Below are 58,657 nucleotides of genomic sequence, written 5' to 3' on the forward strand. Positions count from 1 at the left end.
TAAAAACAGCTTTTTTAAATGTGAAGTGTCTGTATAATATGTGGTTTTCAAATATTTTACAGTATATTAATTTGCAGGGCTCGTTTTATTTGTTTTATGGAGAGCTTGTAAATAGAGACCAGTAAGACACCATTAACTACTACTCATCCTTTTAATTACACAAATGTCTCGTAAAAAGTCTACAAACTGATGAAACTGATCCGAGATCAGGTAAAAACCATAGATGCTGGTTTAACAGTTGGTCACTGGAGGGTGATTTCAATTAACTTAAATGCACGGTTTTACAGAGATCGCCCCCTAATGGTAAACCATTGAAATTTGGAAACGTTTCGAAACAGTCATGACGTAATGAAGCCTCGTTTACTGAATACTGTGACATCCATCACTAGAGGGAAGAATGTGAAAGTAACAACAGCAATGCACCTAAATTAGAAATCAGTGTACCACCTGAATGACTTTTTCACATACCAAGTGCCATAAAAGTCACCAAGTTTTGTACCTTTCTGGTGAAGCTACGATTTTAAAAAAAGTAAAAAGTTAAAATCTCCACTCAGAAGTGACCAAAGTCTACAGAAAGGTTAAATGTTTAGATGTCATATTAGAGTCAGCTTCATGTTTTTACTAACAAAATTAAAAATTCCCCTTTTGCCTTTCATTCACATGTTTTTTCAAACAGGCAACAGACGGTGCTGGTATTTCACAACAGTGTTGCCCAATCCCAATGCACATCCATCAGTTTAATTGAATCTTCATTCTGACAGCACAAATCCCTAAGATAGCACTCATTAATACTTCCCCACAGAAAACACAGGGTCAAAACATCAGTTGGAGACCCTTATCTGCATTCATTTCAGTACACTCTAAACACATAATGCACTTACATTTGAGATCCAAAGAAAAGGCAAATGGTGAAACGAGTGGGCTTATAATACACACTTATTAAATAAATGTTCAAAAAGAGTGTTTTCACAGTGTTGCCATAGAAGAACCATCTTGGTTCCCCAAGGAACCTTTCAATGAACAGTTTTTTTTTAATCTTTTTCAACTATAAAGAACATTTTGTGCAATGGACGTTTCCATGGATTTTAAAGGTTCTTCATGGAACCTTCAATGCCAATAAAGAATCTTTATTTTTAAGAGTGTAACTTAAAACTTTAATAAAATAAACATTCGAGTGAAATTAAGTGTTTTAATAAAGTAAGTTCTCTGAGGAACAACATTTACACAGCTAACTAGACTACAAACAAACACCCACACACTCGTATTCATGCACACACGTCCAGGCATTAGTCAGAGGAGGGCTGAAAGTGCTGTTCAAGTAAAAGATGAGTAAGGTAAAGAAGAAGTGACTTTTTTCACAACCCCGAGCTCTGACTCCTCCTCTGGAGATGGTGGGGTGGTTTTTGTGGGTTGCACACTCAGACAAATGTACAAGAGTGAAGTTACTCCTGCTCAAACTCTCCCATGCGTTTCTCCAAACATACTTTCCATCTCAGAAGCAGAGAAACACGCATTCTTCTGGACTGCTAGGACCTCTTCAAGCTCTTTTCTTTGAGATTTAGATTCTTAAAATCCTCCTAAATGCTGACAGAGCCGTGTGGTCTGATGGGATCGGACATCAGAGACCTGAGCACCCTGCTTCCTGCGGTCCCGAACGCAAACTGTTCCCTGCCCGTCGGCGGAGCTCCGCAGTGGGGACCGATGCTGGACTTTCACCCTGCCTCCCCGTATGGATCTCTTCCCTCCCACTCCTTTATCAAACAGGAGCCGGGCTGGGGGCCCGCAGACCCTCACGAGGATCCGCACTGCGGTTTGGGGGCCTTCACCGTGCACTTCTCAGGGCAGCTCACGGGGATGCAAGGGGCGTTTGCTGATTCTCCATCCAGCCAGAGCAGGATGTTCTCCAGCGGGCCTTATCTGCCAGGCTGCATGGACAGCCCTCCTGCCCCGCGCACCCAGGGTGAGACAGCCGTCCCGCTCGTGGCTCTCGGTCTCTCTGTCATGAGCCACAAAATCTTTTTCTCACTTTGCCTCTGCTGTCATACAGAACACCAAACTTCAGAGTTGACATGAGATGTTTGAGGTTTTGCATTAAGCTGGTGTTTACGTAGCTATTAGTGCCAAATTACTTCTAGAGGATCTCTTGTCATTCTCAAATTATTACTTATGAAAACTGCATTAATTATGCATGTGAATTAAATATTCATGTTATTATTATAATTAAAAAAAATATATATTTTATTATACAAATATTAATAATACATTTAATCATACATTAAAGAAAATTATACAAATTATTATTATTTTTAATTCTTAAGTTATTTTAACCATATGTGACCCTGGAGCACAAAACCAGTCTTAAATCATTGTGGTATATTTGTAGCAATAGCCAAAAATACATTGTATGGGTCAGAATTATTGATTTTTCTTTTATGCCAAAAATCATTACGATATTAACTAAAGATCATATTCCATGAAGATATTTTGTAAATTTCCTTTTGTAAATATATTAAAACTTAATTTTTGATTAGTAATATGTATTACTAAGATCTTCATTTGGATGACTTTAAAGGCGATTTTCTCAATATTTAGATTTTTTTGCAACCTCAGATTCCAGATTTTCAAATAGCTGTATCTAGGCCAAATATTGTCCTATCAAACCATACATCAATGGAAAGCTTATTTATTCAGCTTTCATGTGACTTATAGGCTAAACTTCAATTTCGAAAATTTGACCCTTATGTCCAGGTTCACATATGTTATATATAAAATAGGCATCATATTCACAGTTAAACATGGATTTATTATTAAATGACTTGCAGAGAACATCAGTAGTTTACTTTATTAAATAATCTGAAATCGACTAAAAGATTCACATAGACATATAGAAGTTCACACAGTATCTGATAACCAAGGAAAGTCAAATACACTTTTTGATTTGAACGTAAAAAAAAGCCGACTTTTCAGCCGACTTTTATATTTTCCATTGTGCTCAGTTTTAGATGATTTAATAAAATTGAATTCTGCATAAAGATTTTGATATCTGCTGCGTCAGCTTTGACAACACTTAAAGGATTAAAGTAGTATTTTACATTAAACCAACCAAATAAATATGACAAACTTTTTGGATAAGTCTAACACAGTGTCTCTCTCTGCAATCTTGTATTTACTTTTTCTGTGTTGATGACTTACAGCACTGTGAACATCCTGAAGAACTTCTCTCCTTTAAATCTAAGAGCTCACAACACAAATGTCTGATGTTAGTGTGCTTCAATGCACAGTACAGTACAAAGATTTCCATATCTACTTCTGCAGTTTATTATTAGATTAACTTTAGGAAAAGTCACAGCGACAAACTGATTCATTGCATAAGCTGGTCTCACGCGGGTTTACGACCAGATGAATTATAAGTCTGTTGGAAAGGGATGTATATTTAATGCATTTTTTCAGGAGTATTAGTGGAACATTTTCTATGTTTATATTACATCATTTCCAATGATTACTTGCATTAGAATTTATTTAGCACTTGTAAACAAAGAACAATACACAATTCTTCAAAAGGAGAAATAGAGTCAGCTGACATGCATTCAGTGAGAAAAGGTGGATTTCACTGAGAACAAAAAACGCTAATGTGTTCTCTGTTTTTCTTTGTCTCTTTCTCTCAGGTTATGGTACAGTAGAATTAGACGGAGCTCCCAGTTATGGACACACACCTGCTCACCACACTTCACCGTTCCCCAACAATACCTTCAAACACGAGGACCCCATGTCCCCCCAAAGCACCATGGGTAAAGAAAATATATTCTCAGTGTGGCATATAAAGCAGTAAATGCTTTTGAATAAAGGATGAGGCAAAAGTAAAGCCTTTGCAGGTTGATTTCCATGTACAGTGTAAATACAGTTTGTTTGAGCATCCTGACCAGTCTGACACAGCACAATATCACGCACTTCACCTATAAATGCTTTGCACTCCCTTGTGAAAAATAAGTGTGCTGAATTGTATTGAATGTAGTGTACTTCTAGTGTACTTCAAATCTTAATCTTTTTTTAAAGTATATTAAAAACACTGTACTTGCCGATAATATATTATTAATTAAATAAAAAGTGCTTTAAGAGTACACTTTCATGAACATGTTTCTCGATGTACACTTTTAAAAATCATGCAATTGTCCAAAAAGTGTCCGTATATTGATTTGAAGTGTATTATTACAAAAATCTCTTTTAAAAGTTATGCTAAAATGTACTTGTTTTTCACTAAGGCTATGTAGAATAGAGTGAATTTGTGAGTGTGCATTTAAGTATAGTATGACAAATAAGAGGTATAGCTATCTGGAGACCACTGTATCCGCACGGATCATCTCGAGGTTAAGTGTCAGATGGAGTTTTAATGTCAAGGCATATTTTTCCCCCCTTGCTCTCATTTTTACCTCTCTGTCTCTGTCCTCGAACACTCATAACACTGTATGCAACCGTTTCTAAGTTCATTAAGCATAAATTATGCTGGCATAAATTACCGCCACTCATTTTTTCGGGCAGCTGAGAGGAGGAAGCAGAATTGTGGATGTGCAGAAGAATGTTTAGTGCTGCCAAGGGACTGATTCCCTGCCTATTGCCCTAAGAAATGAACAGAGTGCTCTCAGAAACTCTGCTGACTGCTTTATGGTCTCAGGGAGCCCTGCGCTGTTTGGATAACCGCAGTAAAGATGAGGCCACACTCTCTGTTAGCTCTGCTGTAAAACGCTTTGTTTCACTTGTAAACAGGAAAACTGAAGTATGAGGTCTTTGAAGAGGACTTTCTTTCAGATATTGCTTATATATATGCTTTTTGAGTGTTGTAATTTGCGCTTTGATTTTGTGAATATGCAGGTGAGCAGCAGTACTCCGTCCCACCGCCTGTCTACGGGTGCCACAGTCCTCCTGACAGTCAGACCATGCTTTTGAGAAATAGCTTCAACAGGTACCTTCTTTACCGTTGATTATTAGTGTAATAAGAGATGTAATTAAGCATTACATGATTTCCTAATTATGAGTTTTGAAACTTTACTTGAGTAAATATCGAGTTAATTGTTGAGTTGAATCCCAAGGTGTGATTCATCGTGCATGAAATAATAACAATAAAAGTGCAATAAATTGCATCATAGAGGAAGCAGCCACGAATTACAAAAAGTTACAAAAATACGCCAAATTGTTTATGCAACTGTTGAAAGAAAGCGATATTCCTAGATGTTATCTAACAACAGCATCTGAGGCGGGTCACAGAAAATTTCTGCTTGTCCCTCAGTCTGCAAAAACACGCAGAAATCTCAAAGGTATTCTGGAGGGTTCGAAAGCGGAGATATTAGGCTGTATATTGTCTAAATCTGTGATTCTCAAAAAACTTCCAAGGAGTTGCTCAAGATGACTTTAAATGGGTCATGGAATGCACATTCAGATCTATTATGTTTCTAGAGGTTTCATTTTCACTCTCTGCCATGAACACACATTTCAAGGGGTGTTGCATCTTTCAGAGAGGCAAGTGAACTTGCAATATGTTTTTATTGTAGAGTAACCTCTAAATATTATATCTCCTTTAATATAGTCTTTTATGTTTTAAATATTAGAGATGCATGGCCATGTTATATAAACATGTTATACATTTTTGTAGTTATGCCAAGCTCTAAAATATTTTATAGAGTATAATTAGTGGGTAAAAAAATGGAAAGGTTATGAGCCTTCGAATATTGTTGTGGACAATGACGGTAAAAAATGAAGAGCAATGATGTAAATTATTATTTTAGTGTTGGCGCTACTGATCTAGGAGGATATACTTCTGGTTTCTCATTTCATATAAAACTTAAAGGGTTAGTTCAACCAAAAATGAAAATTATGTCATTAATGACTCACCCTCATGTCGTTCCAAACCCGTAAGACCTCCGTTCATCTTCAGAACACAGTTTAAGATATTTTAGATTTAGTCCGAGAGCTTGCTGACCCTACAATGAAAATGTATGTACGGTATACTGTCCACGTCCAGAAAGGTAATAAAAACATCTTCAAAGTAGTCCATGTGACATCACAGGGGCCGTTAGAATTTGTTGAAGCATCGACTATACATTTAACTCCAAAAATAACCAAAATTATGACTTTATTCAGCATTTTCTTCTCTTCCGGATCTGTTGTGAGCGCGTTCACAACACTGCTGAAGTGTTATCTTTTCAGTATGAACAGACCTGAGATGAGCAAGACTTTAGACACTTTAGAATACTGTTTCTTGTTTTGTGAACGCACTCACAACAGACCCGGAAGAGAACAAAATGCTGAATAAAGTCATAATTTTGTTATTTTTTGGAGCAAAATGTATATTCGATGCTTCAACAAATTCTAACGGAATTTTCATTTTGGGGTGAACTAACGCTTTAAATGTTGTACTGTGTTTGCATATATATTACTGGATATATATTACCAATACACAATGTTCACATCTTCATGCCTTAAGCCCTATACATTTGATCTACTATCGGTAACATCATTTGCTATCATTTACATCACTTACTTTTCACGCTCTGAAACCCTTCACCTCCCCCAGCTCCACCTTTCTAGATCTGCTATGCTCTTTATGAGTGCCAATTCATGAAGCAAGCATTTACATATTTACTTTTCATGCTCTAAACCCTCCACGTCCCACAGCTCCACCTGTCTAGATCTGCTATGGAGTGTTTATTCCTGCAGCAGCAGCAGCAGCAGCATATCTTACATTCTCACAGTCGGTCTAATTATTGGCAGTAAAAAGTCCATATTGGCTCATCAGCAGCATGGCAGATCTAGTCTCCCAAAGCCAATGCCATTAACATGCTAAAACTATACAGATAGTTGTTGATATTTGGTTGAAATAATTGTAAAATTGTTACACAGCGTGTATTTTGTAATGCTTATTCCAATGCAATGCTTTGGCCCATAGATCTCTAAATACTGTTATTACCGTTTCTTTTCTGTGTAATTAACAACACGTCATATATGCTGCTGATAGAGATGAACTTGAATTGAACTTGGGACGTTTTTTTAAAAAGGCGCATTAATTAATGTAAGAAGTAAAATATGTATATTGCTGATTTGTGATTTGGCCGTGGCACAGCCCCCTCTGGTTTCTGAGTGACTGAACTGAACGTCAGTGAGGCCCAGTCTGGATGGCTCAGATAAATCCTGAGTAAGTCTGCAGTGAGTCTTGCTGCCTGCACAAAGGTTAAGAACTGCACAGCAGCTCTCAGCAGGCCAAAATACACTCACAGTGATCTACTGCCCTTTTCCTCCAAATTCCTCTTCCCATCTCTGCCTGGCCCTCCCCAGAGACACGAGAGGACAGAGAGAAAGAGTTATGTATTCAAAAGATGAACTTTATTGTGAGAAGAGGAAAGCAGAATATCATTATATAACATTTTACACTACCATTCAAAACTGCCGTTTTCAAAAGTTTTTGAAATAGTATTATCATTTAAAATAAATATTTTAATTGGAATATATTTTCAAATGTAATTTATTCCTGTGATGCAAAGCTGAATTTTCAGCATCATTACTTCAGTCTTCAGTGTCACATGATCCTTCACAAATCATTCTGATTAGTATCAGTGTTGAAAACAGTTGTAATGCTTAATATTTTTGTGAAAATGATTATATATATTTTGTGGAAACAATGATATATAAGGTAAGAAGAACAGCATTTTTTGAAAAAAAATTTTGTTACACTGAATAATTTTACTGTCACTTTAGATCAATTTAATTCATCTTTGCTTAATGAAAGTATCAATTAATAGGATAAAAGATTCCTTAAAAGAAAGGTGAAGAAGAAGAAGCAGCAGTTAAAGAGAACTGTAGCTTTTCATCAGTCCCAAAGGAATTAGTGTGCATTCTTCAAATACTTCTCTCATGTTGTTTAGAGAAAAGCAGATCACAGAACCCGAAATAAGGCATCCAGTTTTGATAAGACGTGATTGCAACATCCCCACTATTGCCCTTGCTGTCTGGAGTACAGCAGTGCTTTTGGAAACTCGCTTGCATCAGCCTGGTCCTGTTGCAGTGTGTTCCGGTGACCTCACAGACCTCCTTTTCTTGCCAATAAAGTTAGATTAGAGGGGAGCGAAAAGGGAAATTCCACCTTATTTTTACCAGTGTTTGGCATAGAAACGGTCTCTTGCATTTTGAAACACTTTATTTATTGGAAAGCAATGTGGCAACACCACCACCAACTACTTTATTTTCTGATAATTATATTATATTACATTATATTATTATTCAACTATAAATAATTAACTAAATGGTTGCAACCACAACAACTATTATTAAATCATCATTATTATCGTTAATAATAAATAATAGTGTATTTTGATACATTTTGTACCTCTAAGAATCTGGCTGACCTTCAAAATCTGCTACTTCAGCCCACAGAAAAGGGACAGACAGCGTATGAGTCAAGATCATTTCCCCAAATCCTCCCCACAATACCCAGAAATCTCTGTGACATCACACTATTACATGACTGTGCCAGGCACTCATCTCGCCAGCCAGGACCACGTGAGAGCTAGCTGAGACGCAACACTTCACAACATGTGGTGAAACGCAGCAATGTGTGTTTCCACTGTGCCAAACAAGCCTCCAGTTTTGCTGCTTCCTTAGAAAACAGTTATGAATCAGCGGTGATGATTAGAAAGAGACACCAGCACAACACATTGCTGACAAATCTGCACTTCTAATCAGCATAGGAACCAGAAAAATAACATGGAATGAAAAAAAACATTGATTTACAAATCAAAATTCCTATTTTTGGTGTGCCTCCTTCCTTTTAAAAGTGTTGTGTTTCTTGAGAAGCTGAGCCATGAAAGTGACGTCACATGACTGTGATTGATCTCTTCTGTCCTGGCAGTGATAATCTCTACCAAATGACGTCTCAGTTGGAACGTGTTACCTGGAATCCCGTCAGCTCGCTGACACCCAGCATAAAGAGGTACAGACGTTCTCATATCAGCACCTGTGCTTAAAAAATAACCTCAAATTATTTGAATTCCTTTCCTTTCCTTTCCTTTCCTTTCCTTTCCTTTCCTTTCCTTTCCTTTCCTTTCCTTTCCTTTCCTTTCCTTTCCTTTCCTTTCCTTTCCTTTCCTTTCCATCCCCTCCTTTACAAAACTTTCCTTTCTTTAAGAAGGACAGAAAGACCCCCCTTATTATTTTTACACCCCCCCTCACCTCTCTTCCCATTTTCTTCTTGTCTTCTCAGCCGTCGTCTGCCCTATTTTAATTAGTGTCTGTTTTGAAGGAAGGCCTCACTGTCCTCTGATGTGACAGCACTTTGAAACAAAAGTACAGACTGAAGTAGGAGCATGAATCATGCTGCGCTGACAGCAGAGGAGATAGGAATGGATCCTGCTCAGTCAACCAGTCCAACCCAGATAGAGTGTCTGACCTTGGATGTGTTGAAGGGGCAGTTCAGGGCAGCATGTTTTTGTGTGTGAGAGAGAGACAGAGAGATGTTGAAATAAAGAGATGTAGAGTAGCTGAAGGGCAGAGGGGAAGTCCCAAAGCATTTTGGGAATTTAGTGATTGAGTGAATATGTGCTTGTCTATAGACAGATGAGTAGGTGACTGGGACACTGGACAGAATATTTATGCCGGCTGTCCAGATAAAAGATTTGGTATCCCCCTTCCTCACCCCAATGACATGACAACAGGGTGTTTATCTGCTGAAGGGATGAATGGTTGGGCTGTGGGAGGACTGGACCAGCAATGGCTGAAAATTGTGTAGTTTGAGGTGTGAAGTGAGTCAGAAAAGAAAAAGCTTTATAGGTCTTCAGCTCTTCATCCGTTACTGCCCACACTACAAATCCCCCTCCAGACTCATCTTTTACTTTACTATCATTAATGACAGTTGAGGCTGTTTTACACAGTTATTTTTAGATATAACAACATCCTTTTGTTAATAAGGAGGAAAAGCTGATTCATATATAGCAGAGCTATTAAGACATGTTCAAATCTGCCTTTTCTGAGAATCTTTTATAGGTTATAGAGTCATATTTACATCGCACTAGATAATATGTCAGCTCTGTTTGAGAAGTCTCTCTGTTCTCTGTGAGCGGTTTTGTTTTATGAATAACTGCAGTTATGTGTAACTACTCTCTGTCTTTGTGTCCAGTCACAGCGGTGGTTATGAGGCCGAAGCGTCTGCAGGAGCTCCGCTGTTGTACAACTGCAGCACTCAGTATCACATACACACACATGGTGTGTTCAGAGGAGTACAGGTGGGTGATTGCAAAAACACACACTCAAACACAGAGACAAACTCATATCCATTTTACTTGTGCACACATTAAGTGCGTTGTAATTAAAGGGATAGCTCACCCAAAAATGAAAAATCTGTCATTAATAACTCATCCTCATGTCCATAAGACCTTCGTTCATCTTCAGAACACAAATGAAGATATTTTTGATGAAATCTGAGAGCTTTCTGACCAATGAATATAATAATTTCCATATATAATAAATTAAAAGTGCCTCAGACGAAACACAAAAAAGCGGTCATTGCTTTCAGAGGTGGATGCTGCCTAAGACAATTATACAGAAATACTTTGATGACAGACTTTGCTCAGGTTATTAAGAATAACCATAACAACATTTCAAGTCACTTGACTTTTTTGATGGACATGGAGGAACTTTTTTGCAAGATCCATTTCCATCTCCCTTTATTCGCATGAACCCTTTTCACACTTAAAAACCACCTCGAGTGAGCATAAAAACTTTTTTTGTGAATTAAAAGGATTTTTTTTCATCACTGTTTTCTTATGTGATATTTCAAAATGTGCATAAAAATACGGTGATGAAAACATGGCTACTGCTTCAGTCTGTAGTGTTTGTATGGCCTGAATCAAGATCCATCAGAGCTTGAGAAAACTGATACTGTCCAGAGAATAGTGTGCATGTATGCATGTTTATAACTTTAGTTTAAAGCTTTCCTCTAAAGGCTTTTAAAAGCTAAATTGATATTTAACAGGCCACAAGATAAGAGGCTTTGTTCAGATGCAGAACTCATCCAGGGTTTGGTAATGCAGCAGTTAAAGCAAACAAAGGCTCAGAAGTGCAGAAGAATTGGCAAACAGAGTTTGTTGATTGCCAATTATTCTGTTTTTATTTTTTTCTCCAGGATGTGCGGAGAGTACCAGGCATCGCTCCCTCCACTAAATCATCAGAGAGCAGTGAGAAACGGCCTTTCATGTGTTCTTACCCCGGCTGTAGTAAGAGATACTTCAAACTGTCCCACCTGCAGATGCACGGCAGGAAACACACAGGTGAGACAGACGCCACCATATGTGGACGATACAAAAAAAAAAAAAAAGTTTTGATTACAATTACAGTAAAACAATAATGGATCAATAAGGGATCTGTGTAAGAGGCTGTTGGAATCTTCCAGTCTTTTTAAATTTCTTTTGAAAACACTTGTGTTTAATACCAGTTTACCTCTGGAGTATATCTATATTTTGGAAATAATGTTACCATAGCAAATTCTTTGTAAGGGCATCCTCTCAGTTGCTCAAGAATCACCAGAATTACTAAGAAACATCTGGAGTGAGTAATTTGTGACCTCATGGCATGTACAGTTTTACAGATAAATCGATGATTTATGACACTCAGAGCATAACAACAAAATAACTGCTCAATTCAAACGGCGCCCCCTTGTGGAAGCTTCATGTTAATGGCAGAGACTACAGTCATGTTCACACATCCGTCCTCTAACATATATAGTGATTGATTTTCTGTCACACACAGGTGAGAAGCCCTACCAATGTGACTACACAGGCTGCGGCCGCAGGTTTTCCAGATCTGACCAACTCAAGAGACACCAGCGCAGACACACAGGTTAGACATATCTCTACTCTTCAAAACACTCCAGGACAGAAATATAGCAGTTATGTGGCTCTGAGGTCATTCATATACACTCATAACAGTAAAGGTTCTTTATTGGCATCGATGGTTCCATAAAGAACCTTTAAAATCCCTGGAACCTTTTGGCTTTCTCTTCTGGAAAAACAAACCAATTGTCCAATCAAATACTATTGAATGAGATTTCCCCATCCACCAATTCCAGCTGTCGTGAATCCATCTCTTGTATAAAGTATGCTGTCTCCTGCTTTGCTCCTATAGGCGTCAAACCCTTTCAGTGTGAGACATGTCAAAGAAAGTTTTCACGCTCAGACCATCTTAAGACCCACACTCGGACTCATACAGGTAAAACAAGTGCGTAAGCCTTTTTTTCCCAGATTTCTCAAAAACCATTTATTGCATATGCATTGATTTGATTCCAGAGCACCAGTAAAATGTGTTTGTGTGTTTCCTCTCTGGTGGTTCTCAGGTGAGAAGCCGTTCACGTGCCGCTGGCCCAGCTGTCAGAAGAAGTTCTCCCGCTCAGATGAGCTGGTCAGACATCACAGTATGCACCAGAGAAACGTGAGCAAACTCCAGCCGGCTGTTTGAGACATTATACATACACTGTATATATAAACACACACACTGAAACACACTCAACAGTTAAGACCTGTCAGTCAGTGAACGGCACTGCTGATCTGATAACATGAATCACACCATCCATATAAGAGAGAAAACGGTGCGAATGCATATAAATATGGAGTTTTATTGAAGTTTGCCTCATTGTATTTGACATGGAACACTGGCATTTGCTGAAGAATGTGTCTGCATCATTTTGGGTCATGTTGTAAATAAGTGAACCTTTTTCCATTTGTGATAGTGATTTTTTTTTTTTTACATATATGGACAGTTGATTGCACTGGGTATACTTTTTTTTTTGTAATTGACAAGATGTGCTGGGTCACTTTCATTTCTTAATTTGGAAAATAAATTGTGGATGAGTGAGAAACGGCTAGTGTAAAAATCATATGCACTGTAATGCCTTTGTATATATTTGTTAAGTGACAACAGTTTCTTGAAATGCCTTTTATAATAAATTACATGATAAATTCTCAGGAAATGGTTTGTTTTACTATACATGTATAAATGTTTGTGTGTGTATTTATGTATAATATGTATGAGACACATATGAGTGTATATATATATATATATATATATACACACACACACATAAATACATATGTGTACTTTTGAAAAGTTTATTTGCAAAAACAGATAACTGTTTTTATTAATTTCTAAATCATGTTTTTTTTTTTTTTAACGTTTTTATTGTTTTGTGTTAGTTAGCTGTATTTTTAAGATATTATTTAATCAAAACAACCCAACTGCAGTTTGATATTAATTGGAATGTAGGATAAAAAAACATGACTTCTGAACATTTTTAAAAATATAGATTTATAGAATATAAATCACATACAAACTGTACACACATCAGAAATTGTGTATATTTTTCAGTGCACAAACTCAAAAAAAGTTGTATGAAATTGCTGATCAGTAAGACTCCTTATAGCCAATAATTAACAAAAAATTGTGTGTATATATATATATATACACACACACACACACACACACATACATATATATATATATATAAAATGTATGATGTTAAACAATATATAATAATAAATGACGTTTAAAAAAGCAACACCTTACTTTCAATAAACTAACAACTATTAATTTTATATAAGCAAAAAAGTACACTGGAATAATTTCTCCCAAAGTTTGGTTTGGAGCATTTATTAAAAACCGTGTACAAAAACAAAACTGCATACAAATGTACACCAATGTGAATACAAGCAAGCAAGACCCCAGAAACCGTTCCAGGTCACATGGAATGCATCTCTATATACAGATCTAATCCTCGTTCTGTTTAGCAAACACTGAACACCGTCATGGTTTGACTTCACTGCACAAAAACTGTTAATGATTGTCCTAAAATGAATGAGCGCTGAATGCATGCATGGATCAGGAAGACGGTCCGGGCTTTCAACGGCCTTCAAGTTTCTATATACAAAAACACAAAATGCTACTGAGATTTGAACATTTGCATTATTTCTTATTGCCACTATGAAACACAGAACTGTTCAAAGCTTATAGGGTGTGAAATTTACTTGTTCTTGCAGAAAAAAAAAGAGAAAGAAAAGCACGATCTCTTTAAGATCAAGGAATAAAAATTAAAATCTTGCTCAGACACACGAATATATACATACACGTACATTCAAGCATCTAGAAATCAAATCGCATTTATGTAACATCAACATTACAAATGACAGCTTAGGCTAGACTAAAGTGCGTTATTGCCCAGAAATACTTTGCCATATCAGAAGGGTCTTCTCATCCTGAGGCAGCAGGTGTTGTTGAGAGGTCAGCGGGAGTGTTGATCGTTTTCAATCACGTAAAATTACATTAGTCGTTCCGATCAGAAGGAACGTCGCTTCAGTCATTATAGTTCCCAACATCAACCCTGACTTGCCGGTTAAGCTCCTCCCCTGCAGCAAGCAAGGTCTTTCATTGGTTCGTTCAAGAAAGGAGCTGACTGCTCGAGAGGTTTGGAGGATGGACCCTCTTTGAGGTGTTCCTCACGCAGTCAACTTCATTCGTCCTATAAACGAAGAGAAAAGTGTGATAAATGCACAATCATGACTAATTCATGAAGCTTTTCCAGTTTACAGGAAGTGCTGGACTTGAAGCATGTTGTTGCAATGGAAACCACACAACAGAGCAACAACAGAAGAAGAATCCTTCATTTAGATTTCACTTACTATCTTACTGCAACTTCTGCAAACTATTTTTAACTATATTTCCAAGTCTAGAAAGTAGACGGTTCAGAGGGGGGTTAGTTACTCATTTTGTTACTCATTCCTCACAAGAAACAATCGCTCTGCTGAGAAACCAAGTAAGTTGCATACATGGGTGACATTTTAAGGCATCATAGACAGATCATTTCTACACAAACACAACCTAATTATGCCGGCAGATAAAATAACACGTTTTGGCCAAATTTTAAAGGCAGCTTCACATGTAGCCTTTACAGAGGATCTAAGATTGCCGTTCACACCAAGATGAACATTCGGTGCAATGAACATTGTTTGAATTAATTACTGTTAATGTATCCATTCAGACAAGGGCATGCAGTCACTGCAACTTTTTTTTTTTTTTTTTTTACAACAGTGATGTATTCTAATCTCTTTTCTATTGCATTGAAAATAAAACTGGCCAACCAATAAGATTTGGGGTTTTGCTCACTTGAACAGAGCCGATGTTGTTAGAGAAAATGAAAACTGTTGGCGCTAATAAACACATACATGTATTTTGCTAAGCGACAGTGTATAGCAGAGGAAGAATCCGGAACCAAACTCTGTTATGTTAACTGCTGTATTTCTACTGTCCTATAAACGCCACCTACTGTCAGAGAGTGAAACTGCATTGGTCTGAAAACAAAAATCACAAGCGAAAAGCTGACTGAATTTTCATCTTGAACATTCATGTTGGTGTGAACAGGAATATGTTAGCATCATGCTAACAATAAAATTAATTAAAAGTCAAGTCTGCGATCCTTCTAAATCAGTCACTTGTGAGCTTCCGTGTCCTTTTCAAACATGAATGTTTGAATCATAGAATTCAACTGCACAATTCATTTTATGTTTACACTGAATGTAGATAATTACATACATTTTGTGAGAAAATACTGGTAAATCTCACCTCACGGTAAGAGTTCTGAAAAGTTTCCACATACGCAAATGGAACTTGCTCTAGTATTACTCTCCATTGAAAATGAATAACTTCCAGTCTCGCTTGATGTTTTGTAGTAGAAAAGCAGCTTTATTGTCTTTTTTCATGCTGCACTGCATAGCTCACATCCGGTACAGACACTGTGCAAGAGGCACCCTTAGGACTGGTCTTTTTTTTTTAATGCTATTTAAGCATAAGAAACAACATTGATGGGGCAGTTCAGTTTTGTTGCTGATTTGAAATATTTAAATTTGAGTGTGGCAAGCAGTTTTGGGGATTTCAGGATTCCTTCATTTAAGTAGAAAGACTTTGCTCTTGGATACCCAAGAGGCATTGCAAATATGGCTGCAGAGTGAACTGACTTTCCTTAAAAGGGCAGTGTCTCTGGTCACATGACCAAAAGTGCAAATCCTACTGGCTGGCCAGTTTTCTTCGCAGTGTGATGGAAAAAGTGATTATAACATCTCACAGTGAAAAATGTTGTTTATATTAGTCTGAACAGATGCATTAACAGTAGTTCGTTCATATTATTCTTTATTGCACTGAATTTGTCGTCTTGTATTAGAAAATAGCTCACTAGATTTTAGAACAGAGTTACTGTAATCAGTATTGAACTCATTTACCCTCACATGATAACAATGAAATCACATTTGTCACAAAAATAAACATTATTCCGTCACCACCACAGTGCAGCCCAGCCAATCAAAAGCAGAGCTGTAGGTGAAGACATAAAACAACTAAATTACTTTCACCATTCACTCACTCTCTCACACACACTTAACACAGACAAACAGTGAATACAGTGCACAGTTGCAAAAATCACAAGACAACGGATATAAATCAATTGGACAAATACAGTAAGCTTGTACAAGGCCAAACAAAACTAAAAAGACACAACAACAAAACAGCAGCTGATCTCAATTCACACACACACACACACACACACACACACACACACACACACACACACACACGCTCACACACAAAGCTTCCTGGGGTTAAAGGCTGTGTTAGATGGGTGGGCGTTGACGAGGTGACATGTGGGGCACCATGCCATGCTGAGCGGTTCATGCCAAGCGACCAACCACATAAAACCCCACCTACCTGCCCACCGTCCCCAACCAATGGGCTGCTTCTGTCTACCTGTCTATCTGGAAACCAACCAATTACAGTGTCACAATGCAAAGAACAGACGTCCCCTTCACATAGCGTGACCTCTACTCAATGCACTGTCAGATGCTATGATTATCAAGGCTGTGATTATGAGATTAAGGTATTATTATATCAGATTATACACAGAGTCTTATATAAGCAGGTATTTCTGCGTCATGTGACCGTCTGCTCACCTGTGGACAGCTGACTGTGGGACCTCCGCCGGGTTGTGGGGGTTTTAGAGTTGGAGGAGAGGGTTGAACCTGCGCTGCTGGCCCTTGAGATGGGGAGCGGCACAGGGGTCACGGGAGGAGAGTCCAGCTACGTGAGAAAAAGATTTTGAAAATTGTCCTGCATTTATAGAACCCTATAAAAAAAAATTTTCCCCCAATTTTTTTTTTTTTCTTTTTCGTAATACAATTTATTAAAAGTTTAGAATCAAATTTATTTTATTTTCCCCAAATTCCATTTTATTTCTCCCAAATTATGTGTTTTCCATTCAATTTTAATAATTAATCTGCAATAATCAAAAAGCACGTCTAATTAATTTAAATCATGCAACATCAAATTTTACAATTTAGCAACACGTTAACAAAAATACATATTAGGTGGTTTAATTAATAACTTAATTAACTTTTAATAAACAGAAAGCATGTCTAATAAACTAAATTCTGGATTTATAATATATGATACACAATTATAATAAAAAACAGCATAAAACAGTATTATAAAACTATTAAAATATGACATTTAATTGATTAATCTTTTAAAATGTAAATTAAATAGCAAAAAAATATACAATTTGTTGTTTACTTTTATCACAAGGCCCTACATTTGTCACTTATTTAGACAATAAAATATTGGGTTCAAATTTGTGTTGTCTATTACATTTTCCAAAGTAATTTCTTTCATTTTAAAACATGAACAGGAGCTGAGGAAAATGAATGATGAGTGTATTACTGAATGAGGCCACTGCAGTCTAAAAGATATTATTGATCTTAGACATGCACAATGAGGATGCGTGTGTTTGTGATGTGTACCTCCACGCTGTCATGAGTCGGAGAGGAGGATGTTGAGGAGGTCTCTGCTTGGCGGCGTGAGGAAGACGAGGGCCCGATCTCAACAGACCGGACACGCTGAGCGAACTTCAGAGAGCAAACCGACTCACTGACGTTACTCTCCAGAGGAGACACCTGAGATACAGACAGAAGAATCTCAGAGTTGTGAGAAACAGCATCAGAGGGAATATTGAACTGAAAACAAAACTAACATGATGTAGGTAGAAAATTCTGTAAACTTGTGATGGGAATCATAAGGAATTTAGGTACTGTCTTTTTTTTTTTAAATTTAAGTAATCAGTGATTCTGAAAAAAAGCATTCACGTCCTTGTAATTACAACTTGTAAAATTTTCCAAGTGATCAAGACCTTGAGGTGTTATGTGGAAACACTGAAAATGGCAGTGAAAAACACAATTCAGCAGTACTCAACTGTATTTCTGTTCAATAAAACCTATATTTGGTTACAGTAAATGCCTTATAATACAAAATTAAGACATACATTAGACCCACTATACAGTTTAATGTAGCGAACACAGAATTTAAATACTAATGTCCCACTAAAAAAATATATAAATTTATGAATTAAAGCATTTGCATGACTGTTACTTGTTGTATTGTGGTTTTGTCTACTGATTGCTCAAAAGAAATAGCTTCATTCTGGAGTTAACAGTGTTACCATAGAAACACAGAATTCTGGGTAGAACATCCCAGATTGTCATCTAGTAATTATGGTAATAATGGCATGTCATGAACGCGGCAATTGTTAAATTGTGCATAAAATGACCAGGCACATTTATTGGGAAATTAAATATGTTTTGATTTCATTTAACCACAACAAAGTTCTTTAGCATAAGAGGTGATTTCTGTGGCGATTAGCATAAAACAACAGGAGAGCTTAAAATACCTGGTCTGCTCGTGCTGTACCAAGTACAGTCTTTATCCCTAAATCCATTCTTATCCACTCAAAATGTGTGGAGGTTTAAAGTAAGCCTCTCTCCATTACAACCCTGCTGACCCAGTGATCCAGAGAGCGCACACACACCTGCACCATCATGAGGGTCTTGCTGTCGCCGCTGAGCGAGTCCTGCAGCAGGTACGTGAGACGCGAGTTCCTGAAGGGCACGTGCGAGTGTTTGGAGCGCAGGGCGTTGATGACGTCGCCCAGCGCAGACAGTGATTTGTTGATACACTGAGCCTCACGCAGACGGCTGCCCTCGGCGCCAGATTTGGCAATCCGCTCGGAACCAGCCAGATCCACCAGATTGAGCTTACCTGCAAAAATGAGGACAAAAAGTGAAGGTTTCATATCTGCATTTGAATGATTTACTTTTTAAAAGAACATTGTGTACCTGAGGTGCGGTGGCCCGTGGAAGAGTTGAAACCTGCCACTGTGACAATGAGGAGGGCATGAGAGCGAGAGCTGTGCTCGTTTAGATTGGTGCACGCTGTCGCCCTGTTCATGTGACCCAGGTCAAACACCTGCAGGGTCAAAGGTCAGCAATTACAAACAATGAATTAAACTAAAATGGGTTGATGCTCATCTATATGACAGACCTGGCAGCAGAACACTGATTATTGAACACATCTGAACTAAATAACTTCAAAAATGTCACTATTTCACAGTGTCTGTGTTACACTATAATCGTCCTTGTTATACTATAGTAATAACAGTAAATTATGCATAATTACAAGCAACTAACCATAATCCCATAGTAAGTACATGTTGCTAATTAATATTACTCAGTATTTAATTGTATAATTATACTGTAACAAGGACACCATAACCCTGTAATATCTGGAATAATAACAAAAATATATATATTTTTTAAAATGTTTAAAGGAAACACTTTCTCAAAAGCTTGATGTATCATGTTTGATACTCACGTTTTAACATGATTTTTGATAGTAAAAAACAAAGTTATACTTACTATACATTTACTTTACAAAAATCTTTAAGCCTGAATTTAAACATACTAAAATGCCTTTTGTTCACTAAAACATTCCTATGAAAGGAATATAGTAGATTGTGTACAAAAGACGTTTTGATAATTTAGAGGCCTTAGAAATTTGCATATCCAATATGACAACATTTAAAATAAAGACCAAATGTTTTATTATATGAAGTAGTAAAAATTTACTTTTTCCACAGTTTTCAGAGCAAGACAAACTGATCTGCTTTTTCCATTAAAATCTAATCTAAGGTGGTGATATTCATTCATTTGTGAAGTTCATGAAGCTGGCTCTAAAGTGTGAAGTGATGACAGCTAGCATAACTCTGGTTGGATGCTGTGAGCTTCACCTTGTTAATGTCCTCCACGCTCTCCACGGTGAACTCTGTGAGTCCTGGCACGTACAGCTGTCCACTGCCGTCTGGACACATCTTTATATCCAGCTTCTCATTGGGATTGTCACCCAACAGGTTCCTGTTGGCATCGGATAAAGACAAATGAATTCATTTTATCTGTTGCTATTAAGGAATTCAATTCAATGCAAGTTTATTTGTAGAGCGCTTTTTACTATACAAATCATTGCAAAGCAACTTTACAGAAAGTTAAGTTTCTACAATATTTAGTAGTAGCTTATCAGTGATGACTGTCAGTTTATGTGCATACAGCAGAAATGTTCAGAAAAATCAATAAAAGACGTAAACAAACAGACGATTAACACTATTAACAGCAATTATGCAATCAAACTTATAGCAAAATGTGGTAGTTCTGTATGTTGTCTCTGGGTTAGCATCATCTGAGGAACTCTGAGGGGTTGGCATGTGGAAAACTTAAAGTTAACATTTCGCAGGCAAGCTAAATCAGAACCTATGCACATCTGTTTGAGTGACACGACACGACAGGAGGCAGGACAGGAAAAGTGAGGGACAGGGTGAGTGAATAGACAGCAGGGGGAAATGCGTGACGTGATCTGTTTGTGTCTTGCAGAAGGCCCGAGAGATTTGAAATCTAATCTGTTTTTACATAACTGCTGACCGGCAGAATCTGTGGCAGGTTACACACACTTCACTGTGAACACACTGGGACAATTATATAAAGGAGTGCTAAATATGGTGCAGTGATGAGCACATCACACTGAAACAAGCTCCTGTAGAGCATTTGATAATCCTCATCATCATCATCATCATCATCATCATCTCTCCCGCCTGCGGTCACCGTGCAGCTCTACTTGTGTCTGTTTTTCTCACCGAAGGGTCTCATTGTAGATTTCCACCATGCTGACGGTGATCTTATAGTCCCAGTCAGGCTTTTTCTCCAACACTTCAGAGAAGAGCAGCCGCAGAGCACGCTGGTTAATGCCAGGGTCTTCAGGGACACCCTGCATGAAACACAGAGACATGAGAGACTGACACGAAAATTACATAACCAACATGATATGACTTATAATCAATAAATGTTTTTAAGTAAATAAAATTGGTTTAAATGCAAGTAACACAACATAATGTTTAACAGTATGAATAATTGATATTCACTGAGATTTAAAAATAAAAAGATTAGATTTAGAATAATGAAAAGTACTGTTACAGTGTTAAAATGAATAAAATATGGTTTTAATATAATATAATTTTTTTTTATATAAAGCAGGATAAATGACAATACAACAAAAACCTCTAAATATTAAATTATTCTATTAATTTATATAAATAATATGATTAAATATTAATTAACATGTACAAACATGCACAATATAAATAGTTTAAATATATTTTATAATATTAAATTATATAAATATGAATTAAATTAGTAAGTACATGTAATGCATAACAAATGATACCTATATTTTGATTAAAAAATGTTGCCCCAGTGCAAAAAAATCTAAGGTCTTAATGGGCTTGGTTTTCTTTTAGGACAACATAGGGTGATATTTGGGAGCATGTGATATACCTCCATAGTATAGGTCTTTCCAGAGCCAGTCTGCCCATAGGCAAATATGCATACGTTAAAGCCATCAATACAGGAAGTGACCAGAGACTGCACTTCCTGGAACACCTGTCCAATCACAAGAAAGTGTATAATAACTGATATAATAAAGACTGTGATATAATATCTGACATAGGAAATACAACCATATTTGAAAACTAGTTCAGGCACTAACCTCCCCCTGAGTGGCCTGAGTGGGAAAGACTTTGTCAAGTTCAAAGGTCATGAGCTTGCCCTTATTAGACAAGTAGAGAACAGCATCATCATCAGGGTCAAAGGTCACTATGTTTTTGGCATCAGCAGCATCTGTTTCTCCAGCACATACGGGACGTACTCGGCACAGCACACGAATGTTTCCTGAAAAACAAGATCTTTATAATTAGAATGTCTAATTTCATCGAATCAAACTACAAGATATGACTCGAACTACACAGTTCCCAGAGATCTCTGCGGTCTCACCTTTGAGGCGCACCAGTTCATTGTGGCATTTCTTCCTCAGGTTCATCTCCCGCTTGTATTTGCGCAGCAGCTCTTGGTTTGCACTGCTCACCTCTCCAATCACCTGACAGATCTGTAATCACAGACGGATACGACTGATGAGCTGCGGTCAGGCTGATGTGTCTGTGAGCTCGTATGCGCTGCTCTCACCTCCTGCTTTGCCTCGGTGATGGCTTTCTCCAGCATGTAAGGGAAGTCCTGCACCTGTCTCTTCAGACAGTTGTAATCACAGGTGAGGGTTCTCAGGGCCGGCTGCAGTGTCAAGAGGTTCATCCGCACACCTGTTGGACAGCAATCAAAAGAGAAATTATAAACTAATAAAATGAAAAAATTGCAAACATATAAACTGAAGCCTTTTTTAGAAACATAAATAGTTTGGAAACAATTTAGTATAGGGACCAATTCTCACTATTAATGAGTTAGTTCAGCCAAAAATGAAAATTAGGCTGTGTTTTACTCACCCCCGAGGCATCTTAGGTGTATTTGACTTTCTTCTTTCAGACAAATCCAGTCGGAGTTATATTAAAAAAATTCCTGCCTATTCCAAGCTCCATCATTGCAGTCAGCGGGTGTTACAGTGCTTCAGTCCAAAAGAAGTTAAATAAAAAGCATCCATCCATAAAAAAATTAACAAAGGCCTCCTGTAGTGAATCGATGCGTCACTTCTGAGTGGCACATGTGCAAAGCTGACCTCATACGTCATCCGCCTGGAACTGCTTCCATTTACAACAGTGAGCGCAAGCTACATTAAAGTGATTATGTTTTGAATATGGATATTTTTCTTACAAAAACTCATCGATTCGCCACAGGAGGCCTTTGTTCACCCCCTGGAGCAGTGAGAGACACTTTTTTTTTAATGGATGGGCGCTTTTTATTTAACTTCTTTTGGACTGAAGCATGCAACACCCGCTGACTGCAATGATGGAGCTTGGAATAGCCAGGACAATTTTTAATATAACTCCAACTGGATTTGTCTGAAAAATGAAAATCATATATACCTAGGATGTCTCGTGGGTGAGTAAAATGCAGCCTAATTTTCATTTTTTGGGTGAACTAACCCTGTAACTAGTTGCTTATTAGCATGCCTATTATTAACTTACTGGCGGTTTATTAGTGATTATAAAGCACATATTCTGCATCCCTAATTCTACACAAAACCTAAAATTAACAACTACCTTACTATTAATAAGCAGCAAATTAGAAGTTTATTGAGGCAAGTCATAGTTAATAGTTTGTTAATAGTGAGAATAGGACCTTAAAATAAAGTGTGACCAATTTGTTTTGTATTGTGACATTATTTTTTAATGATAATTCAGTAAATTTTTGTATTGTCAGATTTTTTTTTAAAATTACATTTCCAATATTCCCAATGTTGAGTCGCGTTAGGGTGAAGAATTCAGGTTTTTACCCAAATGAGCACACCTTTGGACTAAAAGCCCCGAGGAAGTTTTTTTCTCAGTGGTTACATAAGGCGCTCATATTCACAAAGGCATGGATTTTGACAAAAATAAAGAAATTGTCACTAAAAGATATATACAACAAAACAAAGGTCAAATTTTATCAAACCTTTCTAATGAAGTATAATTTGTCGAGATTTAAAAAAAGATCTATCTATCTATTTTTCTATCTATCTATCTATCTATCTATCTATCTATCTATCTATCTATCTATCTATCTATCTATCTATCTATCTATCTATCTATCTATCTATCTATAATTTGTGGCTTCACCTCATTAACAGGTAAAAGAAAAAAAGGCCAGTTTTTTTTTTAATTAGATTATTTAGTAAAAAAATAATATTACACTAATCCAGTTATACAATATTAAAATGAATAATAAATTATGGCATAATAACATAATTTTTATATAAAGCAATACAAAAGAGTACAAATAGCACTATGATATGCCAAACACTTCCTGGTTGTTTTACTTTATGGTGTCATTGTTTCAATTTAATTACACAAATAAGTATTGAGTAATATTAATTAACAACATGTACAATTATAGGATTTGGTTTATGGTTAATTGTTTGTAATTGTGCATAATTTTGTGTTATTACTATGTGAATATGTTTAACAAGAATACTAAAGGTGTTACCTTTTTTTTGCATCAAAGTAAGAATATGAATAAGTTCAAGTTCAAGTTCAAGTTCATTTATTCGTCTCCCTTGGGAGAAATTTGGTTTAGAGACAGGGTACTGCTGCATAGGCAGACATAAAACAAGAATATGAGAGGAAAACATGAAAATCCTAATGGGTTTTGTTTCGTTTAAGAACAATATAATTACTTAGGCCTATTTCTATTTTGACTTGAGGGTGTAACACGACCTGGAATCAAACACACATTGTCTCACCTGCTAGATTCTCGTGGACGGCCTTCATCTCGCTCTCTGCTCTGATGAAAGCTTCCTCGATCACTCTGTTCTTCTCCTCCTCCAGACTCTGCATCTCTGCCTCCAGCTGACCCTGAGCTCTTTCCATCTCACCCTCATACACCAGGATCTAACACACACACACACACACTCGCTCGCACACACACACACACACACACACACACACACAGACACACACACACACACACACACACACACACACACACACACACACACACACACACACACACACAGTACTGTCAACACACCTACCCCAAGGTCAACAAAATCCTGTGTCACTGAGCTGATAAGTTCTATGCAAATAACAAATGTTTTAAATGAGGAATTACATAAGGTAATATATTAAGGAGCTTTTACAATGACAGAGATTAAATCACCAACACACTGTATGATTTGCTGTTTGTAGTCAACTGTATCAAGATCACTGTCAGTGTAAACATCTTTCTACAATGTGTAAATTAATACTGATTTCACTGCTGCAATTGTTATGCATGCATCATCTACACAACCAGTCAAACATCTGATATCTGTGATATCATAAATCAGTGTTATATTGGTCATTATGCTTCCTAATATTTAAAAAAAAAACATCAGATGACCACTACTTTCCACCTTAATGCGAAATCACCACAATACAAATTTAACACATCACAGATGAGCACAGAGCTATCCTGAGTTCCACCTGATTTGAATAAAATAGCTTTACTTCTGACCAACATAACACAAACCCAGTCATGACTACTAACCAGAGTCATTAGTTAGACTGATCTAATGCACTTAGTTAAGTGAAAAAAAGATCTGTGGGTGGGTGGAGGGCTGTTGGTCACACATGGGAAGGGCATCTGGGGTCACGCACCATCAATACATTTGAAGTACACAACGGGGGTTACATTGACTATTTCACAGTAAGTTATATGGGATTACTACTGCAGGCAGAATAAAGTGTAACCCTCAAGGGAATGTGAGCTAGTTACTCTGCAAAGTTTCAGGGTTTCACAGGTCAAAAATGATCATGAGCCAACATGAATCTACATTTTTGAATGGCACTTAAAATGGGACAACGACACAGAAGCCTGCTCACAGTAAACCGCTTCTTATAATCATAGTTGGAATCTGACCCATGACACATTTTTGACCTTTGACCCCTGCAGAGTAATCTGGCCGACCTTGGAGAGCCTGTGGTTGACCTCAGTGTTACCCCCACCCACCGCCTTGGAGAGCAGGCCATAGAGACGGCCGCGGTCCGTCCTCAGCTGAAACGTAAGTGAAGAGAGAGAGCCGTTAACCTGCTCTGTCACAACACCGATATCAGAGAGCCCTGAAACTACAGCCTTGTGATTACCATAGACAGAATCGTGCAGTCCAGTCAGAAAACATGGAATTTACAGTATAATGTGGAATGTTGGATGAATAAATCAAAATTAGGGCTGAATAATCAATCAAATAATCTTAAAGACTGCTATGTAAATATGAAGTCTGCATGTTCTGGGTTGAATTCTGTGCGAATGAGTGGCACAGTTTCATCTACTAAACATACTGAATCATGTGTGATGCTTATGGAGTTAAATGAATTAAAATCCTGTCAATTTAAAAGCGAAACGCACAATTTGGGGAGGAAAATATGAAGGATTTCATAGGATTCTATTAAACTTACACCAAACCACTTGGCCTTTGAGAAGACATGAGATCAGATATCAACAGACCATCACAGACAGGGTCAGATCTGAGCAGCATTTGGCCACATGATAATTCAGACACTCAAAACAGCGCACACAGGAAGTGAGTGTGGTACCTGCTGGCGGAGCTGACTGCTGCTTCTCTGGGACTCATGCAGCTGCTGCTCCAGCTCTCTGAGGAGCTGCCTCTGAACACTCAGCTGCTCCTGCAGCGCCTGATTACGGCCCTGAGCCTCCATTAAAGCCTGCTTACACTGGGCCGACTCCACTTCAACCGTCTTGGTTACATACTGCAGGAAAATTAAATCACTTCAGTTAGGAGAAGTGCATCTTATGTTTGGTCAGAGGCAGAGAATTAGTATATTTGGTGCATTCCTAATAGCGAGTGCCCTGTGACTTCTCAGTATTTTTTATTGAAAATGTGAAGAGAGTATGCGTAGTCTGAAGTGATAATAGAGGTGACTACACAATATACTGCACACAAGGAAATAATGCCAGATACTATGTTTGCTATTCTGGAGCCAATTTGCGAATCTTCTCTTAATTAGAATAAATGTCTATTGCTTTATTTACACTACCAGTCAAAAATTTCCAATAATTAAGATTTTATATTTTTTAAAGATGTCTCTTTTGCTCAAAGCTATAATGATCAAAAACATAATAAAAATAGTAAACCACATTCAGTTATTTAAAGTTTGGCTGAGTGAGTTGGTGAGCATTACATATAGAGAAATTATTTATTTGGAAAAATCTGTATTAGACTCGTACCTTTTTGCATTATTTTTATTTATATAAAACAGTTTTTTAGGTTATCACTCACTGCTGTGATCTTTTGATTTAACTGCCTTATATTACTGTTTTTTTAGGAAGAATTGTTTTGAAAATATTTTTTTCTACTTTAAATTCGCTACACTATTAGTTTTTGCTTTATTTGAAAACTTAAATTTTAAAATTTGTAAACTAATTTAACAAAAATGCAAGGAAGACTAAACACATTTTCTGCAAAAAGTTTCTATAATAGAACTTCAAGATTGCATTTTCTTAAAACATTTCAAATATCTCAATATAAATGTCAATATTTTGAAGCCTGTATTCTTTGGGGGTCATATCTGTTAGCCGTATATGTCATTGGGATGTATCATTTAAGAAAAATAACCATTCCAATGCACAGTAAGAAAGAAACTACAGTAATCCGCGGCTCATGAGGAATAACAGTCATTTATATATTATAGGTTATGTTTCTTAAATGAAACATCCTCGATGACATCAGCAGCTGACAAATGCAACCTCCGGACAGAGCAGGCTTTAAAATGAGACGACTACTGCTTCATTAGCACACTCTCACCTTGACCTGTGGTGTCAGAGCAGCCTGGCGAGACAGAGCCTCCTCAGCATCACGAAGTCGAGAGGTCAGCTGCTCCTCGCTCTGGCTCCTGAGACATGACGCCTCTTCCAGCTGCTGCTGGAGCTCCTGTCTGCGCTGCGCCGCCTCCTCCAGCTGCTGCTGCAGCTGAACTACTGCACCCGTCCTCTCCTGCACCTGCTGCTCCAGCGCAGCCAGTCGCCGCTCCCGCTCGCGGCACTCCTCGTCCTTACGACACAGCTCTCCGCGCAGGGCCTCCACATCCTGGGACAGATGCAGACAGAGAGAGGAGCGTTACAGGACAGCTGTGAAACACTACAACATTTATACCTTCAAGTAACTATGATCTCAGTACAGAAACAACAGTGATTCATGGCTGTGTGAGTACCTGGCTGTGTGGGCAGTGGCCAGTAGAGCAGGTGGTCTGGGTCTGACTGGCCCTCAGCTCCTGTTTGAGCCGCTGGTTCTCACTCTCCAGCACCTCGAGCTGTTTCTCCAGATCTGTCGCCCCCTAGACACACACAAAAACATTAACTTAGCTAAATGAGGACTTACTATTGACTTCTAATAGTTTTGTATACTAACTATAATTACTATTGGCAAATTCTAACCCATAGTCTCTCCATTTCCCAGTAATCTTTATACTGGGGGGGAAAACATTAATAAAAAAATAAATAAAAATAAAGAGATTTTAAAGAATTTTCAATGTGTGAATATATTTGGATCAGTTAATATGACAGTTCATTACAGTAATGACACTCATAGTAAAAATATGTGCACTGCATATGAGTCATGTTTTTGAGAAATATCTTATGCTCACCAAGGACACATTTATTTGATCCAAAATACGGTAAAATTGTAAAATATTTCAAAGTAACTGTTTTCTATATGACCATATTTTAAAATGTAATTTATTTCTGAAACATTTTATGATCAATGTTGAAAACAGATTTTGCTGCTTAACATTTTTGTGGAAACAATCGATTTTTTTCAGGATTCTTTAAGGAATAGAAAGTTAAAAAAACAGCATTTATTTGAAATAGAAATCTTTTGTAACATTAAAAATGTCTCTGTCACATTTGAGCAATTTAATGCATCCTTGTCTTTTTTTTCTTTAAATGTGAAAGTAATTTTTCGAACGATTGAGTAACTTAACAGTTCTTTTTATTTAATGCATTAAATAAATGTAAATTATTTTTCCAAAATAGGGTGAGGTTTTATTATATTTAGCTTTCTTTGGGGGACAAAGTTGTAAAGTACAGTTAAGTACACTTCAGTGCCAATTGTAAATCTTCCAGGGCTGAAGGCATACATTCTTCTGCTATCAACAAAACAAAACTAGATCACCAGGTTAACACTCCCTCCCCTCCCATCATAAAACTAAATCATGTCAGGTCAGGTTTTATTAAACAATAGAAATGTGGTTCACACAAGTGTGGTGTCTTTAGCCCACCAGGATCAGGTGATTCATACAATGGCACTGAGTGTGCCCCGTCCCTAATAATTCAGTCTCACCAGCTCAGAGCGCAGTCTCTCCACCTCCTGCGTCTGATCCACTAGTTTCTCCTCCAGCTCCTTGACCTACAAAACCACAAACCAACAGCATTATTCAGACAAATCCCTTTACAAAAATGAGTCAGTAAGTTTCATGCATCCACCCTCATGATGTATCGATCTATTTTAATCTAACCAGACAGAAACAATGAGTATCAATGCATAAAAGGTCACAATACATGGTGGCTGAGGAATGTAAATGATCTGGTGGTGCTCTTGTGAGTCTGGCTGGAAAACTGAGCTCTATTCTCTCTCTGTGTGTGTGTGTGTGTGGGGCTGTTTGTGTTTAATGTACCTGTGTGCGCAGCCCTGTAATGAGAGTGAGTTGTTCTCCCTCGTCTTTTTGCAGTTGCTCCTGTGAGTGAACTTTACTCACATGTACAGCACTGGGAAAATCCACAGGCCTCTGTGTCAAAACACTAGAGCTCCTCACACCTACACACACACACACAAACACACACACACACTTTATGACAAGCAAGCAGCTTTTTCTAATTTTAGGTCACAAGATATGTAATAAATATATTTATTAAAATTTTATTTATAAACAAAGAAAAATATTAAGAAATATAAATTGTATAATTAAAATAAAATATTTATATTAATAATGTTTGTAATTATGTTTCGTTTCTACAGTCTGAAAAGCAAGTCCAACATGCTTTTTTTTAAAGAAAAAAAAAATTACTCAACCTACTTATATCTCATATCAGGACTCTCTCTCTCTCTCTCCTGTAGGTGACACAGCTTGGTTGAGCTGGCTGTCCTGCAGTCTGAGCTGCTCTTGAGGTTCTTGGTTAATGGACGAATGTTCCTCGTTCTGGTGGATGTCTTGGTTGAGCTGGTGGTCGTGTGTCTGCAGTCGCTGTAGCAGGAGTCTTTTTGTGGCGTCTTCGCTGCGCAAACGTGCCTGGAACTCACAAACTCTCTCCTGCAGCGTCTGCACAAACACACAAGAAACCATGAATGCCAGCCAGCCCTGCTAAAGAACCTTACACAACCTCAACTATGAGGGAAAAACTACAAACGTTTAAAGAGGAAAGGGGCAGGTCAAACATGGGTTGATTTTTTTTTTTTTCTTAGAAGTGCTCATGCAAAAAAAAAAAAAACAATTAATAAAAAGCATCATTTACTCCTTTTTGTATCACTTTATGATTTAGCAGTAACACAAAGAACAGCCAGGACATGTGTGATCAACAGAAAAAAAGAAAATCATACAGTTTGGAATGAGAGTAAATGAAGACAAAATTAAACTATTCCTTCAACTTCACAAGAAAGCTTGATGGGCAGGTGACTATTCCTACTGGCACAAACTACCTTGGATACCCAGATGACTACAAAACCTCTAATAGAGACATTTAAGCAAACAGGGTGGATCTATGAACATAAGAGACTTTACTGCAGTACAGTGTGCTTTGTAAAGATGACGTCAGAACAACGCAAAGTAGCTCACAGCTAAGCACAAAGAAAGAATCAGAGGGAATTACGTAGGCAGACGTCCAGGAACAGGACAAAGTAACCTTCTGTGCAGGTGAAATGGTGAGAAGGCAGCACAGAGACACACAAATGAAGAAAAAGGAGAGTAGAAAAGCATGAAAACAAAAAGATCAGTGGTGTGTCAATTATGGACAAATTCTGAAACAGCAAATCAAACAAAATAACTGGACCTCGAATATCAGGAAAAATGTGCACATACCAACTCATTGAGATGAAGCTATAATTGAAGATTTAATGTCTTAAAATCCTTAGACTGGAAATCAATGCACCTTCACAGATAACACTGCCTGGTCAACACAGATAGATCTAGAGCAGCACGTACACAAAACTATCCCATGTCTAAACTATTGTTTGTATTGAGAAGAGCCATCAATGCACTGAAAAGCTGCGGCTGGGACACACCACACATGTGATCTCCAGCCAATCGGATCTCTCCTGTGCTCACGGTATGTTGAAAAGACTGAAAACTCCAGCGCACTCAAATCTCCCTCCAGATCGTCTTTTTCAGAGATGTTTATCCACCCTTGGAGATCAAAGAGAGGAGGACTGCACTCCTAATGCTTCACTAAATAACAGTGGATCATGTTATGTAACTCCAGCCATATCTAGGGACCAGGGGCTGGTTTCACCAGCTGTGCGCAACTTAGCCTAGTTTTGACGTAAAGGAGCACTAAGTTTCAACTAATGCATTTACACAAGCCTCGACCAAGAGTAATGGTTGGAATAAAACAATAAACTCTTCACTTGACAAACTTCAATGTTTACACTTGTTTATAAATTACTTTGTTAGTAACTCTTCAATGTGAATCCAATCCTAGCAGTAGGGCTGTCAAAAAATAAATAAAAATAAATATAAATATTTCAAATTTCGAATATTTCAACATTCGAATGCAAAAACGCTGCATTCAAATTTTAGGTGTGCGTTAAGGAGGCACTTATCAGTGGCGCAAGAGATGCGATGACAATGTAAGAGTCATTGCATTTTAAAGGGATACTCCACCCATAACAGTGTCAAGGTCCAAAAAAGGTATGAAAGCTGTCGTCAGAATACTCCATCTGCCATCAGACGTGCAATCTGGGTTATATGAAGCGACGGGAACACTTTTTGTAAGCGAAGAAAGCAAAAATAATGACTTTATTCAACAATTCCTTTGTCAACAGTCTCCTCTGTGTCTCTCCATATCACCGTATGCTGTATATGCTCTTCTGTATCAGCCGCGCCACAAGGATGCGCTGTTTTTTCAAATCAAAGCTAAGTACATGTAGAAACAGCACATCCTTGTGGTGAGGCTGATACAGAACTCTGAATATTTTTCCCCCAGCCCTGCAACTCCTGTTTTTAAATGCAAAATGTACACTGTGTGATTGGCTTTCAGCCCTTTGTATTAAACTATGAATACATACATGGATGCTGTTTTATTTATAGTTGTTTATGCAACTTAATTATAATTGGTTTAAAAACATTATTTTAAACATTATGCACTTTTTTCACAGATAGTCATGTTATCTTATGCTCGATGCACCCTCTTGTGGCCTCAGGAGAAACGCCAAAAGCTTTTCTTTACCCTAACTGAAATTATGCATTTTAAATTCAAATACAATTCGAATTTTGATAACATTTAAGGACAAAATTCTAATTTAATTTTTCAGCCATTTTGACAGCCCTGCTAAGCAGCGATCCTATGTGTGCATTTCTTTTATTTTTATTTAGCCTTTATTTTGGCAGTTCTTTTTAGCATTGATATTTTTTGTGCATCCTTGTGTTTAAATCTCAAATTAATACATTTAAAAAATATATAATTTATTCCTGTGATGGCAAATCTTCAGTGTGGATGCATTTTTTAGGATTCTTTGATGAATAGAAAGTAAAAAAAGAAAAAAAAGGGAAAAAAAAGGCATTTATTTGGAATAAAAAATATTTTAACATTATATAGGTCTTTACTTTCACTTTTGATCATATTAATGCATACTTGCTAAATAAAAGTATATAAAAAAAAAAAACCTTGTAAATATTTTACTATACATAATCTGAAAATAATGTGTTGCAGTAAATCCCTAAACCCAGTTATAAGCAGTTGTAACAGTGATGCTTCCCTTAATAATTGTAATATTAATTGCCCAGGTTAATACTAGAGTAGTATTATAGGGTCACACCTGTATGAGCAGCTGCTGCTGTTCTGAGGTGGCTGTTTCAGAGAGGTCAGAGGTCAAACAGTGGCGCTGAAGGACAGAGTTGGGCAACGAGAGGAAGGAGCTCTCCTCCTCACCATCACTCATTAGGATATCCAGGGAACTCGCTGAAACTACAAAAAATTAAAATAGAAAAAATATTGTCAATTATTAATATTATCAAAATGGACTTAAAAACTAAAGTTGAAGCACTAGATAATAAAAAACTTAAAACTAAAACTGAAGTAAAACAATACAAATGAAACAAATAGTAACATTAAAAAAAAAAAAAAAAAAAAACTGTAAAAATGACAAAAGCACAAAATTACTAAAATGTTACTAGACTAAAAATAAAAGCTAATTCAAAATATTATTAATTCTGTTATAGTATAGAAATAATACTGACCCACAATGGCTTTGCGAGGGAAACAGACTGACTCAAAATTATTTGTTCACTTGCTGGACATCTCATGAGCAAATCTAGAGCCAATGTCAAGATCTTCAGTTAATAATGGCTTCAATTTTAGTCTGTTTCTCACATGAAACCACTGTACAATTTCAGAAGATTTGAAATATCTTCGCTTTTCAAAAAGGTCTGGATCGATTTGTGTTTCTGACCGCTCTCTCACTGAATCATCTAAAGCAGCTTCGAAACACTTAAGAACGCAGAAAGTGGATATTCACAAAAGGCTTCTTTTTGAGAGGTGTTTTTCTACCTTTTTCCCCCCTCACATGCACTAGATGGACGTATTTGTCCATTTCATAGATTGGTGCTATTTTTATTTTTTAAAACCTGTCTGGACACTCCTTCGTTCTGCTCAGGTGCACTGCTGCTCTCACTGATTGGTCCAAAAATGGGGTTATAGAAATGCGTAATATTTACATGAATGCTAAACAAACTATTTATTTTATTTTTTTCAGAATTTAATTAACATGAGCATACATTCACCTTTTTAACCTTTTGGTTAAAAAAAAAAAAAGCAGGCACCCCTGGTGTTACAGACATTTTGTATATTTTTCTGAAGCTTTTGTGTCAATTTTGAATCTTCACAGCTCCTTATTCAACATTACTGCATAAAAATGGTTAATAATTTCTCTGTTTGTGTTACTTGGCAGAAATAAAGTCCTTCAGGTTTGGAACAACATGAAGGTTGGATAAATGACGTCAGAATATTAAATTTTTTGGACAAGTAACCCTTAATAGCTGACTACGCAGACAACACATCAATCTGGTAAAGGTCCTGCAGGCATAACAGAAACCATTGACTAATGATAAGATAACAGCCAGCTGCGAGTGATGCATTAACCTGGATTTCAATGCAGCCCTGAACCTTATCAAAAAAAAACAACAATTACCATTTTGTTTGTCAAACAGCTCTGTCACACTCACGGATGAGACGTGCAGCCTCTCGCCGGTGCGGTTTACGATGACACAGCAGTAGAGCCGCTTTCGCAGAAGAGTGTCAGACTGAATGCAAACCTGTCACTGCATCACTGCAAAAACCAGCCGCTAGACATTTCCCTGATTTTCCTCTTTGTTTGCCTCCCGTTTTAGTCCTTTTTGTTCTTTGTTTCTCACACAATCACTGTGCCTGTTGTTATATTTGTCCTGTGCAGCACAGAGCCCATTAGCACACATACATATTTTTTTCCTGGCACAACCAATAGTCCTTGTGTTCAAGGAGATTTGCCCTTCTGTACCTGGATAGAACACTTAGTATTCTCCGTTTGGTCTGGAAACGTCTGACTGTGTTGCTCCTTGTCAGTAGGTAAGAACGCATCCCTTGCTCTCTCCTCGATGACTGAGCTCTCTTACACACTAACACACACCTACTCTGTGTATCTCCAAACTCCTACATACACTCAAACATTCAAACTATCCTCAGAAGAATGTTGCCACACCAGTTTTGTAGTCCACCCATTTGACACTGCTTACCATCCAATGAGAGGTCTTTGTTCCAGAGCTCCTGCAGGCAGGGGGTGTGGCCGACGTCCCAGGTCTTTCGTGTACCGTACATGACCGCAGGGCCAAGCAGACCACACCGCTGGACCGGCTGTAAACACAGACCACATCCAATAAACACCCAACTAATGAACATTTGAGACCTGAAAAAGCTGTATATTTTTCATGGAGATTTTAAAGAATAAAATTAATCATTGACCTTGTATTAACCCTTATATTATCATATAATAATAATAATAGTCTGAAAAATTCTATTATATACAGTATATATATATATATATATTAAATAGAAGAGTTTACTGAGCCTTTTGAACTTTCTGAAACCTAAAATACATTTTATTTTTTAAAGTTTGTATGAGCTTTGTTTTAGTTTTATGTTCAGCTGATTCTCTTGCATATCTTTCAGTGAACCACAGTTCTGTGATCAGCAGTAAATCTCCATCCAAAGGCTAGAAGGCGCTCTCACGCTGAAACTCCAAATACGCCTCGCATAAGAAACCCAGGAGATGCCTATAGCTGTAGCTGGATAAATAGACGTTTTAACTGCTTTTATTGATTCAACATGACTAATAAAAACACGATTATAACAACATATGGTTTATCTTGAGTTATTATTATTATAATTTTCATTAAAATAAAGTATATTTATAATGCAATGCCTTTATCACTGCTTAGAATACCAAGAAACATGTTGCGTGCCTTATTCTGTGTAAGAAGCTGCATCATCTCACAGAAGTCTCGACTCGACTGACGTTATGAAGTGAGTTTGGAGTAAAAATATGTTATTAAATGTGGTATTTTCACATGCTTTCAAATGGAGCAGCATTTACTACACAGAACCGTAGTTCACTGACAAGCTGTGCAAACAGCTGTCATTATCGCTTTTTCATAATTGCGCAATAAAATCGTCTGCATCAGTGAACTAGGGCTCTGTGTAGTAAATGCTGCTCCATCTGAAAGCATGTGATGATGATATTCGACTGTTGATTACAGAACCAGCTTTACTAACAAAATGCGCATGACAATTGCATTTGATTAATCGTACAGCCTTAAGTTCAATAAGTGCTCATTTTGAAATTACTAACAAATTTATTAATGCACTTACTTAAAAAAAAAATCAACAAAGATTTCACAGCAAAAAGACACTTTGACTGGCTAAAAAAGTATAAAGTATCAGTCAGATGACAGAAGGCATGTAGCAAAGCGCAGTATAAAGTCCAAGACGTCTACCATACTGCCCTGCACAACAAAAACAAAAAATGACACAAGACTGTGGCTAAAACAAACAGAAATGCTGCAGCAGTCTCAGCATGTCTCTCATGCAGTCACGTGACCAGACGCTTTCCAATCAACAAACTACAGGGTCATGAACAATCGTGTAACAACAAATGAGATTAGAGTGATGAGCCACAGGTCGCACTGACAGACAAGGATTAGAAACCTGAACACAGAATAATTAACTGACTAATAGTGTCTTCTACAAACAGACCCGACCTGCTTATTAAACATCTGCTTACAAAAACAGCAAAAAAAACAAACAAACAAAAAAAAAGACCGGAGAATGGCAGTATTTACTAGTGTCACATAATCTACAGTATTTCATCCAGCAAACAATAATAGATTTAGAGAGCCACTGTCAGTGTTAAATTTGCTAGCATTTGCATAAACATGCAAACGCAAACGTATTTGAATGAAAAGAACAAAAACGTGTAGCGGTCATATTTCATCCCAAAAATAGAAATGGGTGGGGAGACTAAAAGCGAACAAAAGCGGACGTTTTACTTTTTTGAATAGTTTTTTTAAAGGCAGTACAATAAATGCTGTTCTTTAGAACTTTCTATTCAAAGGAACCTGGAAAATAAAACATCAATAAAGAAAGAAAGAAAGAAAGAAAGAAGCACAATGGTTTTCAGCATTGATTAAAAAAAAAAAAAGAAAAAAAAAATCACCACATTACAATGATTTTACAATGAAGGATCACGTGACACTTTAGACTGGAGTAATGATGTAAAAATTCAGCTTTACATCCCAAGAATAAATTATATTAAAACATATGAAATGGACAACAGTTATTTTAAATTGTAATAATATTTCACAATATTACTGTTTTTCTATTACGTTTTACATTGCTTTCACAAAATGACTGTTTCTGATCAAATACCACAAACATATCACATATTGAAAATTATGCTGGTGTGCTTAAATGCCATGAAAATAGAAACTTTTCAAATTTATGATGAAACCCAGACATTAGCCACTCCAGCACAGCAGCATGAAAAACAAAGGCTTTAACAAGATAACTCTCTCTCTGAATATTTAGTCTTGAGCTATTATGTAGTGCTCAGAAAACCACTCTGTCACAGTACAAAGGGTCATTGGCTGATTTAACACAAGTCTGAGTCCAAAAAGAAAGTCTGAAATTGAGTGAACACTGCATAGCAGCACAAGCAATCAGTCTTGACCCAACAACAAACACTAGTCACGCTGCATATCTAATCCTCCTAGAGCACAGAAACCCCTGAGACTACATAACCTCTATTCACGCTGGTCTGATTTCAACACACACACACACACACACACACACACACACACACACAGTCCTGCTGTACCATCAGTCCAGCTTTCCTGCAGTCCTGATGAAGTGCAGGGTGATCCCGCTCCAGCCAGCTCTTGTTAATGAGTGAACCCATCCAACCCAACATCTTTAGATCCTCTGCTCAGAACAACCAAATAAAAACTGCTCTTAACCACTTTACATCTTTAAAATGTTCATGTTGTTCACATTGTAAGAAAGAAAAAAACGTGAGTTTACTATCAGGTCTGGGAAGACGTCCTGTGCCTCCACCTCTCTCTACAGAGACAGAGCAGCTTGCATCAAGTTCATTTTACCCATAATCCTTTAAGCTGTCAGCAGATGACCTCTTTTCAGTGTGATGGGAGGACAGACATTTTTGGACTGATCAATCCAGTCCCCACACCTGGCACCTTCACTTTCCACTGATATGTTAGAAAACATCTGCTGTTCAAGCAGTTTTATTCAAACAGTGGCCAGACTGTAAGATTTATTCATGGTTAAAAAAAAATAAAAAATCCAAGGCTGCATTTACTTGATCAAAAACACAGTAAAATCAGTAATATTATGAAATATTATCACCGTTTTTAATACCTGTTTTCTAAATGCAAAACTGAATTTTCAGCATCATTACTTCAGTCTTCAGTGTCACATGATCTTTCAAAAATCATTCTAATATGCTAACTTGCTGCTCAGAAAACACTTCTTATTAGCAATATTGACAACATTTGTGCTGCTTCATATTTTTGAATGTGTAAATAATAAAAGTTCAAAAGAACATTTTGAAATAGAAATCCTTTGTCACATTATAAAATGTCACTTTGAGAAATATTAAACATTTAAAAAATGCTATAAGGCACACTTAATTTCTGGAGTCATATATGATAAAATATCAAATCAAGTTTCATTTATTTAAAAGCAAGTCAGTATAAGGACAATATTTCACAAAAAAGTAGTTATATGATTTAAATGATAAAACTGTAAATACTGTTCAAAATATCGTGATATTGTGGTTTTCAAAGATTAATGTATAATGATTTTTTTTCTCAAACCCAAGTACCTATAGTGAGCTTTCGGCTCCCTATCGACTCAAAGATAGTCCTTATTCCACCTGAGAAGAAACCTAAAAGCTAAGCTATGCAATTAGGAACAGAAAGCACATGTCTCTCAAAGGTGTATTCTGGAATAAAGAAACATTTCTCCCTTTAATCATGATGTTTTCATCAACTGACCACCAGAGGGAGCAGTGAACATCTTGATTTTGATGCGAGTCACTAGATTTATTTTTCATGAGGACGTACAGACAGATCTGCCATGTATGAACAAATATAACCTCTAATAATCCAAAATATGTCCCAGTACACAAGAAAACATTACGGCATCTGAATTACCCCAGAGCCATTCTCTCGCCCTCGCTCTCTTCCCCTAAGGTTAATTTACGCTCTGTCGTCGGTAAACCAACACTCGGGTCCTTCTGATGTTTCAGCAGAGCTCACGGTGGTCTCCTGGGAGGATTTCACACAACAGACTGCTCTAATGAAACATCTGATCCGCTTCTGTCCCCCTCATGAAACCGCACACCACAGATACTCATTTCATCCAGTCCCACAGACGGGCATTTCATGAAAACGCTGTTGAAAACGGCTGTATAGTTGAGGGAGAGCCAGCTTTTTCCATCACACTGACATGGTTTTCATCTTCAGCAGCATACTTACACGCAGAGGAGTGTGTGAATCTCATTAGCCTACTTCTGCCTCTCTCTTTGTCTCCTGTGTCTCATCATCTATTTTAGTTCTGCTACCCACATCCACCGACAGACCAAAAAACCCCCCAAAAAAAACAGTGAAATCATGTACACACCAACCGCTGGTCTAGAGAGACTGCACTTAAAACAGCATTCAAAACACTACATACATCTGAATGCACCTGCGTGAGACGTTAAAGCCCTTGAAACACTTCAGCACAATGTACCAACATAAAGTATAAGATTTATTCAACACGACCTTATATCTATATCTATATCTATATCTATATCTATAACAATATCTATATTTTTTCAGATACTGCACTTGGGTCTTCCAGACTCCAAACATCAATATATTCATATTTTTTATGCAACGCAAAACTTCTAAAACGGTTCATAATCAGTTTTTGGAAATTAAAAAAAGGTTTTAATTACTAAATTACAATTAATACAATTATTTATCTTTTTAAGTTGGTGTGTATATACTAAGGTACACTTGTAGAAGCAGATAAAAAAATAAATAAAATAAAATTAATTTAAAATAAAACCTGGAATGTTCCCAATTCAGAAAATACATTTAATAGAGACAAACAGACTTGGATATATACACTGTAAAAAACAAAGAAACAAAGAAACAAACAAAAAATCTGTATAAAATTCACAATGTATTGTATTAATACGTAACAGTTTTCCATATTTTTAATTTTTCATTTTCCAGGCAGAAATTTACCAGTACATTTAGCCTACATGTTTTTTTTAATGCAAAAACAAAAACAAAATAACTCAGTCTGCTGCATTACATACTTAAAATTCAAATTCTACAAAAAGTAAGTATATAGTATTCCTTCATGTTGAGAGCAATGCAAATGATGTAATGCAAATCACTGGAATATAAAACAAAAATGTTTCTAAAGTATCCTGTTAGTTACTGCAGACCATTTCTTTACTCCAGTCTACAGCATCAATCATTCATACTGTATCAGTCGATACATGGACACACACACACACACACACACACACACACACACACACACACACACACAGTCTGCCACCAGTGAGCAGTTTCATGAATCCTGTGGTCCAACAGTCTGTCGCTGTCTGTCTGATTTCCCTGTATCGTTCATTCATCTGCAGTCACCCCCTGAGTGTCTCTCTCCATCTGTCTGTCTGATTCTGCACTGCTTTGTCTAAATCACTGTACAAACACAAAGAAGCCAGGGACACAAGCACATGCAACTCCTCTGCTATAATCAGGCACAAGAAACATTCATCTGAATTCAGTTATTATAGCTTCCCCATCCCCCCATCATAAAAGAGTAAAATCATCCTCTTCTTCCCTCCCTCCGCTCCTGTAAATCCCTCCATAGCTCTCATGCACAAACATCTGTCTGCGTGGCATTAAACGCTGCATGCAGACCTGTGCATGTATGTCACACCTCATGAAAGAGAATAAGGCGTTACATTTCAGACATGAACAAAATCTGAATCTTAAACCAAACTGGTAAAATATGGACAGAAAACCAGCACACATGGTTTAAGTAAAAGGTTGCAGCATCTTCTCTGAACTCACCTCTGTCCCTGCGGTATCCTGCCGTCGCTCATGCCTTCATTATTTCATTGCGTTTATTTGGAGTGCGAGCAATACACACACTCTCTTGTACACACACCACCGCCGATTTCTGTGCCACTCTGCCACCAGCTAAACCGTCCCTCTTGCGCTCTCTTTGTGTCACACTCACACTCGCATCTACACAGCTCCTCTCTTCACACACACTCTCGTTCTGACACGAATGCCGTTCTTCCTGTCGCTGTTCCTTGGTAACTGTGGAATCTGAGTCGCATCACGGCCCCCTGCGCTTCTGCCCTCCTTCCCCACCTATCCCACAATTCCCTCCTCTCGCTCTGCTGATCGCCTGGCCACAGAAATAAATATTTCAGCAAGCAAACGTAGCGTGGTGCTGCTTCTCACACCACCAATATCTGTGTACAAAAAAAAAAACAGACAGTCATGACTTTTTTAAATCCGGTCACAGCGGGTGAAATTGATCACTCATTTGTGGGGTGTATTAATTGACGGGTCTCTCAGCAACTACACTGACACCGCTTTTTTCCGCTCCAATGAGAGCAAACTCTTTCAGGCACTGCTAGGTAACTGGGTTACAAACGCAAACATGAACTAGTACAAAGAATGTGGCATACTTTAGGAACATGAATAACTGGCTGATAAACACTCTAGATTAAAGCTGTTGCTCTTCAACAGAGCACAAATCATTTTATGATCAAGTCAGCATTATGAAACCCTTTCCAATATATTGTAAAACCAAGTAAAGCATAATAAAACTGTTCTGTAGAAACATTACGCACATTAAAAGTTTACTAATTAAGGTCCTAAAAGTTCAGTGCCAGCTTTGATGACAAATTTGTGTCAGCTCAGGATTTTTCCATGTATTGACACGACAAGCCTGTTAATCATAATCCAATACTGCCATTTTAATCGCTGGTTGTGGGCAAGTAGACTTAAACACCCTGAAACTAACTGCAACTAACCTGACAGTCACACATGGTTTGCCTTTTAGAACGCTCTTTTTACTTTTAACACTTTAACTACACTGTAAGCACATATACTTTCATAATGGCTAAAAACATACCATAGAAAAAGCATGTGAATGCAGCTGCTTGGCCAACACATTAAAACATATCAGTCTTGCTGTGCTTCACCAAAAGTGGCAATAATTCCTTTCAAATATTCATTAATAGGGATGTAACAATTCACTCAACTCAAGATTCAATTCACGATTTATTTTTTTAAACAATATGATATTTAAGACAAATTATGAATTAAATGTGCCCTTTTATTATTGCTTGGACAAAATGCTGTATATTTCTTGGTCAAATTCAAATATAGCTATAATAATATACTAATATAGCACTTGCATATTATTGCTCGTTTGTTGGTTTTGAATGCTTCTGTTGTCCTCATTTGTAAGTCACTTTGGATAAAAGTGTCTGCTAAATGACTAAATTGAAACAGAATGTAAATGTAAATAACAAAACTAAATTTAAATTTTAAAACAAGCCCCAAATCAAATAAATAAGTAACACAAATAAATCACTTCATATAAACAAAATAAGGCTTTGTCTGTGCTCTTTCCATTTAAAATTAGAGGCAACCACTGCATTTAAATCATGATGAAGCAAAAACAGAAGGGTTTGACTTCAGTTTTGTGAAACTATACATATAAATATCAGCATATAACAGCGAACGAGCTGAACAGGCAGCGCCTAAAGCGTTTCCTTGGTTTCTGCTGTAAACAAAGCAGCGCTGGACTTTTGAACTTTAATATGCATTATACAGAGGCAAGATGAAAAGAAAGAATACCATCTAAACTTTTCTTAAGACAGTAAGTTCCCCTTAGACATGCATTCATATAAACTCCTACCCTTAAATGAATCGTGATTTTTTTTAGCATCTCTACTGATTTGATTCGTCACATATTTGAATTGATGCGGAGCAAAACTCTCTTCAGTTACGGTTGCAAAACAACTTTCAGTAATTGAAGTGCCTCATGTGGAGTGTTTTTTAGGATAGTTTAGTTTTTGTCACACTGCACCACTCGCTCACATATAGGCAATGTTACAAATAATATATGCAGGGGTGCACATAAGTGGTCCACAGGTCCGCATGCGCGAATAAATATAAAAAATATGCGCTATAAAAATAAGCTGACATCGCATTTGCGTACCGACATGGCTGACAGCTGTTAATACACAATTACCATTTTAGATTGAAAAACTGTACTATACAAGATTTCTTTTCAAACTGAAAGCATCAATCTAGGCCATCCCATGGCGTTTTCAAAGCACAGTGCAAAACTGTAACATTTATTCACTGGCGCTCTTTAATCAGCAGCAGCACTAAATCCGGAAGCACGTATTATTATTTGCCGGCAACCCGCCAAAATAAAAGCCTGCTGATTTTAAGTTTGAAAATGATGAAAATGCTTTTATTTATTTTTAGACGCTTTTATCCAAAGCGACTTAGAATTAGGGAATACATAATGTGATTCTTAAAGAGGCAAACAAAGAAAGTAGCAGTAAATATTAGCATTTTATTTTTAAGTTTACTATAAAATAATTGTATTTGTATTTAATACTAGGCCTACCTTTAATTTTTAATAATATTATCACACATTATTATTTTATAAAAAAAAACCTAAATAAATAAAGTGCAATAATATTATAACTATTATTAATAATTTTTTTATAGTTATATTTGATGGGTCACGCTATATGCTGTGTGAGGACCAAATCAAATCTCCAGGTTCTCTTACAAGATCCAGGCTGAAAAAATTATGTGCACCCCTAATTATATGATATATGTGGTATATAAATCACAATCATTAGAGAAAGTTTGTACATGCACTCTTAAAAATAAAAGGTACTTTATTGGCATCTATGTTTCTATTAAGAACTTTACCATTTCAGTGGAAAAAGATTTCTTTACACAGAAAAAAAAGAAAAAAGAAACAAAAAAGGGTTCTTTTAAGGTTCTTTGGGGAACCCAGAATGGTTCTTCTATTGCACTGCAGTAAAACCCCCCTTTGGAACCTTTATTTTTAAGAGTTTAACATAAAAAAAAGCTGCAACCAATGAAGTTTTTTTTCCAAAAATTGATGGTACTGGTGGAATAAGCACTCTATCAAACCAATTCCAGCAAGGAGAGATTTCTGCTGATCCAAAAAGTGAAAGCAAACAAGATTAAGTGAAGGGAACAATGGTAGATTGAGTGTATTCCCTACGAATTAAATTACGATTAAAGAGGACAGGGAGCTCTCTGATTAACCCACTGCTTACGTAACCACTCAGGATTTTATCTGCTAAAATGGTCCATCAGACAGCAGAGAACATTAGAAATGGGACAGCATGACAAACATTTTTCCAGGTACATGAAAATCCCCATGCACTGTACACTCTGTAAAAAGAACACACTGATATTTAGAAATCTTTCACTTTCTGAATTACTAGTCTAAAATCAGCCGATTGCACAAAACAGCTGAGAACAACTGGATGAGTGACGGAGCATCTTGAAACATATCCAACTGACTAAAATAGCTCTACAAGACATTCAGCAGTGACGGAAATTTACATACTCCAACAGTCCATAGAACAGGAAACTGAGCCTAAACCTTCAACCAGCAAAGCGTCTGATGTTTCACTAAATCAATAATACAAAACTCATAAATAATGAGGAAATCATTAAATAAATAATTGCATTTTGGATTAAATTGGTTTTCCAGCATCAACGTAACGTGGAGAACCCCTTTCAGCTTCTGAACGATTAAAAACAATAAAAACCTTAAATAAACCTCATTTGATAGTGATCAGCATGTATGTATCAGTAAAGTAAACAGACCTTAAGATCAACCTCAAACACACATTCCTACATTCACCTTCGATTTCAATCTCACCTGTGCTCTCTTCCTCCTCTCATGCACATTATCCAGGTGCACGGATCTTCTTTTACTTGCTTTGCTGGGTCCATCCAAGCATCTTTCAGAGTCATGCTGTCCAGACACTCTTGAGGTCTCTAGTGGTCCAGAGCCTTCACTCAAGTGGTGCTTGTTCCTCTTCTTATGTCCCAGTTTGGTTACATCTGGTCTTTGCTGCTCGGGACCCTCGATAGCCTTGGGTTCAGATGGTTCCTGGACCTTGGGTCTCTTAAACAGGTTGTGGAGAGACAGCAACACCAGTGTGCACAGCACATACATGGTGGCGCTGACTGAGAGAGTCACAAATAGGTCTAACAACACGTTCAGTCAGAGAAAGAGATGTAGTATCCCTTAAAAGTCATTCCGGCTGATCCCGTTTCAGGGTCAGTGCAAGCAGAGAACACTATCTTCTGGTTGAAGTTACAGTCGTGATATCAGCTCTACTGCACCGCCCTGTGTAATGGTGAGATTCTGTCAAACTGAAGTCCAAAAAGCAACCAAAAAGTTTGGAATAAAGTCCACCAACAATAGTTGCCTTCTTGCTTCTTTTCCCACCAGTTCTTCACCTTGCTACATGTTCAGAACATGTTATTCATACACCCCAGAGCTCGACTTCTTCTAATGCTCATCTAGGCTGATAATCTGTTCGTGATCTGATCAGCGAATGAGATGGCTGCTCTCATCTCCCATTCTGAGGGAGGATGAGGGAGGGCTGACTAACACACACCTGCTTTTAAACCCCACAAAGCCTTTTTAACCTACCTGGACACATCTATAAAGACACACCCTGATAAACAAGCTCATGTAAGCCAATGCAAACACACGCAAACTTGTGGAATAATAGATGACTAGTTTGCTAATCAGGAATAGCTTTTGAATGTTGGGTCCTTACGTCACGTCTCCATTCCTCCTCTTTGGAGAACTTCCAGTGTTAACCTGGATAACAACACAGGTGTACTCCAGAGAAATCTGATCAACTGAGTCATCACAAATCATCAAAACAGAATCATAACCTCCACTGGCACAAGCTGATATCCAACAAATCTTCGCCTCTTCTGGCGTCACTAATGGTTTTATTGTATTTTTACAGTCTCTGGATTGCAGGGATAAAACTATCACGGGTCAGTCCACTCCTTCAGTCATAACGCCTGGTATTGATAGTCCTTATCCCAGTTTGTGGTCCATACGACTGGGCAAACTCCAAACGGTCGCAGTCCGGATGCTTCTATGCTGGGTGAAGTCCCACACCTCTGCTGAATGAGAAAATGCGTTTCACTCTTTCGCCCTCCCTTTTCTCATGGTGTCCATCTGTCACTGCAGTACAGAGAGCTTAGCGTCTCTTAGCGATGATGTAACAACTGTTTGCATCTATGCAAAAACAAGAAAATCAACTTAAAAATGTGTGGATAAAGAAGCCCGTCCGTGATTGGTCGTTGCCATGGTGAGATGACCTTGTCGAACTGTGTCTTACAAACCCGTCCATCATGTTTCTGACAATAAGCAGAAAATAATACAGAAGTGGGCAACTTAGGGAATGGCTCACAGTGAGAGCTGACAGTGTCGATCTTGAAGGCTGAATTATGATTTGTGGTCATAAAAGATCACAAGTCTTGTTCTGGAACTTCGGGATAAAAAAAAAAATTGTGTCATGTTCTCAGCATGTGCGCAGACTAACAAAAGACCATCTTCTAGTTCATTACCCTTTTTAGGGGCCTGTCAGTCACAGAACAATCAACAATAGTGCCTGTTCTAACCAAATTAACCAATGGAGCAGTCAGTGCTCAAAAGACTATTTACATTTTATTAAAAAACACTGTGGGAAAAAAGAAATAATTTCACTGCAGAGGAATGCATTTTTTTTATAGAGCAAGGGTGTCCGATCTTGTTCCTGAAGGGCCAATAGTCTCTAGATTTTAACCCCAACACAGTTGCCTGAAAGTTTCTTGTGAAACTGAAGACCATGATTATTTTCGTTCAGGTGTGTTTAGGGGCTGGGGGCGATAAAAGAATAATGATAATTATCGCAATATAATTTTCCTCAATAAAATGATATCAAGAGTTCAATAAATGTTCAATATAATGTTGAACCGCGCCACATGGACCATTTATCTCTAGAAACACTACGCAAAAATTCAGCCAGAGGATTTTCAATCTAAATCGTCATCATTTACCATGGATTTACTGTAGTAACACTAAATGCACTATGGTATTGTGGTAGAAATGTGGGATATTCATATCAAAATTTACTATATTATTAATGAAGACATGTATTAAGTGTAAGGGGTAATGAAATGTAATTACATATTTTTTGCGATTACGCTTTAGTGTTTGTGCATTTATACTAAATGTATTTAGACTACTGTTTTTCATACAAATACCTAGAAACCATAAAATTATATTTTTACCATGGTATTGAGGTGTTATGTGTGTGGTTTTAACTGTGGTTATCTTGATTTAAATCTATGGAAGACAAACTGTTAATTTTAATGAAACTCATAATTAAATTATGAATAATTAAATTTCACCATACAAAATTAGTTACATTTTTTTTTTACAGATGTTACCATTTGTGATAACGAACATTTACATGTGCATACTAACACAAGCTACTACTACTGTCCACTCAAGCTACAAATGTGCATTTCTAAAGAAAACAAAAAACAAAACAGGAAATATTAATATTGCAGCCTGCACTGCAGACTGTGCTGATGATAAGCGCCAAAGTCAGGTAACACAAACCAGTTTCATGATTTGAAACAATTTCACTCATCAGAACATGCAGAAACTAAGGAATTATTTTTTAAATTAAGATATTTATATTGCTAAGGAAAAATGACTGAAAAAAAAAAAAAAAAAAAAAAAAAGTGTAAGAATTCCAAAACATGAAGTGTTTGGCATGTTCTGACCATAAAGTGTAGTTTAAACGGCTTTAAATAATTAACGGCTTTAAATTTGAAGCAAAAATCTGCCTTTAAACTTGAAAGAAATAATAATTTGAAACTTGATAATTATCAATTTCAATTGATATGAACATGCAGCAACGATGCAATGATGGTGTATCTAGGTGTGAAGACGGGTACCAACGGTCAGAATATTATAGACAAAAGAATAATGATTGGCAACAGTTCAGAGTCAAGTATCATGTTTGCAATAAAAAAAAAGAACGATTCAATTCCCATAATCAGTCTTTAAGTGTGAAAGGCTTATATTTTGAAAACTTTAGCATGATGTGGAAAAAATATTGGAGTGATCTCAATAACACAAACCTGTTTGTTACTAGGGATGGGCGATATCTTATCGTTTGCGATATACCGGTAAAAATTCTCCCCACGATAAGAATTAGTCTTCCCGCGATAATAATGATAAAATATAGTTGTTGACATATTTCTGTGTGCGACTGTGTGGAGTGATGTGAAGGAAGGCGGACGTGAAATTGAGCAGCTCCTTCTACAATCTGGAACAGGTTTGGATAACACTGTACAGTGCGACAGAAATCGGTCTGAGCCTTGAATAAATGTACTACAGTAGCACGTGTGCAATACAGTTTTACATGTGTATGAGTCAGTTACAAACCTGTTGTCCAACAAAGATATTATTAATTGACGTGCTTTTTCTTCATATTAACTCCATAACATAGTCGGAGTGTTTGAAATAACTTATTTTTGAGATCAGATGTGCTTTCGTATCAGAATAAGGCAGAAATCATACTATTTTATAGCATAATATAGAGTGATAAATGCTATATCGATTACCATTGCATTATAAATACACTTTACAAATACCCAAGATTGCTTGAAGAACACAGACCATTTATTTTGTGCAATCGCATGTTTATTGTCTTCAGGTTTCCTCAGTCAAGACTTCTCTATCTGCGTTTTATTCAGCTACAGCGATCACTGGATACCTCTGTCCATATTAGTGATTTCCTGGAGCATTACTTCTACTATGCATATGTGCAGTTTCTGCGCGAGGGTGCCCTCCGGCTTCCAGTATGAATTAAACAGTCGTGTGTACTGCTCCCTTTTTTGGGTAAAAATAGGAAATATAATACTTTTCTCTAAAAAAAAAACAGGATTCCCTAAATTATCGCCATTGATATCGTTTTCACAATAAATATCAGAAATTATCATGATACATTTTAAAGCCCATATCGCCCATCCCTATTTGTTACTGTATTTTATTAAGCTGGATACATTATTACACCTTTTTATATTTTATGTGGAGTCATGATTTGATAAAAACAAAGGTTTATTACTGTATATTCTTTTGGCATTTTATTCAGTTTATTATTGTATACCTTTTAAATTTGCTTATTGAAAGAACAGCAGCAGCAGCAGTATGGTATAACATTTATTTGAAACATGTATTTGGTACTTGCTACATTATATCTTTACCCTTTCCTTTCATTCTTTTCATGGCTTTGGAAAACTTGTCTCTGATGTTTCTCTACATTGCTTTTTGCATAACTCTGGGTCGTCGACACCAAGCTTCATTGCAATTTCTTTCTAGGAATTAAATGCTTTCTCTGAATCTTTAAAGTCTCTCTGCGAGAGATCGTACAGGTGCGGATATATCTGTGGCAGCTCAGCTATTCGACACAGTGTACTTCTGTTGCTAGTGACTAGGAGATGTTGTTTTCCTGCCTGACCTCCGCTGAATGAGAAAGGAGAAAAAAAAAAATCAAAATAGCACGTCAAAGAAGGCGGAGTTCCAGAACAAACCCACCAATTGCGTAATCGCCATGGACCAATGGTATCTCAAAGGTATTTAGGAGCCAAAACAAACTCCCCCCAAAAGTTTGCTTTGGTTAACTGTTTCGAACTGTCAAAACGAACTATAAACAAACTTTGTTTCAGACTGATTTTGTTTGAAATGGTGTCACATCAGTTTGTTCTTCGATTTCATTTGTATATCGGGGCCTTAACACTATACCGTACATTAGAACAGTATTGCATTAAAAAGTATACAGCAATTACTTCAGAATGTATATAATAACAAATCTATGCAGAACTATATTGGCAAATGACAAAGTTTGTTTTTATTCCAAAAAAGAATGAGTTTTCCTCACAGATATTATATATAACATGTAAACAGTTTGAAATATCTGATTCAATTGTGATTCAATTTTTCCAAGATTCCAAAAGCAAATGACTTTTAATGGATGTTTGCAGTCCCTGGTGTTATGCATGTTATGCAATATGTGAGCTGATAAAAAGGGCAATAAACTTGAAATTATATGACAGGTGAACACAAAGACTCTAGTGTTGCTATGAATAAAACAATACAATTGCAATAAGGTGGATATCAGAGTACAGCAGTATAAACAAATGGCCTCAATGTCTTGACAAGTCTTCAAAATGATGTTCCAAACATGTTTGAATTTTTTTCCTGATTGAAACAAAGTAAAAATCTGCAAGAACTATACATGCACATATTCCATGCAATTACAATGAACAGGCCACCTTTGATAATTCCAGTGGCGTTTTATATGCTTTTTGAAGTTTGAAGGCTTCAGTCTTTATTGTAATAGCATTGAAAGGAACACCCAGTGCATGCTTCAGAATTTCTTTTGTGTTCCACTTAAGAACAACATACAGTTTTAGAACAACATCAAAGTCTAGGCAAAAATGACTCTGAAAAGTAAGTTATTTCTGAGGAAAAGTCTATCATTTGGTTTTTGATAATGTAAATGAAGTGGCGTTTTCAATGTTTTAAGTATGGATAAAGTGTCTCAATACTCACCACTGTATAGGGTTGGGAATCAAGAATCAATTCCAAATCCAGAATCGGAAACTTAAAGGGCACCTATTATGCCCCTTTTTACTAGATGCAATATTGTTCTTGGTGTCCCCAGAATGTGTCTGTGAAGTTTCAGCTCATAATACCCCACAGATCATTTAGAATAACAGCTACATTTTTGGGGTATGTCCAAAAAAAGAGCTGTTTTGGTGTGTATAACTTTAAATGCAAATGAGCTGCATATTCCCGCCCTGTCTCCAGAAGAAGGTGTTGTATATATGTCTCTCTGCATTACATACCTACTGCAATAAACAGCCAGTAGAAGCAACATAATGGAGTGAGAGAACTGGTGTTAAGCCGTACATATGGGAAGCCAAATGCACTGAAAGATGCTTACGAGACATTGTTGATGTTACAGCTGCTCGAGAGCGGAGTAAATGGAGGACAGCGTACAACCGCTGAGGGTGGAAACTATAGCAATGCAGGGCTGTCAATTAACCACCGTGGCCCGGTTGTTGTAAAATTAAAATTTCAATTCCACCTATTAATTCCTGTGTGGGCATCTTTTTTTTTTAGGTGACAAAAAGGGTCTGTTAAAAATGTATTTGTTTTTGAATCATTCATTCAAGAGATTCATTCAAAAACACTGATTCATTGAGTCCATTCATAAATTCCATTAAATTTTGTTTAGTTGTCTAATTTTTTTTCTTCAGAAGTTCAGAGAACTACAACCTCCATTTAAATATATATATATATATAAAAAAATAATTCTCAATTTATCCAGAATCGTGTAGCTCTATCTTGCACATAAACAGCTCTTAATCGAGTCCAGTTCTTATGTAGCTAATTTTGTTCATGGTATTCAGCTGTAGGGCTATCAAAATGGCTGAAAAAAAAAAAAAATTATATTCAAATTTAAAAATCAGAATTTCAGTTAGGGTAAAGAAAAGCTTTTGGCTTTTCTTCTGAGGCCACAAGAGGGCGCGTCGAGCATAAAATAGCATGATTATCCGTGAATGTTTAAAATAATGTTTATAAACCAAGTTGCTTAAACAACTATAAACAAAACAGCATCATGTATGTATTTATAGTTTAATACAAAGGGCTGAAAGCCAATCACACAGAGTACATTTTTCATTTAAAAACACGATCTGCAGCTGGATGGGGGGGGGGGGGGAAACGCCATTAAATGTCGAGAAATGTTTTTTTCAAAGTTGAACTTGCATTAATTTTACATGGCTTTCTAAACATGCTGTTCTCTCATGCGAGATGTGAGTGCAACAGTAATGTCCCTCTAGAAAATGCGCACATTATGCATTCTGTGTGAACAGCTTGGTTTCAGTTTTGATGTAAACAAGATCTTCTCTGCATTGACGTTTATTTTTTCCAGCAATATTTGTAATCAACAATGCAGCATCGACGTATCTAGTGGCTTCAACTGGATAGGCTGACAAAAACATTATAATGCAACAACACTTACATTGTCATCACATCTTGTGCACCACTGGTAAGTGCCTAATTAACGCACACCTAAAATTTAAAATAAAAATCCACATTGGATTTTTATTTTAAATTTGACAGATATTCAAAATTTGATTTTTTTTTGACAGCCCTATTCAGCAGCAATTAAATATATTGCAAAAAGAGACACAAAATAAATATGTTTGATATCTAAATGTCGGGATCAAAACTTTGGAATTGAAACTGGGAATCGATAAGAATCAGAATCGATATTGTTAAAATTAAAATGATACCCAACCCTAACACTATAATACATGCTTTTTATTCTAAGACATTTTCCCTGTCTATATATTGGTTGCATTTTTAAAGTAACTACCTCAAACATCCAAAGGTTTGTCATTTGTTGTGGTAGTAATGGTGAGTATTTGGACATTTTAGCCTCACTTAAAACTTTCAAAAATAGACTTCATTTGATTACAAAATCAAAATCCTAATGATTTTGTTTAGACTTTTATCCAAGAGATCTTATATGAATGCAGTTCTCCTTAAGTTCACACGGTGCCCTAGCGGAGGTGTAGATCTTCACATAAACATACTTTCAACAATACTGTAGAAACTGTCACAACACTTGTTTTTATTTAAACCACTTTATCTAAACCACGTTTTGCTGAAAGATGTGCTTGTGCTTTCTTTCCTTAAAAAATCTAACCGCTTTATTATTTTGTCATCTAATGCAATTATATCATAAATGGAATGCATTTTAATTGTCCAAATGCTTTCTGGTGCAACTCTAGTTCTTTGCACAAGACAAGTATTTGCACAAAGCTTTCACTGGAATTTCACTGTTATCTCAATTTATCAATGAATTATAGTGTATGGGTGTAGGTGCCACGCAAACACCCAGGTATAAGACTTCTAGTTAAGAGGCTAAACCCAATATGACCACATCAGTTAATAAAATCTTTCATGCAATGCATTTTATTGTCCAAACGCACTGCAACTGTAGGTCTTCGCACAAGACAAATATTTGCACAGAACATTCAGTGGAACCTCACTGATCTATCAATGAATTCTAAAGTGTATGTGTGCAGGTGGCATGCAAACACTCAGGTATGCGACTTCTAGTTAAGAGGCTAAACCTAACACGACCACCTCAGTTAAGCAGCTTACAGCAGAAATATTTCAGCAAAGTGAGCAGTGGGATTAGAAAAAGCTGACAGCTGCCACCACTCTCATTCAAGCCCTTCACAACTAATGCAACAAGACAGTGAGTTCAGAAAGGGAAAGTCAGCAGAGACTTGCACAAGCTTTCTGTGCGTCTCCAGGCAGCGATGTATTTAGTTTTGCTGTCACACAATGCCCTCAGTGTGCTATTTCTGAAGCAAATTACAGAGTAACAAAAGGGCGGGAAACCTCAAAATGACAGGCTTAATGTCCACTGATGTATGATGCAATACCTCAGCTTTCATCTTTTTGTTGGAGAAACAGTGTGTGTGCATACATTTTCAAGGAACTGGTTTCTTTGGAGAATACTGGTCTGGGCAGCACGGGTCATAAAAGTGAGGATCAGTGTAAACAGTGGAAACACAGGTTTGACCCAACCTACTGGCAATGGGCAGTGACCTCATGAGTGAGTCAGAGTCTCCTTTGAGGCGTACAGGCGTATATGTACAGGCATGCGGTGAGACGGCCATGTTCTGGGTGTCTGACATCTGTTGCACACGTTGTGCTGCAGAAGCACCAGTAAAGTTTACTTCAGGCTGGAAGATACAAAAAGAAAGAAAAATAAATCAAAGCCTCTTAACCAGAACAATGAGTATTCTGGGCTGTTAAAACTCAAATGCGTGGCCTATAAGAATAACATCCTCATTTTATTTGTTGAACTAATTCATCTTATTTTCTCACTTAGACAAACTCACAGAAATCTTTCTTTGGCACACTGAAGATACCAGCCCATAAACAGAGAGACTGTGGAGCACAGCACCATCTGTTGGTCTGAGCTGTTTCTTGGATAGAGCACAGTCTCTGATTCAGTGCAATTATGTAACACGAAGTCTTCCTCGTGTTGCCAGTATACAGAGGGTGTGACGGTGTCTCAGGGAATTCAGTTTGTTTATGCAGTTTATGCAACTAACATATAATTAGGGAAAAGAAAATGATTGTAATACGCAACACAGTATATTTCTTAAATATACGACTAAACAAAATGAAGGTGATACTGCGAGTAGTGTCGCTCATTTTCTTCTTAAAAACGTCATTTTAAAAGGCAGAGTCATGCAATAATAATTGTTAGTTGATGTCAAGCAATGACAGCAGTTTCTTAAAGTATGATGAGTATTCTTAATCTAAAAGTAACTTATTTTTGTAATTTGTCTAATTATACACAACGTTTACCGTATGAGCTCATATTAAAGGGAAGCTGCATAGAATATTTGTGCATTCAAAAAATAAACACGTCACGCCACAAGAACTGCAAAAAAGTTATAATGCTAATCTCAAACATTTTGATTCATTTGGAATGATCTCTAGGGGTGTAACGGTACACAAAAATGAGCGTTCCTTATGTCAGTAACTCAATTTGAGTTCACAGTTCAGTGCAGCAAGAGAAAAAAAAATAAAAAAATGCAGACTGAACTGAAACACCTGTACCATTTTTTTTCCCAGTAGGAATGTGTGTAACCCTTACACCCCTAGTGGACACATTTGATGAAAATCATTTTGATACAGACTAATGAATCTTTCAGACTGAGAAGAACCAATTCAAGTCAAAAGATTCACTCACATAATGGTTTTGTTGCATGTTTTACTCTACACAACAGCAATATTAGAATTACCTTGATCAGCTTCATTTGCCTGAAGACATGACAGACATCAAGTCTGACAGCAAACAAGTGACAGTTAGTGCGTTTCCACCTCAACAAACACACACACACAGCTCTAGGATGAAAAGCGTCAGTGCCATACTCTGTTCTCACTGACTCTGCACTGAGGAATGTACTTAAGGGCATATTCGGGAATCCTAGAATACAAACTGGACTAGGCAGCCCAACATGTCTACCTACGTCAGTATCATACCCCATCAAACAAAGAAAAGAGTGCCGCCTACAATGCACTGTAATGGAAGCTGTGCAATTCTAGCATGTATGGTTTCATTGGCTATTATAAAAAGTCTCTTTGTAGAGCAGAGATATCCAAACCAGGGTGCGCTGACCAAAGTTGGTCCATGGTGACCTTTGCTTTGGCCCACCAAAATATATATATAAAAAAATTTTTTTTTAATATATTAAAAAGGGTGGGTAAATGCAATTAAACCATTTCTTTTATTCTTTTTTTGCACTGAAATGCAAAAAACAATAAAACTGAATTTAATAAAAACTATTTTCAATTTACACAAACAGTTATTTATATTTTTAATTATGTAAAAATGTTAGAAATACATTCTAATATAATAAGGTTGGATTTAATGCAACATTTGATCAAGTTTTGTCCCTTTGTATTCAAAAGTTTAGGCACCTCTGATGTAGACGGTCACTGAATATGACGCATTCTTCAGAAATGCTCATGGTGCAAGACAGCAATTTTTGGTCACATGCAGTGTAGAGGAGCATTTAGATAGGATGCAATCTTGCATTCAGTTTATTCTTTAACAAAAAAGCACCGCAAATGTTTTTTTTTTTTTTTTTAAATCACACCTGCTATTTTTCTGAAGCCACATAAGATTTAAAAAAATAATAATAATATTTTGAGCTGTAAACTGGAGTCTGTGAAGAAGAAAAAAAAAAGACTGATTAAATTTAGACTTTTTTGCCTTTTAATTAAATCACCCAATTCATTGATCTGACTCAAGCACTGATCTATAATATAGAATATATAGATCAGTGGACTCAAGTGAATCTTCATTCATGAACTGCACACTGAACCTTCTCATGAACATTCCATAGTTACAGTGAGATCAAGATTATGAGGGAATAACTTCCATTTCGGTCCAAATCCATCGAAAAAAAAAAAAAAGTCATAGAGGTTTAACAACATGATAAGAGTAAATGATATCCAAATTGACTTTTTTTGGGATGGTGAACTTCCCCCAGGCATAAACAACTGGACCGGTTTTAAAAACAGTACGCACTGTCAAAGATTCATCAGATCAGCATTCACATGACGTTCAATCAACTTCAGCCACTATCTAACCAAAGAAGTTAAGCACTAAAGTCTCCCACTGCCTTTTTTTCCCTCTTACAAGCCAGTCTAAACTAACTCAACTAATATGACATGATGACTAGTTCACTGAACATCCGCTAGATCTGCACCGGGCACACCCGGACTTTGATACACCCAGAATACTGCCGTAGAAACCCTGATTTACCACTTAAACATTCACTCGATGAAAACATAGTTCAGCTTATATTTTAATTTTAATAACCAGGTATAGTGGAATTATCATAACCGTTTAGATTAGAGAAAATACAGCTGACTTCTTTCAAGTCATTCACCGCCTCCCATTCGAGAAAACGCAAGTAAATATTTTAATTTTAACCAGAGGACAGGATGTTTAGTTTATGATTCAGGATGTTCTACAACATTTACTTTATTAAACGAGTTTGCATTCATGTCTAAAAAAAATAATTGCCTATAGCTGCGACAGTTGCACGTGTTTTGCACCTGCACTTTATAAAGTCGTCATGGTTTCGCTATATAGCGGATTAATACAGTATACAGTATAAAGTATAAAGCATGTGCGATTTATAAGTGAAAGAATGTGCTTACGTCTCAGGCCAGCACGCCAAACTCCTTCCTCCGCCCCGTTTCCTTCTTAACCCGTTTCCTTCTAGATTTATTCCACTCTTCTTCTATGCGCCTGTGGAAAAGCAGTGTTTTATCTCACAGTTGGAAGAGTTTAAAGTTTTGTAGTGTCTGGTGAAGTGAAGATAAACACGCGTGAGTGAAACATGCAGCACGAGACGCGCGCGCTCGCACAGCTGACTGCAGTGACGCAAACGCTCCTCCTGTTCCAGAAAAGGAAAAATGAACGAGTTTCCATCCTATTAGAGACTACAGGCCACTGTTCAGCCCTCATCAACTTAAACTCTCTGTCAGCCCTCCTGATGTGTAATAACACACACTACAAGAACTTAAGATTTTGGTTAGGATAAATGTCTTTAATTTAGAAGCTAGAAGTAAAAATTTGGTCAAAGATGTTATGTTTTGCAACATGTATTCGGATAATTTTTAAAGAGGCATGTTGGTGGACACCCTTTGTTTCAACAGAGGACAACTTGTGCTTTTACACCCACGCTGCTTTAATAAGATTCCTGTAAGTGCACAATGCATGGAGTATACATTTGAGACTGTAAAAAAAAACAGAGATTCAGAATCTAATCTTATTTAATCCTGAAAATAAACAGTTTTCAGTGATTTCAAAAATAGTAGAGAGAAGTTATGATTTAAAATAAATATTTTAGATTCACTTGCAGGTCACTAATGCAATAAGCAAATGTTGGACTAATGAATGGAAAAGAAGCCCATCCTAAACACTAAGAATTATTTTCAAACTTGGTCATAATTTGCAATAATAATAAAAAAGGTACTACATAAGAAATAAAAGCAAAAATTGTTTTCACTGGTTCTCTGACATTTGGACCTTATTGTACAACACATCAGTAAACGTATACTAATTATTCAGTGTATTATAATAGCAATTAAGTGCCTACTACTCCACTTTAAAGAGTGTTCTCAGGGGTTTAAACTGAACTGTAAACTATTAAAAATCATTAACAAGAGATTAATCTCATTTTACACCCAAGAATTATAGAAACATTTGAATAACCAAATCTTTGGGATAAATAGCTACATGTTTTCAGACAATAATCTTGATTGACTCATCATATCACTAATCCATTAGCGAAAACCTTGATTAATCATTATCATCATACCTGATTTATGGCAGAAAATAGTTTAAGCTGCGAGATGAACAGCTTATATAACATACGCTTTGCAGCTCATTGAATGCACTAGTTTACATACAAATCTTAAAGAAATCATTCGCCCGACAAAGAAAATTCTGCCTTCATTTACTGACCCTCATGTTGTTTCAAAACGGTTTGACTCTTTCTGCACACAGTATTTTAAAGAATGTTTCAAATGTTTCTGTCCATACAATGAAAGTCAAACAGTTTAAAACACTATTACCTTCAACTGAAGTGAACTCAGATTCCCGTCTTTACAGATTTCCTGCCTCTGGTCTTCTGGAGCAAGAAAGGAACAATGAAAAACTGCTCATTCTTCCTGTGCTCTTCCTGTCAGTGTGTATATCTGAGTCTGTGTCTTATTTGTACAAGTGCTTTCCAGGAGCATTTAGACCTGTTTTACCAGATTTCACTTTTTTATGATGTTTTTCCACATACATTCAGGGCTTAGTTTAAATTCACAGAACCTGGGATGAAATCTTTATGGTTAGGCCTCCTCCGCTGAGAACAAAAGTAAGCTATACTGTAAGAGTAGTTAGTGGGCCTCGTCACAGGTCTCAGGCAATCATGCTTGCGTTTCTGTATACAAAAATAGAACAGCTATTACATGCAATCAACCTAATTCCTGCTCATTCTTCTAACCTCTTAGGAAAAAAACTGAGGGCTGTCTGAGACATGAATGAATGAGTCTGAACAAATACAAATTAAAAGTATGCAGTAACTTTCCATTTATAGATTATTTGGTGTCTGTTCACACTAGGAGTTCAGCAT

The 58,657-nt window shown here is 36.9% G+C and overlaps 2 protein-coding genes across 13 annotated transcripts; one reads left to right on the forward strand and one right to left on the reverse strand.

Moving 5' to 3' along the window:
• Positions 1-1,415: 1,415 nt before the first annotated feature.
• Positions 1,416-13,004, forward strand: wt1b (WT1 transcription factor b). 2 transcript variants are annotated; one of them, XM_042743724.1, is made up of 9 exons: positions 1,416-1,960; positions 3,666-3,788; positions 4,867-4,957; positions 8,894-8,974; positions 10,157-10,262; positions 11,162-11,306; positions 11,785-11,874; positions 12,160-12,243; positions 12,368-13,004. In XM_042743724.1, the coding sequence occupies exons 1-9, from the start codon at positions 1,582-1,584 to the stop codon at positions 12,487-12,489; spliced, it is 1,221 nt and encodes a 406-aa protein (XP_042599658.1). In that variant the 5' UTR covers positions 1,416-1,581; the 3' UTR covers positions 12,490-13,004. The 2 variants fall into 2 exon arrangements, with proteins under 2 accessions (XP_042599658.1, XP_042599657.1); XM_042743723.1 differs by having other exon boundaries at positions 1,417-1,960; positions 12,160-12,252.
• A 642-nt stretch (positions 13,005-13,646) lies between these two features.
• On the reverse strand, positions 13,647-56,926 carry kifc3 (kinesin family member C3). 11 transcript variants are annotated; one of them, XM_042743516.1, is made up of 22 exons: positions 56,688-56,926; positions 34,892-35,009; positions 32,941-33,089; positions 30,022-30,229; positions 29,588-29,727; positions 29,254-29,319; positions 28,127-28,249; positions 27,721-28,002; positions 26,492-26,665; positions 24,661-24,808; positions 22,458-22,588; positions 22,269-22,380; positions 21,985-22,166; positions 21,774-21,878; positions 21,077-21,207; positions 20,183-20,306; positions 19,233-19,362; positions 18,926-19,155; positions 17,865-18,017; positions 17,019-17,145; positions 16,777-16,823; positions 13,647-14,542 (listed from the first exon to the last, which is right to left on the reverse strand). In XM_042743516.1, exons 2-22 carry the CDS (start codon positions 34,971-34,973, stop codon positions 14,534-14,536), a joined length of 2,853 nt encoding a protein of 950 aa, XP_042599450.1. In that variant the 5' UTR covers positions 34,974-35,009; positions 56,688-56,926; the 3' UTR covers positions 13,647-14,533. The 11 variants fall into 11 exon arrangements, with proteins under 11 accessions (XP_042599450.1, XP_042599447.1, XP_042599451.1 ...); XM_042743513.1 differs by lacking the exon at positions 56,688-56,926 and adding an exon at positions 44,703-46,022; XM_042743517.1 differs by lacking the exon at positions 56,688-56,926 and adding an exon at positions 40,805-41,065.
• Positions 56,927-58,657: the final 1,731 nt, after the last annotated feature.

Source organism: Cyprinus carpio, chromosome B18, assembly GCF_018340385.1.
Source record: "Cyprinus carpio isolate SPL01 chromosome B18, ASM1834038v1, whole genome shotgun sequence".
Classification (NCBI taxonomy): domain Eukaryota; kingdom Metazoa; phylum Chordata; class Actinopteri; order Cypriniformes; family Cyprinidae; genus Cyprinus; species Cyprinus carpio.

Coding starts and splice junctions, on each gene's coding strand:
- wt1b (XM_042743723.1), top strand. CDS start 1,582: ATGCTGACAGAGCCGTGTGGTCTGATGGGATCGGACATCAGAGACCTG. Junction 4,958..8,893: donor TTGAGAAATAGCTTCAACAG/GTACCTTCTTTA, acceptor CTGTCCTGGCAG/TGATAATCTCTACCAAATGA. Junction 11,307..11,784: donor GCACGGCAGGAAACACACAG/GTGAGACAGACG, acceptor TGTCACACACAG/GTGAGAAGCCCTACCAATGT.
- kifc3 (XM_042743513.1), bottom strand. CDS start 45,002: ATGTATGTGCTGTGCACACTGGTGTTGCTGTCTCTCCACAACCTGTTT. Junction 21,208..21,773: donor GAAAGACCTATACTATGGAG/GTATATCACATG, acceptor TGTTTCATGCAG/GGTGTCCCTGAAGACCCTGG. Junction 19,363..20,182: donor GCGTGGAGGACATTAACAAG/GTGAAGCTCACA, acceptor TTGACCCTGCAG/GTGTTTGACCTGGGTCACAT.